General features: G+C 35.7%; 3 protein-coding genes across 4 annotated transcripts in view; 1 reads left to right on the top strand and 2 right to left on the bottom strand.

Annotated features, from left to right (window-relative positions):
- The window catches only part of LOC18443621 (uncharacterized), a 1105-nt gene extending 42 nt beyond the window's left edge, over positions 1-1063 (top strand). The window contains exons 1-2 of the mRNA XM_006853806.4: positions 1-53; positions 513-1063. The exon at positions 1-53 is cut by the window's left edge and continues 42 nt beyond it. Coding sequence (XP_006853868.1) covers positions 14-53; positions 513-820 — 348 coding nt within the window. The 5' untranslated portion in view covers positions 1-13 and the 3' untranslated portion in view covers positions 821-1063. The remainder of the gene's footprint in view (positions 54-512) is intronic.
- A 34877-nt stretch (positions 1064-35940) lies between these two features.
- On the bottom strand, positions 35941-53761 carry LOC18443623 (uncharacterized). 2 transcript variants are annotated; one of them, XM_020673234.2, is made up of 5 exons: positions 53330-53761; positions 52730-52858; positions 52441-52581; positions 41351-42170; positions 35941-36365 (listed from the first exon to the last, which is right to left on the bottom strand). In XM_020673234.2, exons 4-5 carry the CDS (start codon positions 42152-42154, stop codon positions 36162-36164), a joined length of 1008 nt encoding a protein of 335 aa, XP_020528893.1. In that variant the 5' UTR covers positions 42155-42170; positions 52441-52581; positions 52730-52858; positions 53330-53761; the 3' UTR covers positions 35941-36161. The 2 variants fall into 2 exon arrangements, with proteins under 2 accessions (XP_020528893.1, XP_006853870.1); XM_006853808.4 differs by lacking the exon at positions 52730-52858.
- A 13187-nt stretch (positions 53762-66948) lies between these two features.
- LOC18443624 (B-type cell cycle switch protein ccs52A) overlaps positions 66949-72089 on the bottom strand; it is a 23384-nt gene continuing 18243 nt past the window's right edge. Inside the window, exons 5-10 of the mRNA XM_011628538.3 lie at positions 71645-71707; positions 71250-71444; positions 69065-69166; positions 68887-68949; positions 68713-68781; positions 66949-67565 (exon numbers count right to left, since the gene is read on the bottom strand). Coding sequence (XP_011626840.1) covers positions 67512-67565; positions 68713-68781; positions 68887-68949; positions 69065-69166; positions 71250-71444; positions 71645-71707 — 546 coding nt within the window. The 3' untranslated portion in view covers positions 66949-67511. The remainder of the gene's footprint in view (positions 67566-68712; positions 68782-68886; positions 68950-69064; positions 69167-71249; positions 71445-71644; positions 71708-72089) is intronic.

Raw genomic sequence — 72089 nt, 5'->3', positions numbered from 1 at the left:
AATCATCAATTCCATGGAAGAATCCAAACCAGAGGAAAACGTGCGATCAACGGGTGAGTCCATTTGTTGTTTCTTCATAGTATTTTGGCACTCTTTTTTTTTTTTGATATTTGTTAGAAACTGCAAGTCCATTTGTTTTGATTTATTTCTGCATTATCAGAGGCATATATGGTTTCATGGATTTGATGTGGGGATTGTTGTCTTTGATTTTTCTGAGAAGTTTTTTTGCAAAATTTTGTCTTTGATTTTTTGAGATTCTGCGTCTTTTTCAGTCATTTATTGTCAGGATTTTAAACATTCAGTGAATTTTGGTATTGAATTTTTCTATTTGATGTTTGCTTTTTTTATTTGTTCGAAAGATGTCTTCAAAGTCGGCGTTCTTTTGCAATTACAGTCATTTGTCCATGGATATGATATTCCAACTCTCTCTCTCTCTCTCTCTCTCACATATGATATTGTAACTATCTATGTCTGAATTTGTTTCCTTCTTTTAATATTTTGCAATGGTGCAGATGTGAAGGCCCCGAATCTCTTGGAGAGGGCGAAAGAAGAGATTGAAGCAATAATGCACAGTGAGAAATCACACGAAAGGGAAACGCATGGTACAAGAGATGACATTGATGAAAACACCCCTCTCGATGAGGTTAAAGCGCCCACTGTGTTCGAACGAGCAAAAGAAGAGATCGAAGCTCTGGTTCAGACTGTTCACCCAAAGAAAGAACCCATTAATAACCCAGGAGGACCCCCTGAGAAAAACAGGGGTGGTTTTTGGGCTTTTCTTGGAAGTAGGTTCGAGAAATTTTGCTCCCCAAATCGCTAAAGTTCGCAACCATTTCCATTTGGAATGCATGTTTTGGTGGGTGTTTTTCTTTTTCGTTTTTTGTCTTCTTTGGGTGGGTTTTGTGACATGTTTATTTTCCAAAAGAAAATAGATTGGTTCCATGGTATGAATAAATTGGTAAATTAGAGTGGTCTCTGTATTATTGTTGATGATGGTTTTGTACAAATGGTATTGGTAACAGTTTTCTGATCGTTATTTCATTATGTGGTGATAATTCTAGTTTACGGGTTTCTCTGCCTTTCGTATTTGATTTGATCTTATGAAGTGTTTGTTACTGTGCTTCTGTCTATTTATTTGTCTTCTTTGATTGGACTGTGTTGATGTGTATATTTCTGAGTTAATTGGAAACAATTATGTATTTGTTTAAAGTGAAGAATTTCCCTTCTGGTTGATTATTAATCACTTTTTCGGGGTTTCTTTGAAATATTATTCGCTTTTATTTTATCATTTATTATTTATTTGAGCAATGAAACAATGAGAGCTTCAGTGTATGCAGTTTGGTTTATTGGCAAACATTTTCTCTATAGGTCGTGATCAACTATGTCCCACTTAGTAAAATTAGTCTTTTTTTCTTAGATTCATCTTTATAATAAGCGTTTTGTTCTTGTCCTTCTTAAACCAATCTATTATCAGCTGTCAGGGATGTTTTACTTGGTCATTTTTGAGAACCAATTTATGTGAGGTCTATATAGCTGAATCTGGGAATTATTCGATGAATCTAGGGTCCTGGAAATGTCAAGAAATTGTCATATCTTTCTCTAAGCTGTTTTTTATTTGCATTTAGATGCTTCTTTGTACTTTTGTAGTAGGAAATCGAAGGATTTCACCATGCACGTCTGTTACTGTTTGACGATTTTTCGCAAATCTAATATTGAGATGTAAAATACTATTGGAAATAATTCAAGTTGGAGAGGGGATTCTTCAATTTTATTGAGGGAGAAATATGGGTTTATGATTTCAAATGGGAGGATTTGAGAACTGTTTTGAAAGATTTAAGGAGGGTACTGAGTACATAACCCAAGATTTTCTCTGTCATGCTGTGAAAAGCTTTTTCTGTTTTGCACTAGCAAACCTAAGATAAGACCTCTATGCTAGTTAACCATTTCTTCAGAAAAAAGATAAGACCCCTCTATGCTGTGAAGTAACAACAAATTTTTGGACATTAGATAATCAAGCTTTAAAACAACATAAATACATTCTTTAATTTATTTTATCCCCTGATCGATTTTGAAATCAAGCCTCATATTCCTTGCATTGCATGCCTATTTTATTTGTCCAAAAATTCCTAAAAACAACAAACAATGCGGCCTTCATCCATGAGAAATTTGACCGACAGTAGCCTAAGTGTTTCTTTGATAATCCAAGTGTTGTGAGAGAACAAAAACTGACTTAAGACAATGTAAATATATTGTTTAGTATCTGTTATCCCCTTGTCAATTTTGAAATCAAGCTTCATATTCCTTGCATTGGATGCCTATTCTTTGGGTCCAAAACGGAATTAAAAACAATAAACAATTGCAGTCTTCATCCACGAGATCTTTGACTCAACTATTTGACTGACAGTAGGGTGCTGGTCCTGATAGCAAGGTAGAAACAGGATATAGGTTGGGGCTGGTTTTTAGACTCACATTTTGAGCAATCACTGCCAATCTGGACAATTCCATCTCCCTTTTTGAGTGGGTTAATCTGGCAGGATGGTTGTGGTTACAATAAAAAAAAAGTGTAAAACCAAGCCCCCTTAAAAAGACATGTTAGAGGCAATATGTTCAGCACAAGCAGACTCTTCGTTGGCAGGTCATTTTGGCGAAACCATTTCTAGTGGTTCAGTAGAGAATGTATACTGAGACTATGGGCTGGGCAGTCCATATTTCTTCCTCACTAAACTCTTTTCTTGACTTTGCCCATCTATGGTTCTGGAACCAGATTTGAATATAAATGGCTTTGGCTCTGGTCAACGCAATTTGGAACGGTTGGTTTTCTAAATACTGGCCCAACTTTAAATATCCGAACCAAGCATAATTGTAAATTTTGAACAGTGCTTTCATTGAACCAATTAGAAAAAGGAAGAGAAAACACTGTTTTTTATTCATACTTAGGACTTAACCTCCTAAACTTGAGGGATTTGAGATGATTTAAGTGATGCATCCCTACTTGGTGATTTGAAAGAAGGTTTTATGGATTGACCCTGTGGTTTAAGGTGCTAGTGTAAAGGGATTTTCTAGGCATCTAATGATGACACTCTATGTCTTGAAACAAGCTTTATGTTCTTGGTTCAGTATTTATGTTATAGGAGCCTTAGTTCTCAAGTATCCGAAGCTGATTAATCTCTATTTATTAGGGCAACGTAAGGTATGGTAATATTCTATCATTTTGTTGAAAGACTTCCTAAAAGAAGTACAGGGAGCTAAGCTACACTCAGAGTGAATGTAGAGGTGGAAGCTTTGACTATTGTTGGTAATAGTTTATCATTTTGTTTAATGAGGTGGTTTTGATATGGCTGAGGCTAAACATGTTTGCTTTCCGTTCATTTTAGACTGAGTGAATGTAGAGGTCGAAGCTTTGACTATTGGCATGGATAGGGATTCTTATGTAGTATTATTGGCTATATTTGTATGCTTGTCTCAGGAATACCTTAGGTTCCTCGTTCAGATTATTCTTTCTGTCCTCATACACTTTCTTCTCTTAATAAAATTTTGCTGCTCATCAAAAAAAAAAAGAAAAAAGAAAGATCAAAGAAAAATAATTTGAAGTCCCTGTATGTAAGCTTGGGGCACGTCCATGGTGTACCTAATTTCATTTCATGGTGCAGCTTATTCCAAACCACTTCAAACTCCGGTTCATATATACAGAAAGAATTTAGGCCAATAAACGTAAACTGATTATGTGGACCATTTGAATTGTAGTGGCCTAATTCGTTGCAACAAACATCAAATGTGTAAAAATCTGTAATAGTACTTTTTGTTTTAAAGCAAGTGTGTCAATAATTGCATTAGTAGAAGATTCTTGATGAAGAAATAAAACAAGACATGTGACCGCTTACAAAAGTGGCAAATGTGTTCATGAACACTGTGATTAGTGCACAACATACATTATTAAAATGTTGTCACTGCTTCAGAAGAGGATAAGTATAAGACATTATAACCTCTCTCTCTCTCTCTCTCTTCTACATTTCTCTCCACCATTCTGTCCCACTTCCTCCGACTTCTCATTGTTTTGTAATATGGGACTGTAGTCACTGTACTGTTTCTTCTTTGCATAATTATTAGTCAATGACTTTTGTTTATGGGGCTGCTAAATAACCCATATTTTGTTATCACTATGAGGTAGAACACTCGCCAGGTGGATTGCCAATTGTGCTGCCAAACGATGTAAATGCCTTGCTAAGATTAATGCAGTCAAGTATTTCCCCAAAAAAAAAGTAAAACAGTGGCCACCTCACCTGCGTTTTGCAAGACTTCATAAAGAAAACTTATTTACTAAAAAAAAATTGGACCCCTCTCTAGAGTGGATTTGCACCTCCTTTTCGAACAATGGTATGTTGGTTCAATTTGTCTGATATGTATTCTCTTGAGTGTCTCACACCCACACATCACACCTGCTATTCCAATAGCTCGTAATTTTTTTTTTTAAACTTTTGATCGCTCTACCCATCAGACAGTACTTTGTCCAACCCATCCACGAGTTTTACAGGATCCTTTTGAATTCCATTTTTTATGTCCTTCAAAAACTATGCCCCATTTCATGTGTGGATGAGGGACGGATTCCTGCCAAAGTTCACATTAACCTGCATATTGACCCTACTATGGACTAATGCACAACAAGGTGGAAACTAATCTATGCTATGGGATATACTATTGTTTTCTCTTTTCCCACTTTAAGAGTTGATTCTCGTTTTGTTTCTGTGGATGCCTCTTCCCCAATAAGTCCTCTCGTCAGTTGGTCCATCACTGCTGCCATGAGATGGGCAGACTGTAACATGTATTGCAGATGTTTTTCCCATATTTGGTGTGTGGTGGAAATCAATTAACTGTTGTCTATCAAATACCTATTTTCTTTGGGTAGTAGCCATATTTCTTTTAGTGTCTCTTTTGAAATGTATCTGCTATATTTGAATGGTACATCATACTTCTTTACAATGCAGACCTACCCCTGTAACAGATACTTCGAACAAAACAATCTACAATAACGGGACCTTAAGTGACTAGTTCTGAGATTTCTCAATTCTCACACACTTTGAAACCAAAAAATGTGAATGTAATCGAGTCTTAAAAGTAGAGCCTGTCAAATGGCGTTTGATTAGTAGGAATATACACTTGTGTTCAATGTACCGTTTTAGTACAATTGTATGCCTATTGCATGAGGGTTAACTCTTTTTAGAATGATTGCATGGGGAACTCTTGTTAGAATGAAACGCGAATGGAGGGACAATCAATCCGAGCTGCCATTGCTCCCCTCCCAACAATGGGAGTCCAGAATAGTTGAATGTCCCTTCAGGAATCGGGTCACCATCCCCCACCTCTGCAAATTCAATACACCTGCTATTCGTAGGTCTTATTATCTGGGGCGATCCACCGGTGAGGGGTTTTGAAGAGCGTTCCCCGTGACCCATGACCCTTAAAACCAAAACACTGCAATATACCAGGTGCATCCAAGCCAAATTGCCACAACTTCCAGACCTCCTTTTGTGGGTCATGCATGACTCTTGGACGTACAGCACTAGCACAAACCCATGCAAAATCCTTTTCCTCTCTTCCCTTGATCTTATATTTAACCTCCTTACCCACACTAAGTTAAAACAGAAAGTCGGCCGCCCAGCTGCCTCGACAGGGCACCCAGGTGGCTAGGAGGCCTCACTACTGCCCTGGGCCTATGTGGCCCAATGCGGCACATCACCCAGGGCCCTTTAGGTGAAGCCTGAAAATGGCCCTCCACCAAAGGGCAAATCTGTCACTTTCCTCGTTAAAAACTATTTTATTTTAGTGTAATGTGTTATACCTTTTTTTTTTTTTTTTTATATATCCTTTTCTTGTATTTATTTTTGAAGTTTGGATTTACATTTATGATGAAACTTCATGAGTAGTTTTTTTAACGCTTTGTTATTTTTGTAATTATAATATTTTTTTGGCTATGTTTCTAATTTAAAATGCAAATTTATAATACATTTTTTTTCTATGTTTGGCTTTATTATTATTTGTTATGTTTGGCTATATTTGAAAATATTACTCTTTGTTTGGATGCAATAGAGTAATATTAAAATTTATAGCTAAATATTGTATAATATTTCAAAAGTTATCGTCAAACATAAGAGTACTATTTCAAAAATTTTCACCTTCAACCCGCCCGAGACTGTTGGGACCTTTGACCCCCAAGGCGGTCGCCCCGGTCTCTTGAACATTGTAGCCCCATTGCTATATATTTGAACGACAAAGGATTTCAAGGTTTAATACAAATATTATTGAAAGGATCATTTGCGGTGATTTAGAGATTTTCTTTTCTTTTAGTCCGTTGAATGCTTCAAAAGTGAATTTCTAAGCTGAGGGAAGGTCAAATTTCCATGGTTCTAATGAGAACACCCAAAGTTTTCCCTAGAGCCAAAGCACGTTACGGGGGCAACAGATCGGGTTGGGTCTTGATCGAACCGGATCCGATTGAGTTTATAAGGATTCGGACCCCAACCTGGATCCTAGTCTAGAAATTAAAAATTAAAAATTTAATTATTGGATTGGGTCGACTTGGACTCAAGCCGGCTTGGACTTGGACCTGACACGAGTCCCAGTTTAGAAATTAAAAATAAAAAATAAATATTTAACTTACTGGATCAAGGTGACCTGGACCCAACCCAGCTGGTTCCAAACCATAGACCTGGGACCTAGACCCTGTTCAAGTTGACCTACCTGGTCGGTATCGACTCCACCCGATTGCCACCTCTAAAGCTCATTATTATCTATAATTTTATTATTTTATTAAAATAATAGAATTTTTTTAATGGATATTATTATTATTATACTAATTACAAGCATTAAATATGTTTGCTCAGTTTTGGTAGCACCTAAGAGGCCCTTGCTACTACAGATGGATAAACACTTGTGAGATTTCTGACCTGTCCGAGGTTAGGAACGTCGAATGGGTAGGTAATTCGAAAGGATTTGTTCAATGGAAACTGGTAGGATCGGCAAGACCAATTTTTTCAGAAAAACATGCATACAGGTTAAACAATTTCAAAAAAAGTACACGTACAGAAATCGTAGAATTAACAAAAAAAAGAGCATAACAAAGGGGAAAAAAAAAAAGAGGCTAAAAATCATTCATTTTGGAAAAGAAAGAAAGAAAGAGGAAACTAGGTTTTGAATTTTGCAACTTTGGTGATCACAACTTTTGGGCTCAAAAGTTTTGGACTCAACCAAGGTGGACACAATGCCGAGGTTTTTGAGCTTAAAGATACTGGATTTGGGGTTCTAATCTGCAACAGTATGTACCTGAGGGAGAGACACTAAAAAAACAATAGAAGGCAAAAAAATAAAGAAAAGTTATGGTCAAGAGTTTTATAAAATAAGAAGTTTTAAAGGAACAAGGGTAAAGAGAAAAATACGGCAAAGTCTCTTGGGTCATGTTTTGGAGTTTAAAATTAGGCAATTTGGCCAAAATTCATAGAAAATTCAAAGTATTGGGTCGCAATGGAGAGGGAAAGAGGTAGGATTTCATTGTGTCAATATCTTTCGGCTAGAACCTAGGGATAATATGACAAATATCATAAGCATAGCAGTGTACAAAAGAGAATGGGGTTGAGTTGACCGTGCACTTGTTTGAGTTAAGTTTTAGGCTTTCATTCTCACCGATCACATTAAAAAATCATTATTTATTTAAAAAATAAGTAAGGGCTTGTCATCCCCACTGAAGTCTTAAGTCTTGAGATTCAACCAAGTCTGTACACCTAAGCTTAAACAGTTTTTTTTTAAAAAATGATAAATTGTTTTTAAAAATAAAAATATTAAAAACCAAAATGAAACAAACTCTTTTTTAGGAGTCCAAATAAGTGTAAAAAACAACTAGAAAAATAGATTTATATTCGGAGGAGGCATTTTTAAAAAATAAAATAAAATTTAGGACAAAAAAAACTTGCCAATCTATATGAAATACATGTAATAAATAATAATTTATTACATAACTTGATTTTTACAATTTTTTATTTTTTGAATTTCTTTTAATTCCCTGAGTTGTGGCATTCAGCCGGGTCCTAGTAGACTCGTCCGAGTCCCGGGTCCTAGTAGACTCGTCCGAGTCCCGATACTTGATCGTAAGTGAGTAGCGTAAAAAGTGAAAAAAAAAAGAAAGAAGAAGATCGAGCCAAAACTATGCTGAAAATACAAATTGCTGCATTTTTCCCCGGTCAATAGTAAGAAACTTGAATCATCTCCGTTGTCCTTCAATAATGATAGACGGTGGATGCTCATTGCGTATGTAGCATACTCAACCCGTGTATGTTGTATTTTCTTTAGGTTGTTATTACTTCCATATTTTGTGGATGCCTAAAATATGCACAAGCACCTTTAATGGTTCAGATTGAACCAGGCTCATCCAAGGGCCAACAATGAATTTCAGTTTTTATTTGAAGATAACATTTATATGAAATTATGGTTTTAGCTTCAGTTTTACAAATAGAATTGAATAAAAATTATAAAAAAATTTTTAAATGAAAAATATCGATTAAAATAAACTTACGGGTATTTTAAGTATTATTATTTAAAATATTTTTTAATTTATTTTTATAAAACAACTGTACATCCCAAAATTCAGGTAATTCTTTTTAAATAAAAAATTAAATATGACTTAATATTTTGCCTTGTGAAATCTCATCCGTTGAGTGGGTGCTCGTGGTGGATGTGGATGGGATACTTTTCCCATATTAGTCTGGGACCCCTTAATTGAAGAAAGAGAAATATGTGTTTAAGAGTAATTATATTGGAAAACGATTATATAAGGTTGCAACCTAGAATTATATATGCGCCTCAAAAATCCATCGGAAATTTTTTTTTAATGTTGAAAAACCCTCTAATTGATCATCTCGACATCAAGACGTATGAATATAAAAAGAAAAAGATTTTGAGTATTAAAAATAGTGCATATTGCAACGCATTATCTAGACCGTCCATTTTCAAGGTTTTCATATGTTTATAGATTTACTTGATTTTAACTATTTTTGGAGTTTAAAATTTTATAATTAGATATGAAAATAGATTTTAAGATAATTCTAATGATTTTTAATACCAACATTGCATATTATGATAAAATTTGGAGGTATGTTTTAATTGGATTGTTTAAGGTTACAACCTTATAGAAACCGCACCCTATTTTATTTTATTTGCTTAACAAACCAAAGTTCGGTTGTGATTTGTGCTCCAATCCAAGGCAAAGACGACGAATACCACAACCCACACCTTCGTGATTTTCCGGCTCGTTTTTCTCTCTTTCTTGTAGAAATTAGGGCAGTCATGTGGCCGGGCCCACCATGGACCCAACTCGGGCATGTAGGGTTGGACCGGATCAGGTTGAAGGGGCCCAAGTTTGACCCAGCCCTAGCCCATACAAAATAAGCAAAAAGGAAAAAGGTCAGGTCAAGCCATGGCCTTGGCTCGGGCCCAACCGAACCTGACCCTTCCACCATGTTTTGTGGCGTACGCCTAGTAGGGTCATGCCAACCATGTCAAATGGGGTCGAGTCCGAATGGTGGCTGGTGACAAGGCCTTGGTGAGTCTACTCCAAAGTGAAATTTGAGTTCAATAAAAAAGCTATTCAAACCAATATTTAACGTATCAAACCAATTGATTTTGGCTAGTTTGACCAGCTAAATAGTTTTTAAAATATTTTATATTTTAAAAGTATTGTTGTTATTTTTTTTTATTATGAAAAAACTCGGTCTAACATGTTTGACCGGTAGTAGACTAGTTTTGACTAGATGAAACGCCTTAATGATTCAGTGGTCTGATCCTGATAACACCTGCTAAGGAGTATTTTTAGCCCCCAAAATTTTGGGAATGTTATATCTTTAACATAACTTTAAAAGGAAAAATTAGAAAAATACCATGTGCCCAAGAAAATCACTTACAAAGATTGAATAGAGAACCGACATTTTTGACAATTAGATATAAATGTTTAAGAACTCAAAATTTAATTTTATTTTTCAACAATAATCATTTTGCGATTCATCGTGGATCTTGAGTTTCAAATAATAATAAAAAAGGCGTTAAATAGCTTTTTGTCCAAATGAGTATGTGTACAGTACGATTAGGGGTGGCAATGGACCCAGAACCAACCCGGGACCCGCCGTGTATACCCGAACGAGTCTCGGTATGGGTTCAACATTTGGACCCAGTGGGTCGGGTCCGCATCCAAAACTTGGACCCGAACACTATTCGGGTCTGGGTTTGGGTTCGGTTAGAACCGACCTGTACTCATAAACTGTTGGAGATAAAATACTTCAAGCTCTATTCATTTAAGTGTATTAATGATTTCATACAATAATAGTTCATAATCATCTTTATTTATTAAGCGATAAATAAGACGGTTTGAAATCTAGTGGTACGTTGTCACCTTGTTGCCAATAATTTGGGTATATGATGGTAAAGAAAGGGGAAAAAAAAAAACTCGTAGTGAGAGTGGCAATGGAGCCAACCAAACCCGAGACCCAACGAGATAGACCCAAGACCCGATGGGTATGGATATGGGTTCCAACTTTTGGACCCGACGGGCTGGGTCCGAGTCCAAAACCTAAGCCCGAGACATTGGGGTCTAAGCCTGAATCCATGCAAACCCAACCCATACCTGACACGTTACGACCTCCAAGTACGATCACATAAGCGGAAGCTACGTGCACTTGATATTTACAAGGTTGTGTTAGGTGGTATACACAAAGATACCACGAGATCAGAAACTTGATATTTACATGGTCGTGTTAGCTGGTATACAAAGACACAACGAGATCAGAAAAGGGACTCGGCCCATTCTAAACATAACATAGAAGAATATGATGATTAAAATTTTAAGAGAAATTTATCAATATATTCACGAGAGATGAACTATTTAACAATTTAGTTATTTGGAAGTATTTTAACTATAATCATACTTTTTTTATGAGTGTTTTGAAATAAAATAAAAAAATATGGTTTAAGTACTAAATAGTCAGTCTCCTATAGACAATTTCATAAATTTCCGGAGTTTTAAAATAGAGTCGAAGCCTGGAGTACTTTTGGAACTTTTACAAACAAGATAGAAAGATTGTAGGACTTTTGTAATAAAACTTGGTAATATATTTTGTCCTTATTAATATAGGGAAATTTTATCGAAATATCCATTGAAAATGAACCATTTATCATTCTGCCTATATTGTCTGATTCAATTTCAAAATACCATCAAAAGCCACATGATCATAACTTGGAATAGTTGTAAATGGATCGAATGTCAAATAATAATTGTAAAATGGGTATTTTGACAAACTTTACAATTGATATAACCTTGTAATTTACCAAAAAATTAAGGGTGCGGTTTGTATAGAGCCAAAGATCTAAACAATCAAAGTAAAGTACACCTTCAAATAGTGTTGAGAAATGTGGTTTAACAAAGATGCACCTCAAAAATCCTATAGAAGAGAGTGTTACGAAATCAGGAAACAATCCAATTTCATCATCTCGAACTAGAGATGTATGAATATAAAGAAATATTTTTTTCAAGCCAACAATACATCTTGTAACAATATTTGGATTGTTTATTTTTATGATTTTCCAGTATTTGTAGATCGAGACGGTCTATTATTATGATTTTCAAGTATTTATAGATCAGTTTGATCTATATTATATTTCAAATTTCAAATTTGATAACAATAGATTTTCTAAATCTCTATTATAAGTTTTGGAGAGCGAAACTACATCTTCAAGCAATATTTAGAGGGCGCCTTAGTTCTGAAGTACAGGAAGGGTTCCTCATACAAGGCTACCTGCATCTCAACATGATTAATCCTCCATTACCAAAAAAAAAATCCCCAATTGGGACCTCATACACACACAATGTGATTAATCCTTCATTATTAAAAGTACGCTTTGTATAAGGTGCCAATCTTAAGAAATCCAAGTAAGGTGCTAAGGTGCACCTCTAAAACTCCTAAAAAAATGCCATTTTGGTGTCAAAATTTTTAATAAATGAACTAAAAATTTACTTCATATCTAATTATGAAATTTAAGACTAAAAAAAATGATATATACAGAGCATATCTACAAATTGATAAAAACCTTAAAAATGAATAGTCTAGATAATGTATTACAAAATATATCATTTTTTAAATTCAAAGTATTTTTTTTTCCACACATCGGGACATCTCAACATTTTTCATGGACTTTGAGACGGTTTTTGTTTTTCCTTTTGTTTTTGTTTTGTCCTTTTTTTTTTTTTTTTTTAAATTATAAAATTGCAACTTTGTATGAACTTTTTCCATTACAAAAACCCATGCAATTTGACCTTCACGTGAGCTTTTACTCTACACATCTCGCGCTGTACTATTCAACTGAGAAGCCTGTCATAACAACAAAAATGGAATCAAGGAACATTAGGCATGTTTTTTTTTGGGTGCGGTTTGTATAGAGCTTAGGCTCTAAACAATCAAATTAGAGTTTACCTTTAAATAGTGTGTTTCACTATTAGAAATAGCCTTGAAATATATTTTCATCTTTATTTATAAAATTTAAAGTTTCAAAAATAGTGTAGACTAACACAGATCATGAAAACTTGAAAATTTTGAAAATTGACGGTCTAAAAATGTGTTACAAAATATACTATTTCTAAAACTTGAAATTTATTTTTTTCTCATATCCATCTTGATAGCGAAATGATCTATTTGAAGATATTTGAGCATCAAAACAACCTCTTCTAGTGAAATTTTTGAAGTAAGCTCCAATCGATTGTTTAGAGCTTTGACTCTATATTTACTTTTTCCTTTTTTATGTAATAATTTTTTTTTTGAAGTAGGCTCCAATTTGATTGTTTAGAGCTTTGACTCTATATTTAGTTTTCTTTTTTTACTTAATAAAAAAAGCCTAGACAGAGCCTAAACTTTATACCATAAAAACTAGGCACAACTTCAAAGCTCAATAGAAAAGAATAGTTCGTGCTCCTGAAAACCTTTCAATTGATCATCTCAACCTGAAGTAGGATGAGAAAACACAAAAAAAAAAGATTTCAAGTTTTAAAAGCAATTTATCTTATAATATATTAGGAAAAGTATTAAAAATCGCCACAAACCTACGAGAAGTGTTACGGTTCTCGTATATTTTTTACGTCAATTTTACATGAAAAAAACACCCATCACGGATATACTATATTCGTAACAACTGCCATGGACGTGAGATGTTCATGACAGTCTTTTTTTCACGCCGTCCGAAAAAATCAGCAGGCACCAAGCTTATGGACAAAAATACTGTTCATTTTCGCCCATAAACGTTTTGTAGTCTCTTCCAATATATCATATGGACAGTCTATTTCCAATATTTTTAAATATTCGTAAAACCTACAATATTTTTTAACGTTTAAATTACATATTCATGCATGAAAATAAATTTGATGGCCATCATCTGAACCTGCATCAATTGAGGGTGTGCTGTACTCTGATTGTTCTAGGCACCAACCTTGTACAAACCTCACCTTTATTTATTTAATTAAATATTTATACTGCTATCAAAATTAATTGATTTTTACCAAATGTAACAGGTGATCTTTTTCTTAGGAAAATCGGATATATACAAACAGTCATTGTACAATACGGTCTTCACACAAAATTTCCAACCTGATTGATACATGGCATGTAATTGCCAAAAATATACTCATTAGAACATAGAAAACCATAATATCTATGATAACAGAGAGAGAGAGAGAGAGAGAGAGAGAGAGAGAGAGAGAGAGAGAGAGAGATTCACCCCAAGAAAGAGCGAAAAATTTATACATCCATGGGCTTGAGATTTTTGATGCTTGATCTTGATCGGATCTCAAGTCGAAAAGTTGTACAATATCATATAGAGATACGATATGAATGATGGATAGTTATGATTAAAATGTAAATATAATTAGTTTTAAGGGTTGTAGAAAGAGGCTCCACATTTGCATTTCCAGCCTTCGGGCTCATAGTTGGCATAGTGAAGGTGGAGATGATCAGTAGTGGTGGGAACCTGAATGGCTTCACATGGCCTGCATCCCCCACACTTGTTATCGCACCTTGGTGGCCTTGAACCAAGTCTTGTATCCCAAAACACCTTCTTATTCTTCATTGATTCATTCTTATCATCATCCTCCTGCATTTTTCACACACCCTTTCACTTCCATGCACAAAAGATGGAACACACCAGAGAGATAGGGTCACAAGGGTTGGGTGTCAGCCCGGTCCCAAAAAACTAAGGCCTGGACTTGCCTGAAGGCCCGGCAACCACGACCCGAGGGTAGGATCAGGCCAGAACCGGCACAGCCTTGTTCTTCTTTAATTTTTATTTTATTTGGCCCGGCGGATTTCGATAGGGACGGGCTAAGGCCAGGGCCGGCAGAGTCCAAGAGAGAGACGGTAATCCATTTGGAAATAACAACTAGCAAGAAAAGAGGCTCTTAAAACTCATAAACAAAGCAAAACACACAAGTTTAAACTTCAAAGAAATAGGAGGAAATAGAAGTTTGGAGCTCTCAAAACTCGAAAAGTACGAGTCAAGAGAGTGAGCGGCACAGAGAGAATGATAAAGGGGCTCTTAAGACAAGTAGGGTTCTCAAAACCATGAGAGAGACAGAGAGAATTATTTGGATTCTTGTTCTCGTAAATAAAGATAACAGATCTACATATCCACTGTTCAATAAAAGTTCAAATTTTTAAACCCCAACTTTCGAAGAAAACAGAATTTACAGTACAAAGAAGACCGTTTTCAGTAGCTACCTGTGCGGACACCCATCTATCATGCGTGCTCTGTGATCTGTGATCTGCATATTAAAAATTAAAAAATTACAGAGTCCCACTATCCATGTAAAGACAATAAAAATGAAGCACAAATAGGGAACTAATGAAATATATTGGATGTGGTCCCGATTATAATCTCCCTCTCTCTCTAATAATTCAATTCTCTCTCTCTAACGATTAAATATTTCAATCCTTCTCACCGTGGGGTAAAGGCCTGCTGGTTGCAGAAACCAAACACAGAATGTGCAGGCTGATCATGGTGGTGATGATGGGAAACCGCCAACCTTTCAACTGTTTGCAAGCCACCATGATGATGATGATGATCAAAACTTTTAGAGAGAGAGAGAGATGATGAAAGGGAACAATCTAGAGAGAGAGATGTGATAATGATGAAGATGACAGGGAATGAATGAGCAAGGCTGATAAAAGAGCAATGGCTTTTCAATGCATGATTAGTGCTACAGTGACATGGATTCTCTACTTCTAAATGCTTCTCTTCTTTGTCTGTTTGCTTTGATATCTCTTTCTTGAGAGAGAAGTGATCATCTGGTCACCATCTCCCTCAATCCTTTCTCTTTTGACAACTCACTTGAGAAAAGAAATCCCCATATGATTCAAAATCCGTTTACTGAGTACTCTCTCTATCTCTCTCTGCAATTTTGTTTTGCTTCAATGACAAGGCAAAAACGAAACCCCAGGCCCCCAAAATCTTTGCTTCCCTTTCAATCTCAGAACCCAAGAATCAATTTGCAGAAATGGGTCAATTCAAAACAGTCTACCCTTTCACTGTCTCATGTCTCTTTCTCTCGCTACCCTTGCAGTCCTTTGTCTCTCTCTATCTCTAAGGTTGAACCTTTTGAGCTCTCTGATTTGAAGAGCCAAAAACCTTTCTGCACTTCTCAGATTGTGACCTAATCTATCTGAATAACCACTCACAACTCACCAATCACCATTAAAGGAAATCTATCCATTTTACATAAAGAAAAACCAAAAAATTCCAACAGACAAATGATACCTGAAATGTGTCTAGCATTTAAACTTTATAGAAATCATGAGAGAAGAAAAACACCCACTCGGACCATATTTTATTAACTAAACATGAAAATGGCAACTTTGAAAACCACACTGCTGTTTTCTATGATAACAGGAGTTTCCACAACCATTTAATGGGAATTTAGATTGAAGATCACTTTAAAAAGACCTAAATATGGGTCATATTTTACTGCATTTCCTCTCCCTAGATTCTAGCTTAGGGTATATGTGAGGTTTTATTTTTTCAATTTGAATATGTCAGCAGGCAGGAGACAATGGGAACTTAACTAAGCTTCTGCAACACACAAATCTAAAAGTTCCCCATATGAGCTAAGACCTAATAACCCACTCTGAAACCCTAAAAAGGAAACCCAAAAAGCCTATGCTCTCTCTCTCTCTCTAACCCAATGAACCGAAGGCCAAAAGCCCTCGCTCTCACTAAAAACCTGAGCGTCCCCCTCTCTCTCTACAGAGTTGCATCCGTGATGACCACTCTCTCTCTCTCTACAGAGTTGTCACCAGGTAAGTATGACCCTAAGGTAGCCCCTCTCTCTCTCTAGAGTTTCTCTCTCTAGAGTTAGTTGTGTGTAAGAGAGAGAGGGGTAACGTGGACTGCAAGTGACTGAGAGTACGTGATGGGGAATAAATGCTGGAATCTTGTGGATGAATTTCCAAAGAGTTGAAAGAAAAGAGGGAGGGAAGGCTTCTCTTTGTTTATTCGCCTTCTTCCAATTCTTTTTGCAGTTGCACCTACGTTTTGTTGGGAACATTTCCAACAATTTTTTTAATTTTTTTTTCATGGAAACGTATCTCAAAATGGGGCTTTTACGAATTATATTTACTTCCCAGTTTAGGCTATTATGACAATATTTTAGGTTCAAAAGATTTTTTTAGTTATTTGGTATGGGCTGACGTCAAGGCCGGCATGTTTTTTAGTGAATCTTTTCAAAAATAAAAATTAAATTTGGTAAAAAATATGTTAAGATTTAAATTTTTTATTATTTTTCATTAGTTGAATATTTATCTTTTCAATTAGTATAATTAATTAAATAAGTCAACAATTGTTTCATACGGGTTGGATTGCATGTGTACAATATGCGATCCAAATGTATAAAGCATCCATCTTTAAGTGGTCAATCTAAAAACAATGGTAATTAATGGTTTAAATAGTTTTTTAATATAATTATTATTTTTAATTTTTTAAATTTTTTTATTTTTTATATTCATGATCTTCATGTTACAGATTATATATTTTCTAAAAATTAAGATTAAATTATATTTAAAAATATATTTGTTGCCAAGCCCATATTTGTAGATGCGAGGGCTTGGCCATGCTAACCGCGTTGTAAATAATTTCCAATACATTTCATATTTTAAAGCTGTTAATTTTGTGGCGAGTCCGATCCCTGATTGGAGTAGGCATCGCTTGGACCATCTTCTATGTACAATTCTAAATCCCTTTTTAAACTCATTGCTAGGATGAAAAGTGATTTGCAAATTTTGAGGCCCAACAAAACAAGTGGGTTTTTTACCGGTGGCAATAAGGGTAAATTTTAGGGAAAATAGCTCCATGTCTCTTATTTTTAGATTTTATTTTTTGATAAATTCAATATTTCAAAAAATATCTTCTAACTCTCTAACCACTTTAAACCTGTTTTTTAATTTAAACAATATGAGAAAGACATGCTCTTTTTAAACCTAATCTTTATCTCTCTTCACTTGTCTATCCAAACTTCTCTCTTTCTCTCTTTTCCCGCATCTCTCTCTCCTCTCATATTTTTTCAAACACATCTCTCTCCTCTCGATAACCTCTCACCTCCAAGATGCCTTCTCTCTCTAAAAGTTTGGGATGGCTTTTTGAAAAGACATATCTTTTAGATTTGTTTAGCTTAAAAAAACAAGTTTAAATTAACTTAGGTGGTTATAAAAAATAAAATCTACAAGTTTTATGTCCCAAAATATCTTTTAAAACATTGGATCTATTATGAAATGAAACTTGAAAGTAAAGGTATAGAGATATTTTTCTTAAATTTTACTCCCTCTTGAGATTATAACCTTTTATACGAATGGATTTGTAAAATATAGTGTTTTAAAATCCGAGATTTCTAATCTGGATCATCGATTATCCTGATAGGAATCGGTTCGGATCAAGCCACTTCTTAGATGGTATGATTCTCGGTTGGGTTAGCCGTAAATCCCTCCTTATATATATATATTATTTATTTAAAATATTACTTAATATGTTTTTGGGTTTTTTCTAAATCCCGACCCCATAAACCCATTTTAATTTTTATTTGTTTTATTTTTTAATGTTTTTTAGGATTACAGATTTGGACCGATTCATGCCCGATCTAGTTCGCCGATCCAACACAAGAAACACTAGTAAAATATGAGTCGGTGAATACTACCACAGTGTCCAAAAGAATTGCCCTTCACCTCCTAATAAATTGGTCTCAATGAAAGAGAGACATTATACGTATACTGCATGAATTTTGTGCAAGGGCTGTATATTACAACGCATGCGCATGGAACAGTATAGTCACCGCGTTATCACCAACCATTCAATGAGTTGGACGGTTGATGTTAGAGTAGTCCTTACAAATTGCAAGTAAATGACATGTACATAAATCCCCTTATCCAACCACCGACAAAAACAGAGAGAAATTAAAAAGAAAGGATAATCTACTTGAAGGAAAATAAGAACCCCATAGTATCATTACTCTATTTTAAAACTATGACCACACATGTAATATGGGGAAACATTTCATCTGCCCCATTGTGGAGTGCTGCTGTGGTCCACCGTCCCCCTAAAACCACATTTTAGGGGCTTTAAGGGTATATTCGTGCGTACATTTTCCCTGATGGAATAAGAATCCAATGGGAAAACTTCAAAGACAGAAGAAAATAATTTTCTTGAGCTTAGTGAGGCTGGACTCTCCATAAATCTGTTGATTTAAAAATCAAAAGTAATCAACATTTGGTTTGAAACAAAGTCCCATAGGAAATGACTTCGAGCACTTTCTCTAGAAAAAAAAAAGGAAAAAATTTAGATAAGGTTGTAACCTTATACTATTGTTCTATTATTGAAGTAAGGTGCACTTAAAAAATCCTGTAGAAGAGAGTGTCAAGAGCTCTCCAATGATCATCTTGAAATCGAAATGTATATATAAGTAGAAGAAAAGGAAATCCAAGTCCACAAAATATAGTGTATTTCGTGAAGGAAATCCAAGTCCACAAAATATAGTGTGTTTTGTAGATTGTTTAGACAGTCCATTTTAAAAAATTTCAAGTTTTTTGGATTTGCTCAATCTTTACTATTTTTAAATTTTCCAAAATTTTACAACTTAAACGAAAATAGAATTTTGAGCCATAATAAGAATTCAGACCTCAGAACAACATCTCTAAACAAGTTTTAGAGGTGCGCTTGCTTCTACTGGAGGCAAACTAATACAAATCTCATTCTTGAAAAAATAAAGCTAAAATGGTCAAACTACTTTACAAATTTTTTAGGAAATTTTATGTATGTACCAATAAATGTTTCCAACATTATGGAATGGGTTTTTTCTTGTAGTTAAAAACGATGAAATCTAATATTATGGAATGGTCCATATTTTTTTTGTCCAAATTTATGCGGAGGTCCTACTTTCTTGTGGTTTTTTATTCTTTTTAATTTTGCCTTTGATGTTTGTAACATCGAATCAAGTTTGTATTGGTTGAGTTCTATATAAGATGTGCACCTTATACTTTTAAAGTAAGACATACCTCTAAATTTTGTCAGAAAATATAGTTCTGGTGTCAAAAACTTCATGATGACTTGAAAGTCCATGTTCAACTTTAATTTTGAAATTTCAAATTTTAAAATGGGTATAGATAAAAAATATCTATAAATACTTAAAAATCTTGAAAATTAACGGTCCAAATAAAATGCACTATCTTTCGGACTTCAAATTTATTTTCTCTTTATATCCATACGTTAAGGTCGAGATAATCAATTTGAGAAAATTCCTACTTTAGAAGAGTCTTGTCAACTAGTTTTTTGATATACATCTCACTTGAGGCCCTTGTAATGCTATTTACTTATGTTAAAGGGTGCAGTTGGCCTACAGATACCTCCATAGGTATAGAGGTAAGGTACCCTTTAAATTTTATCATGGTATATAATTTTGATGCAAAATGTTATTAGGATTATCTTAAAATCTACTTTTATATCTAATTGTAAAATTTTAAATTTAAAAAATGGTTAAAATCAAGTAGATCTATAAACATATAAAAATTTTGAAAATAAACGGTGTAGATAATATGTTGTAAAATACATTATTTTTAAGAGTTAAAATCTTTTTACTTTTCATGGTCACACATCTGGATATGGAGATCAATCGAAAGGGTCTTTCAACATTAAAACTACCTTTTCTCATGAATTTTTTAGAGGCATCCTTTGTTCTACATTATCAGGTAGCATCCTTTTGGCAAACTTTTTCCTATGTTAAAAAGATTAAACGATGGGGAAAAGGGAATCCACATATTCCCCTCAAATATTCTCAAAACAACTTTATAAAATTAGATTACATTTTTTTCTGCTAGTTCAGACGTACAAACTGGAACATCCAAAAAAGTAAATAGTTGAAAAGCCAATTCAATTCCATGTCAGTTATTGCAGGTGCATTCAGTGTGTGTACTGTTTGGTACACGATTTGTTTGATATGTCACATAGTTATTTTCAGAAACTGACATGACCACCATCTTATAAAAAAGGAAAAAAAAGAAAAAAACATTCTTGGTCACTCATGGGTTGAATGTGCACCCATAAACATTCAAGACATTACATTACCCTCCCTTTCGACTCTTGTATAATAAGAAAAAGCAATGCATAAGGGTGGTATCGGGCCGGGCCATAGCTGGCTGGCCCTGACCTGGTCCTTGTACTCATAGGAGCGGCCTAGGCCTGGCCTTGCCCCTGTTAGGTCCAGGCCAATCCAAAAGCAAATGAAAAAAAAATTAGAAACAAGGTGGTCGGGCAGGTAGTGGCCATGGCCATGGCCGTGGCCCGTGGCCCGACTCCTGGGCCAGTTTGTGGCCTAAAACTTATTTTTTTGGGGTTGGCCTGACACATTGAATTTCTAACCAGTAGCCAACTCAAAATTGGATACAACCCCTTTTCACAGCAATAACAGCAGTAATAAAGGCTTCACAACAATTTTCATTGCCTTTTTCTTAAAAAAAAAGTATATGTTGATCCGCCCTGCATCAATCCCTTGCTCACTGCCATGGCATCGTTGTCTTTGTTTTTCCCATTTATGCTTGGGCAAATTAGCCACATCAAGGGCTTGTTTTGTTGACATGAAAACAATCATCATAAATTTTTCATATGAAATCGGTTAACAAATGGGCTACTAAACATAAGAAACGGGGTACATAGAAATTTTAGATATATGAAATAAACATGGACAAAAAACATGATTGAATAAGTCTTTCATAGCAATCTGTTTACGCAAAAAACTATTTTTCATGTGCAAAGTATTTCTTATGAATCAAACGCCTTAATGGCTCGTTTAACTCCCTAAAAAGTAAATTATTGAAAATTTCGAAGAAAGAGATGATTGAGGATTTGCGGGAGACGTATTTTGTATGGTAGGAAATAGAGATTATTTAATAATTTTTTCAACTAATTTGTTGGAATATCTTTTTTCAAAAAATGAAATAAGGGATGATGGAAAGATTTCTTATTCAATTTGAACGTCAATCATTGCAAACCATTTCAAAAATGAATTTCCAAGAACGAATTTCCCAGAAAGTAATTTTCAAAGATCCAAACTAAATGAGTAATAATAGAAAAGGAAACAGGACCGGACATGGGTCTGGTCATCAGTTCTACTGGTCAGACCTCGAGTTCGATCCGGTTTTGATAACTATTCAAAGCACTATGATCATCTTATATGTACAGATGTGTCGCCATTGGTGATTCGCTGGATGGAAGGTGGACCAGAGGAAGGTAGAAGGTCCCATTAGCCTCCATCACTGTTCATGGATTGATCGGATGGCGCTAATGGGTTGTTGATTGTTCTGTCACATGGATGATAATGTACTTTTTCAAAAGAACAAGCTTTTTGGATGGCTAACACAAAAACGTGAGAGGCTAGATACAAAATCGTTGAGCACTTATTCAAAGATTCTTGATTTTTTGTGAGGCATTGCAATGGAAAATGGTAATAATAATTTGTTTGGTAAATTACAAGGTTATACGAAGTGAAAATTTGGTCAAAATACCCATTTTACAATTATTATTTTACATTCGATCCATTTACAACTATCTCAAACTATAATCTTGTGGATTTTGATGGGTACTTCGAAATTGAACCAAACAATATAGGCAGAATGTTAAATGGATATCTCGATAAATTTCTCCATATTAAGAAATACAAAAGATATTGCCAAGTTTTATTACAAAAGTGCTAGTGTCTTTCTATCTTGTTTTTCAAAGTTCCGAGAGTACTCGAGGATTCAACTCTATTAAGGAAGTGTATATAATGAGACCATTTACTTTTGATACAAGGCGGTCACAAGTATCATTGAACATTAAATTTGAAAGCAGGTGGTAGAAGATCTGTCATTATTTGGGCACAAAGTCCTAAATAAAATTTTTCGAATGTTGTAACACACTTTCATCTATTAAAATTCACATATAATGATCGAAAATAATTGTAACTTCTATGTACCAAAAATAAATGGTCTCAAAGTATACAATCCCCTATTTTAAAACTTGGGAAATTTATCAAATTGCCTCTTAAGAGACTGACTATTTAGCACTTTGCCCATATCTGTTGATTTTATTTCAAAATACTCATACAAATATATATGATCATAACTTGGAATAGTTTCAAATTGGTAAACTGTTAAATTGTTAAATTGTTAAATAGTTCATCTCATAGGAGTTTATTGATAAATTTCTCTTAAAAATTTAATCATCATACTCTTCTATATTTTGTTTAGGATGGGTCAAGTTCCTTTCCTAATCTCTTGGTGCCTTTGTGTATACCAGCTAACTTCCTTGTAAATATCAAGTGGACGTAGCATTCTCCTATGGGTCTTAGTGTGCACTTACTCATTTGGACGAAAAGCTATTTCAGGGCTTTTTATTTATTTGAAAAGATCCACGATAAATTACCAGATGATTGTTATTGAAAAATAAATTTTGATTTTGATTTCTTAAACATTTATATCTAATTGTCAAGAATGTTTCTCTGTTCAATCTTTGCGAGTGATTTTCTTGGGAACATGGTATGTCTCTATTTTTCTTTATTTACATCCCCAAATTTTGGGGCTAAAAATACTCCTTAGCAAGCGTTATGAGGATTAGACTGAACACTGAAACAGTAAGGTGTTTTGTCCAGTCAAAACTAGTCCACTACGGGTCAAACATTTCAAACGTTTTTTCAAAACAAAGAAAAATAGGAATAATAATTTTGAAATATGAAATAGTTTGAAAAGCCATTTAGCTGGTCAAACTAGTCAAAATCGACTAATTTGACAGATTAAACATTAGTTTTGATGGGTTTTTGACCAAACTTGAATTTCACTTTTGACTAAACTCACAAGGACTTGTTGACAGTCAACCATTCGGATTGGCCAAACTAGGGTTGATCTTGATAATTATAACTTTCATAGTTAACATAAAGTGTCCATTTGACAGTCAATTTAATGAAGGTTTTTGGGACCTTAAAATCAACCCGTTTTTATCTTTCGATGTGTTCATTCATTTGAATCATATGGGTTTAATGTGAGTAATGATTCTATGAGGCCTCTCATACCCATGTGTGTAGGATCCCAAAAGATCACCATTAAATTTGACACAGATTTTTAAAAAAATTATCACAGGGGTGCGGGACTTGACTTTTTTAGAGATTTGTGCCAAATTTAATGGTGATCTTTTGGGTTCCTACACACATGGGTGTCGGAGGGTCTCATATGATCATTACTCGTTTAATATTATGGAAAGTTCAAATTTATTTTTTCGAGCTTTGTGACATATCAAAGCTATCAAATTTCACATTTGATGGTTATAAATCATTGTGACCTCCTTGTTCCAATGGTAAATGGTCTAATTATGTACAATCCCTTAAAATTGTAGGTGTTTTGCCTACAAGAGTAACATACAAGCTAACATCACAATAGTGTGCTATATGTTCACGTAAAAAAACCCTTTTTATTGGTCTTATTACTTAGAACAATTGTTTCATACGGACTAGTCTGCATTTCTACAATATGTAATCCAAAAGTATAAAGCATCCATCTTAAAGATGGATGCAAATAGCTGGTCCATCTAAAAACTATTGTAACTAGCGGACCAAATGTTTTCTTAATATAATTATTATTTCTAATTTTCTAATTTTATTTATTTATCATAGTCATGATCTCCATATTAAAGATTATATATTCTCCAACAATTAGGCTCAAATTATATTGAAAATATATATTTATAGCCAAGCTCGCATTTCTACATGTGCGGGTTTGGCCGCATGCCAACCACATCCTATTATTTATAATTACGGATTTATGTACATACAATGTTAGCACTTGATTTGATACAGCATCGAAGAATCTCTTTTATCGCCTAGTTTTAAGATAAGAGAGTTAGGGAGGATTAAGTAAACTATAAGAGAACAAAATGGCAGCTAAGTGTGGCAATAGGCACGGCCTGAACCGAGCCAACCTTGGCCCCTACCCTGGCCTAGCCCTTGTCTCCATGGCCCTATTAGGGCTGGGTAGGGCCAAAAAAATAAAAAATAAAAAATAAAAAAAAAGAAAAAAACAAAAGAAAAGAGGGCCGGGTCGAACTGGGTTGGCATTGGTCTAAGCCAGGCCCTACCTTTTTAGGGCTGGCCCTAATGGACCCTTGCCGGCCACTCGGCCCGATCCCAATTTTTTTGTTTTTTTTGTGGTAATTCAATGGGGATAACAAACCCCTACCCGTTTTTTGAAATCGTTAGTGGTTTTTGAATACAGTAGGTAAGAATGAAAGCCTAGGCCTTAGTTGAGGCATAAGTGGTGCTACCACCAGGACACCAACCCGCTTCTCAGCACATTGCCAATCTAATGGTATGTTGGGTTTATCTGACCTTTAAAGGCCTTATGAGTGTGTAATGAAAAACATTTATTATAGTGGAACATAAATTCAGTGGTAGTGTGGTCCCTCGGGGACCATCTTACAAATGATGTTTGCAGATACCAGACAGTGCTTAACGATCTACGCTAGTATGTTGGAAAACCCAAGGGATCTGTGCATAGAGAATAAACCGAGAAGGATTATGGGTTATCCTTTGATGAGGCCGGAGCTTATGCATGTATGAGTGAGCTGAGAGACTATGTGACCTTTGTATGTGATGATAAGCCTATAGAGAGACAGGGGCTAAAACCTCATCCATGATCCATCACACAGTATGCATATCGATAGATCATTCGGGAAAGCTAGATATCCACCTTGGGTGAAGCATATGCATGTGCAATAGATACCCTTATGCACCATAGAGCTATGGTCGCATCAGGTCGTGGTGACCTCGACTCGTTTCTAAGGGAGAACTTGTAATCCACAGACTGAGATTGCAACCCCTTGGCTCATCGACCGGACTTTGGTGACTCGCTAATGAGCCCTTGCTTGGATTGTGGGTCATGAAAAACACTAGGTCTGTTCGATAAAGCAAGTGTAGTCTGTAGTCCACAATTGAAGGTGAAGTACCCCATTATTGCAGATTGAATTTCTAAACCATAGGGATCCATTTCCCATCAAATTAATTTAATTGTGTTCATTTTATTATAGAAATTATAAAAATGAAGTAATTAATTTTCAAAGGTTATAAAAATTCAAATAATGTTTTAAAATTATTTTATTACATTTGTATTTTTTATAAAAATGACATGGGGCCTATAATACACATGGGCCCACCATGTGGTATGTGAGTGGGGCCCACATGTGCCACATAGGGGTGGCACGCCCCACCCCTAGGATACTTCTTTGATTCTTTATGTTGAAGTAATTTGAATTATGGAAAGTGTATCATATGACATGTGGTCAATTTGCAATATAGTAAATATTGACCATATCTTATGTAAATGAAATAACATATATTAACTTGATAATATTTGAAACATTCTTATGGAATATATGAGATGGATTATGTAATTTTATGGAATGCATGATATTTTAATAGATTTAATTTGTTTAAATATATTGATGGAAAAATGGTTTAAGGAAAGGGGGATAATTATCTATTCACCTTCCATACTGTTGATGGCTCATCTATGGAATGGATGACTCGGATATCTCACATTACAAGTCACCCTGATCAACGGTCCATATTCAATATTAAGAAAGATGCATACTATGAGAAATCCTAAACCTAACTTTGTACTCTAAGGGGGTATACCCTCCCCTATTCTCTATACCTTCTCTCTCTTACAACTCTCTCTCTCATCTCTCTCCTAGAGGGGCATGCCCCACTCTCTCTCCTCAAGGTTTCTCTCTCTAACCCTCTCTCTCTCTTAAGACCCATAGGGGGCACGTCCCAACCCTAGGTCTCCTACTCTCTCGCTCTCTCTTGACCTAAAGATACTAAGGGTTGGGAAATTAGGATTAAGCATAAATTATTTTGGGATTAGGGTTTGTAGAGATTTAAGGGTGCTTACTTTGTTTGGCCAAAATTAGCTTTTTCGGGTCGAGATTCAAGTTAGACCGATGATCTCACGCCATCGGATGTTGGTGACTCGGTGTGGGGGGTAATAAGCTCGGTTGAGGTAATCTCCAGCATCTTCTTTTATTTCATGCAAATTTAGCTTTATTCTTAAGCATAGTGTTTAGTTGGATAAATGACATCAAGTAGTTGAGTTTTATTTTATTTAAAATATTTATTGATTGTAATAAGACCATCTGTAAGTGTTTTGCCAAAATAAAAAGGGTGATTAAAAAAAAATATATTATATTCACCGGCAAAAGGTCACATATGTCTTTCTTTCATTGGTATCAGAGCTAGTTTTACTTGATTGCCATTAAGAGTATTTTCTTATTTTTGTTTGAGAATAGAAAAGTATGACTGCACGTAACTTCATCTCAAAGATCCCGAAAACCTAAAAGTTTGATGGGACCAACTATGCTTATTGCAAAAGAAAAATCAAATATGTGTTCTATGAAGAAAACTTGCGTGAGGTACTCTATGAGGACCACCCTCGTCGTCCAACTGACGACTCATCTTAAGAAATTAAAGATGAGTACGCCAGTTGGAAGAGGAGGAACTTGAGATGCAAACACATTCTTTTATTTGTCATGACTGACTCATATGCTTCTGAGTACAAGTCAAACTATACTCAAGTAGGATTTTTGATAGACTTGAAAGAGAATATGCTGGACCCTCTCTCATAAAGCAAACTACAACTATGATGAAGTATAATGAGTTAAAAATGGCAGAAGGTACCAAATTTACAGATTATGTACACGTCTGTGGTGCGCTAGTCAGAGAACTAGAAGGGACATGCATGAAACCTAATGAATCTATGCAAATGATTCATATCATAAATTCACTTCCTAATTCATGGGAGACCTTCATATCTTCCATCTCGGCTAGAAAAAAGGTACCAAAACTGGAAGAGCTCGTCACTACAATTAAAGCAGAAGATGAGAAGAAAAATTCAAGGCAAGTACTGACAACAACTCCAAGGGAAGCCGTGCATATGGTAAAAACTCCATCTTCTTTTAAATTTAAGAAAAGAAAATGAAGAAATTATTTTGGAAAGAGAAGATGTTTAAAAAAGAGAGATTTTGAAAATAAGGGAGCAAAAAGAGAGACTCGAACCTGTTTTATTTGGAAGAAGATGGGCCACATAGCCAATAGTTGTCGGTTCAACAAATCTGGAGCGATCATCAAGGAATTGGCATGTGTGGTCTTTGAGTCTATGCTGATTGGCCCCAAGGGAGCTTCTTGGTAGCTTAACTCGAGGGCTACGGCCCATGTCACAAACACCAAGAAAAGTTTTCGTTCTTTTACTCTCATAGGACCAGGGCAACAACATATTTACATGGGAGGAAATCAGAAAATTGATGTACTTGGAGTTAGAGATTTTGAGTTGAAATTGAAGAGTAAGAGCACCATGATCCTAAAACAAGCACTTTATGCTCCTAATATGAGGAAGTGTTTGGTTTCGGTTCTTAAGATGTAAATGGCTGGATTCATGACGACTTTCATTGGGGAGAAAGTGGTGGTCAGGAAGGGAAAAAATGTGATCATGACTGTACGACTTGTAGACGGGCTATTTACTATTGAAATAAAAGAGAATATTGCTCATGTCTCGTCCCTAATGAATTAGATGATACTCTATGGCATATGAGGTTATGACACATTAATATCAAACGAATGAAAATAATGAAAAAGGACGACATTATTCAAAATTACAAGGGAGATTTATCGAAAGTGTACGAATCTTATGTGCAAAAAAAATTAATAAGGAAAAATACCACCAGGGCAAAAAGAGCTACTAGCGTATTGGAAATCATTCATAGTGACTTATGTGGACCTATGAATGTGACCACCAAAAGTAGAAAAAGATATTTCATCACTTTTATAGATGACCACTCGCGATATGACTATGTGTACCATATTCATACTAAATCAGAAGTCCTAAAAAAATTCAAAGAATATAAGGTCGAAGTAGAGAATCAAACCTACCTGAAAATCAAAGTCTTTAGAACCGATAGAAGGGAGGAATATTCATCTAACATTTTCAAAGAACTCTGCATTGAAAATGGAATTATCCATCAATACACCATCCTTATACTCCTGAACAAATGGTGTAGCTGAGAGACGGAATATGACTTTAGTTGAAATGGTAAGGAGTATGAAGGGACATGCAAATCTCTCCTTAGACTTTTAGGGAAAAGCCGTGTTGACGGCATGCTACATCTTTAATCGGACTCCCACAAAAGTTGCCCCACTTACTCCTCATAAAACTTTCACAGGTCATATTCCCTTCCTTGATCACTTGAGAGTTTGGAGTTGCTCAGCCCATATCCTTATCCCACACTAAAATATAACCAAATTGCAACCTAAGACTGTCAAATTCATTGTCATTAGTTACCCAGATCATAGTAAGAAGTATCGATTCTACAACCTTGAAATATGAACGGTCATTGAGAGCCGCGATGCTCACTTCTTCGAGGAAGAATTCCTTGAAACAAGGGTGAGTAGAAAACAAGCCGACTTCTTTGATGAGGCGAAAAATAAGGATGTAGTTCGAGAACCTGAACCTGAAACTTCGAAACGATCTCAACCTGAACCTGAGCCCCTTCAAGATAGTGAACCGTTACCCTAACTAAGATGAAGTAATCGAGTCAGTAGACCACCTCTGTACCTAGAACAATTTGTCTACCTTGGGGAACATTTTGATGAAGTTGGGGAAGATCCAGATTTTGAGCCTAAAACCTACCATGAAGCCTTGTCCTATCTTGAAAAGAAATACTAGGTAGAAGCCATGAAAGATAAGTACGCTTCCATTAACTAAAACCATGTGTGAGAATTAATACCTCTACTTTGAAAACGTAAGGCCATTGGTTGTAAGTGGATTTTCAAGAAAAAGTTGAACTCTGAAGGGAAAATAGAAAAATACAAAGCTAAGTTGGTTGCAAAAGGTTTCACCCAGAAAGAAGGGATAGATTATGAGGAAATTTTTTTTCCTGTTGCAAAATTTTCATCCATCTGAATCCTTATGGCAGCCCATTTTGACTTTGAGGTTCACCAAATGGATGTCAAAACAGCCTTTCTAAATGAGGATTTAGAAGAATAAATTTACATGACCTAGCCTGAGGGATTTGAGGAGAAAGGGAAAGAAAACCTAGTATGCAAACTTAATAAATCCCTTTATGGCTTGAAACAAGCATCACGACAGTGGTACATAAAATTTCAAGAGACTCTTGCTATTGCAGGGTTCTTTACGAATAATGAAGATTATAGCATATATCAAAAGGTCAGTGAGAGTGATTTGGTCTTTATATCGTTATATGTGGATGATATGCTAATAATTAGTAGCTCAATTGCCCTAGTAGTAAATACAAAAAGTTTCCTCACACAACACTTCGATATGAAAGATCTTGGAGAAGTTTTATATGTGTTGGGCATCAAGATAATAAGAAACATGAGAGAAAAGACGATCCAACTTTCCCAGGTAACCTACTGTAAGAGGATACTGGAAAAGTTTGATATAAGTATGTGTAAACTCATGTCTACTCCAATTGACAAAATGACAAAGCTTAGTAATAAAATATATCCTACCGAAGGCATGGATATAAGAATCATGGAGAGAGTGTCATACAAGAGCGCAGTTGGGTCCCTTATGTATGCCATGACGGGAACAAGACTTGACTTGTCCTTCGTCATGAATCTGGTGAGCCGTTTCTAAAGCAATCCAGAAGATGAGTCTTGAAAAGCAGTAAAAAGAATTCTCAAATATTTAAAGGGGACCATGAATTATGCGCTCACATATAAATGGGGAACTGAAATAACAATAGAGGGATATTCAGATACAAGCTATCTTGTAGATCCAGATGATGCGAAGTTTACAGCTGGGTATGTGTTTATGCTTGGAGGAGGTGCGGTTTCTTGGAAATCAAAGAAACAAGATGTAGTGGCATTATCCACCATGGAATTCGAGTATGTGGCATGCTGTCTAGCAGCCAAGGAGGCCATGTCGATTAAAACATTTGTTAATCAACTTAATTTGCATCCTGTACGTTGTGAGGCAGTGCGGATTTTCTGCGACAACACGATGGCTATTTGTGTCTCTAAAGAGCATCGGTTTCACAAGAATTCCAACTATATATCAAATCATACTTCTATCACTTGAGAAATGAGGTGAGAATGAAAGAGATCGAGATCAGCTACATATCTACAAATTTGATGATTGCAAACCCTCTGACTAAGAAAATTGTCCCTAATATTTTTGTAAGACATATGAGAGAGATGTGGATGAGAAAAAGTGAGGACGAGAGAATGTAAGGCCTACAAAGGCCAAGTGGGAGATATTGCGTTTATGTGACCTTTAAAGGGCTTATGAGTATGTAATGAAAGACATTTATTATAGCGGAACATAAACTTCAGTGGGAGTGTGGTCCCTCAGGGACCATACTAAGCAAATGATATTTGCTGATACCGGACTTTGCTTGATGATCTAGGCCAGTCGATTGGAAAACCCAAGGTACCTGGGCATAGAAAATAATTCGACAAAAGTTCTGGGTTATCCCTTGATGAGGTTGGAGCTTATGCATGTATGATTGAGCCGAGGGACTATGTGACCCTTGTGTGTGATGGTAGGCCTACAGATACGGGGGCCAAAACCTCATCCATGATCCATCACACAGCATACATATCAATAGATTGTTTGGAAAAACCAGATATCCACCTTTGGGTGAAGCGTATGCATGTGCGAGAGATACCCCTATGCATCATAGAGTTGTGGTCGCATCAGGTCGTGGTAACCGTGACTCGTCTTTAGGGGAGGACCTGTAATCCACACACTAGGATTGCGACCCCTTGGCTCATCAACCAGACTTTGATGATTCGTTAATGAGTCCCTGCTTGGACTGTGGGTCATGGGAAATAGTGGGTCGGTTCGATAAAACAATTGTAGTCAGTAGTCCACAATTGAAGGTGGAGTACCCCATTATTGCAGATTGAATTCCTAAACTATATGGATCCATTTCCCATCAAATTAATTTAACCGTGTTCATTTTATTATATAAATTATTTTAGATTTATTATTTGAATTTGTTTGAATCTTTTAATATTTTATTTATGATTTTTGGACTTATAAAAATGAAGTAATTAATTTTAAAAGGTTATAGAAATTCAAATAATATTTTCAAATTGTTTTATTATATTTGTACTTTTCATAAAAATTACATGGGGCCCATAATGCACATGGGCCCACCATGTGGTATGGGGGTGGGGCCCACATGCGCCACCTAAGGGTGGCACGCCCCACCCCTTGGATACTTCTTTGATTGCTTTATGTTGAAGTAATTTGAATTATGGAAAGTGTATCGTATGACATGTGGTCAATTTGTAATATAGTAAATATTGACCATATCTTATTTAAATGAGATAACATATATTAATTTAATAATATTTGACACATTCTTATGGAATATATGAGATGAATTATGCAATTTTATGGAATGCATGATAGTTTAATAGATTTAATTTATTTAATATATTGATGAGAAAATGGTTTAAGAAAATAGGGATAATGGTCCATGCACCTTCCATAATGTTGATGGCCCATCTATGGAATGGATGGCTCAGATCACTCACCCCACAAGTTACCCTAATCAACGGTTTATATTCAATATCAAGAAAGAGGTAAACTATGAGAAACCCTAAACCTAACTTTACACTATAAATAAGGGTGTACCCTCCCCTATTCTTTATACCTTCTCTCTCCACAACTCTCTCTCTCATCTCTCTCCTCAGGGTTTCTCTCTCTAACCTCTCTCTCTCTTAAGACCCATAGGGGTCTTTCTCCTCAGGGTTTCTCTCTCTAACCTCTCTCTCTCTTAAGACCCATAGGGGGCACGTCCCAACCCTAGGCCTCCTACTCTCTCTCTCTCTTGACCTAAAGATATTAAGGGTTGAGAAATTAGGGTTAAGCCTAAGTTATTTTGGGGTTAGGGTTTTGTAGAGATTTAATGGTGCTTACTCAATTTGGCCGAAATTAGCTTTCCCGGTTCGATATTGAAATTAGACCGCTGATCCCGTGCCATCGGATGTTGGTGACTCGGTGTGGGGTGTAATAAGCCCGGTTGAAGTAATCCGGCATCTTTTGTTATTTCATGTAAATTTATCTTTATTCTTAAGCATAATGTTTAGTTGTATAAATGACATCATGTGGTTGAGTTTTATTTTATTGTTATGCTGTTTTTATTTTGAAATATTTATTGAATGTAATAAGACCATCTGTAAGTAATTTTTTTGCCAAAATAAAAAAGTGATTAAAAAAAAAAAATTATATTCACAGGCAAAAAGTCACATTGGTCTTGGTCTTTCTTTCATGGTAGCATATGACACTCTCTCTTATCATGTGGTTGAGGAAACAATAGTAAATTAAAGGAAGCCATTATATAGTATGCTGCAAGCTTATACCCGTATTTTGACATTTTCACGTGCAACATCAAAATTCACATTATTATTATTTACTCCCAAAAAGAAAACATTGACATTAACTAAAACATCTCATTACTTTTTAGAAAGAAAAAACCAAGGGCTTTTATGTTGAATAATAGAATAGTTAGAAATTTTGATGTCTGGACTGCCTTTTTTTAAGTAAAAGACTATGTTAGACTTCCAATATTCGAACCACCCTTGAAAGAAGATTTGTTTTCGTTCAAATATTGGATGTTTGAACCCAAACAAATTTGTTTTGAGTGAAACAAGTTTGGATATTCAATATTCTAAACACCATCCATTAAGAAAAAAGCTAGAATAAATTTCGAGATAATTGGCTCAAATATTCAATGTCCAAACTGCTTTCTCAGTTAAAAATAAAAAATCATGGCCAAAGGTAAAATGGGAAAAACACGAAAAATTGGGACTTGAACTAAAAAATATGTTGACTACTTTTTACTATAAAAGTAGAGATTTTCTAAAAAATTCCAGAAATGAGGTATTTCCATTAGGGCGGGCTGATGATAGGCGGGTGGCTCCACCTGACATGGTTGGCATGACCCTACTAGGCGTATGCCACAAAACATGGCGCGATCGCTAGGTTAGGTCAGGCCATGGCCATGGCTTGACCTGACCCTTTTTCTTGTTGCTTATTTTGCATTTGGGCCTCTCCAACCCAATCCGGTCAGGGCTCAAGCTGACCCTATAGGGCTGAGTTGGGTCAAGGGCGGGTTCAACCTCTTGACTACACATGTGGACGGTTAAACATAGTTCTCGTTCTTACTAGTACAGCAGGGATCCCAGGCTGATGTGAGAAAAGTATTCCCTCAGCATCATGTGGACTGGTGGAAGGATGCACAAGGACCCGATTAATAGATGAAATTTCACTGGGTCATATCTAATGGTCGCAAGTATACTTCAATTTTAGTTTATTTAGAAAAAACCAGCTTTTATAAACCTCGTCTACACACTTTTTCTTCAATTTTAGACTTTTTTTATCAAAATAACCTCCACGATATTCGTATTACCATAAAACCTTGTCCATACTCTTTTTTTTCAATTTTGGATTTTTTTTTACCAAAATAAGCTTCACGATATTCATATTACCGTAAAAACTAACCCAGGTTAAACCCACCTATGTTATACGACTAACCCAAACCCACCTATGTTATACAACTAACCCATGATAAACCAACCTATGTTATACGACTAAGCCATGTTAAACCCACTTATATTATGTGACATTTTAAGTACGATAAAAACTAACCCAAATTATACGACATTCTTTTTTCTTTTTATATTATCTCTAATTCTTTTTATGTTTATCTCTTCTTTCTCTCTCTAATTCTTTTTTATCTATTCTTTCTCTTTCTTTCATTCTTTTTTATCTCTTCTTTCTCTCTATAAATCTTTTCTCTCTTTAACTCTCTTTCTCTCTCCAAGAAGATTTGTACAACCCATGAGTACCTTACCCTCCCCTATAAAAACTCCCTTCAACTCTTAAGGAGATCATCCATTGTTAAGGTCTTCCCTTAAAGAAAAATCCATAAGAAAGCTTGGATCTTATAGGGACTTGGAAATTTCCACACCCCATTCAAAGGATGTAACAATTCTCTATGCTTGTCATTATACAACAATCTACATACGGATCGTACCGAAAAAACACCATCATTCTCGATCTTCATGTTATCATACAACCATCTATGTGCAGATCTTACTGAAAAAACACCATCATTCATCTTACTGAAAAAACACTATCATTCTCAATCTCCCAAATCACATTGTCTTCCAACCCCCTTACGATATAAACTCTATTCAGCTCGTTCAGTAAAGCCGCAAATTTCTCCCCCACTCTATCCCAAACCCTTCCCTAAAGAAAGCGCAAATGTCAAATTTGAGAGTTTTTCACTGTATAGCAACATTATGCTACCTTGGCTGTTTGACACACCATTCTTGAGTACACCTGCGGGAAGGAGAAATCTCAGATCCTATTTCCAACCCACTTATGATGCCATAAAAATATGTTCTCACCACTGCCCAAGACCCATCTAACATTCCGAGACACTTATCTCTTTTACTCCCAAAATACCCCTCCGAAGATCTGATGCTTGAGTTCTTCTAATTGAGGAGTACCATACAATGGAATCTATTAACACCCCATACTTTTCACTAACAACTGAATTTATGCCCCCCAAGAAAAAGGAAAAAAAAAACAAAAAGAGCGTCTACTTTTAACTTCATAAATTCCTAATGAAAAATATAAAATACAACCATATACCTTTTTTTTGAAAGAAAATTTATGACAATGTGTTGGATGTGGGGATGGCACTTGTATGCACATGAGCTGACCTTAATGGCCGGTTCAAATCTTTAGATCATCCGCCAACTTACTGGTTTTACGGCCACAACCTTCATGATTATAAAACTACAAAACTACCCGTCAAAAAGATAATAGCAAAATACTCATACAAAACTACCATTAACATCAGAATAAACTGTTCTGAAAGACCAAAGTGGCCTACTTATTTTGCAGAAACTGAGGTATTTTTTGCAGAAACTGCTAATCAATCAAGCCCAAGCCCAAGCCCAATTCCTGTGTACGCGGTATTTTTTTTGCAGAAACTGCTAACCAATCAGGCCCAAGCCCATTAGCGGGTATTCAAGCAGTGCATCCACCATCCAGAAATGGGGCAGTGGATATGTACTCCGATTTGGACAAGTCGGCTAATCTCCACCACTCATTTCCTGAATCAACAGTAACTAAACTTGGCGTGTTCCATCGAAATATTTTGTGTATGTAACCTAGTATATCCCGTAAGTTGAAATCACCTGCACTTTCTCAGTCTAATTTGAGAATGACAAACTTTTTTTTTTCTTCTCAAACCTCAAAATAAACTCCTATGAAACATCAAACTCTTCCTTAATTTCTTCATTTCCCCTCGCATATTATTGGACACTGGCCAGCAGATTATCTCTGAACCAGAAGTAACAATGGTGGAGTGGCGTCCCTGCTTCCAGCTGCCATAAATTACACATTTTACAAAATCAAGGGGGAAAAGCAGCTCTCAACAGCTAAGCCTTAAAAGTTTCAAAATAAAGCGCAATGGGAAGGGACTCTTTTATCTTAGGGTGTCTGGTGCTCATTAAGATGTCGAAGGAAGCTTTTGCAGGCTTCATATGCGGACCAGCAGATTGCAGCTGCTGGCGCATGGAAAAGCACTCTGGGCTTAAGCCCTCTCAGTAAAGCTTGGGGCCCCTCTTTTGCCACTATCTGCTTAATAGCATTAAGAATTGAGCCACTAATGAAAGTATCAGCACCACACATACCCTGCAAAAAACGACCCTCTGTATAAGGTCTTGGAATTTTCTCTTCAAGGATCTTCATTAGCAGAAAAGAAGGGGTCAAAATTGTTTTTGTGCATGTTCACTAAACAACAAGCACACATATACCGTTTTTTTTAAGTTAGATTCTTCAAGTCGAATATGAAATAATCATAGTTTTTTTTTAGTCAAATTTGAAATCAGCGATCAAGGACTCAATCAAGTTAGATTCAGCCTCTTGCTGAGCTGAATAGCCATGTAAACCTTCATCATCATTTGAGCCTTATCCCAACCATCATCACCCGTGCAAAACTTGGACCATTTTAAAAAAATATGTATCATAAAAATTTAAAAGGAATGTGGAATTGATGTATAAAAATCATATATGATGTAACTCCGATTTTTTTACAATGGTTTGTGAGAATTTCTGCCTAATTCTTGTATTTTCCTTTTTTTGGATTTTATGAAATATCTCCAACTACAAATCAATTTTTCTTAAATCCATTTTTATATATTTTTTAAGCTTATTTGGACTTTTTTACATTGTCTTTGGTATTCTTTCACTTTCACAGTTTTTATTTTATAAACAATTTTTTATTTTTTTTTATTTTTCTAGTCCTTTTGGGCTCTATACACTAGTTGCCGAGTCGACTCAGACTCAGCCAAGTTACTTGGCTCGTGCCAAAGCCATGTCCAGTTTTGAAACATTGTAAGAAAGCATCAACTTTTTTTTTTTTGCACTATGCAATTTTGGACTTCATATGTTTAAGTGAGTTTTTGAATCAAAACCAAAGTTGTTCCTCAGCAGTTTACTGCCATGGCAATTTGCCAACCGTGGTGCAGACACCTCAAAACTGAGGTTCAGGTCTCATTTCTCATGTTGCTCAAATGAGTGAGGTTGCACATAACTTAAGTTTTCTTTTGTACAACATGAGAGCAAGTATTGTCCACACCTATAATTTGAGAATCACAAGGCTGGAACAAGCCACATCACCTTGCAAAAGTTCAAAGGCACATTCTACACAAGCCTAATGAAATGGCTGGTTCATCATGAGTGCTGACAACCTCAAAATGAAGCAGCTGGCTTATCTTGATGATCTCAAATACCATGCAAGATTCTAATCGTCACTAGTATGGTATATGGTATGCCTTCAATTTGATTTAATAGCAATACAGCTGCCCAACATCATTTTAGCCAAATTGTCCATCTATAGCGCATGACATCGAGAGCTCTACTACTCATCGCCCTAGCTCATAGTAGGATGAGTACAAGTTTGCAGGGTATTATGCCCTAAAAGTTCTGCAAGCATATGGTGCTGTGTACTGCAATTTTTTTATACTTTTCTCTTATAATTAACAGTTTTATTACAATGATTTTTAGAAGCACATGTTTCAGTAATTATAGTTTGTTTATTACAATATTTGAAATAATGGATCTGTCATCTGCAAAACCAATATCGAACGGCGGATCAGAGATTCCAATTGGTGGATCGGAAGAATCCAACCTTAAGATATTTTCAAAAAAATACTAGAAATTGTTCTAAATAATGTTTGAGTTTTCATAAAAAAATGGGGCTAATGCATTATGAATTTTCATTACCTTAAAAAAACTAAAAGAATATTGAGATGTTTTTTTATGAAAAGGACCTCAGTCAGGATGGTAGAGGCTAGGATTTCATACCCCAACGTCCCGAGTTCCATTCCTATGTTACCATGTACAAAAAAATATATTGAGACGTCGTTTCTTGTTTCAAGATCTATTGATCAACATTCCAGCTGTGATTTCAGCGATTGTTTCGCAGGGCTTCTCTTTCTCTCTAGAGATGATGACAGGAAATGTTGGTTTTGAAGTTCTTTACTCTTATGATCTCTATTTTCATGTATTTGATATTGTTTGTGATGTGATGAAAGAGAAATTGATGGTTTGAGGTGGGTATGGCTGAAAATCTAGCTTATAATTTTTTAGTTTTAAAGGAAAAAACCGAAAAAACTAGGTGATTGTCCCTCTATGATTTTAAGTGGAATGTTGGTTTCGCTGTCCAGAGTCTCAAACCTTGGCATAACTTACATCCTACTTGATTCTCTCTCTCAACTATTAGTAGAGATAGAGAAAGAGAGCTAATATCTATGGAGACATCTGCTCTCTCATCGGAATATATATATATATATAAGAAAATGCTAAGATTAACCTACTAGCTCATATGAACATATGAGCCCAATGACCCAAGTTGAATCTGGACCGATCTGACAGTTACGACCTCATTTTGTATTTAAATTTTAATATTTTTTTTACAAATCCAAATAACTTGAAATTTTGAACTTGTGTTCTTTAAAAATAAGTTAATCTAATAAAATATCAAAAAAATAATTTGCAAGAAAAAAGTGACCAAAATACCCCTAAAAAGTTTTGGAGGTATTTTGATCAATTTATTTATTGTGAATTATTTTTTTAATATTTTTATTAGATGCACCTTGATGAGAAGAATGGACGCCTAAAATTTCAAGTTATTTGGATTTGTATAAAAAAAAATTAAAATTCAAATACGAAATGTGAACGTGACAATCAAATCGACCTAGATTCAACCTTGGCCGTTGGGCTCATATGTTCATATGAGCTAGTAGGCTAATCTCAGCATTTTCCATATATATATATATATATATATATATATATATATATATAAAGAAAAGATCATGTCAGCTACAGTAAACGCCCACGGCCCAGATTGAATTTGGGCCGATCTGATGGTCATGATCTCATTTCGTATTTGAACTTTCAATTTTTTTCTACAAATCCAAATCATTTGAAATTTGGAGCGTCTATTCTTCAAAAATAGTAGAATCTAATAAAAATATAAAAAAAATAATTTGTAAAATATAATATGACTAGAATACCCCCGAAATGGAAAAACCCTTGCTTTTAATCACATATCCATATTAAGGACCTTGAAGAGTAATGTGGGGAGAGGGGCAAGGCTATAAGAAAAACTATATGGGGTTTCAAAACATCATGTGGCTGCCAAGGGCCACTACTATAAACAAAGGGCTTGTTGCTGCCCATAGAAGGCTGGCCAGCCCTCTTTTTATAAAAATAATATAAATTTAAAATAAATAAATAAAAAATTAAAAGATTAGGGAATTGAGCTATTTAGCTACATTGACTCACCTATTCTTTTAGGGATTGTCCAATAAATAAATAAATAAATTAAAAGATTAGGGAATTGAGCTATTTAGCTACACTGACTCACCTCTTTCAGGGATTATCCGATTCCCCAAATATTTAGGTAATCCAAGGCCGATCCAGATCGAATGACTCTGATTCGGATTGACATTTTCTAAAACCTTGTAACATGCACAAATGGAATATACAACTAGATGAACTAGTTGTTTCACAAGAACAAGAGGCAATAGTTCTTGGTAGACTAGTGAAAACCAGGTAAAAAACTCATTTAAGAAGCACTGATTTCAGGTTAGATGTTCCTAAAGCTTATAAAAATTGGGTAGAGCTTTCTAGATTTTAGTTTTAAAAAACTGGATTGGGAATTATAGTGCGTGGACAGTTAGTTGTTGTTTACGACTACACTAGTACAACTGGCACAATAACAAAAACATGTGCCCATGGATGATTTCATCTTGTCTAGATTACCACTCGAGAGTCTAACTATGCAACTTTGATGAAAGCCAAGGCTTAAAAAAAAGCCGATCTGAATTGGAATCGCCATTCCAAAAGAACCGGCCAGTTCTCTGACTGTCAAGCAACTGGGCCGCTATGTAGGCAGCAACAAGTTTCTAGTAGTGGTCCACCCCTCTCCTTGGGCAGCCACATAACGTTCCAATCTTCAAACCCCATGCAGCTTTTGTTGTCCCCCCACCCCAAACTCCAGCCCCACAAAAAAAACAAAAACATTACTCTTCCAAGGTCCCCCGATATAAGATTAAAAGCAAAGATAATGAAAATTCATAATGCATTACCTCATTATAAATAACGATTTTCAGTATTTTTTGACATTTTTTAAGGTCGCGTCGGGCAGATCCAGCTGATCCACTGATCCAAATCGCAAATCAGCCAACCTGAATCAGTTTTCCAGATGGCTGATCCAGGTCACTGATCCATCTCTTCAAACAGTGTAAAAAGCAATGCACAAGCATTTGGAGTCAAATGAGAGAGAATAGGGCAAACTGGCAAACTATGGTAGGAACGAGGAGCCATTGAACGATCCATACGAGACACTACCAAAATAGAAGAGTTTCAAAACCGGATCAGTGGGACAAAATCATTCACCCACAGATTCATGTCAAATCATTGGATCAGCGATCCAGATGGGGTCTAGATCGGTCCAAATCCATTAGACAAGCTTACAAAAAAAAAAAAAAAGTTTGAGGGGGTTGTTGGAGGGAACTAGTGCAGGACCCATACCATACTGGAACTGGTTCAATCCCAACCGATTTCCATCCGGATCGGAAATCGCCAGATATTAAAACACTGCCACAAAAAGGCTGCAGTACCATACCTACATTCCATGGGGAGGCATAAGTCATTGGACCAAAATTTCATGCATGGCTGGCATACATATGAACTTCATACCATGGGTTGCTTCTAACTCAGTAGAGGCCGACCAGATTGTAACATCCCATACATCATGAATCCTTGATTAAATGAGATCGTAAATCAATGTCTTTGTGATGGTTACTACCTATCTTATATATTACATTTTTCTTGTAGCAAACCTGCACCAACCATTTCTCACATCAAGCTAGCTTGTGCTTTCATGTCCTTATAATATGCACTATTATGTGACGTTTTATTTATATAATTTTACCACTCCACTGGGACCATTAAAAACAGAGTTATTACAGGGTATGGTTAAAAGAGTAACTAATAAGGAATACTATGCCTTAACTTTGGCAGCCAGAAAAAGTGGATGGTCATAATAAAACAAAAAGGAAATAGCAAAAGAAGTAGGAGAAAGAGTGACATGAACGGCGAGAACATACCTGGCACTGCAAGCGGGTCTTCACAACGTCGAGCGGTGTGGTGACAGCACCCGCCAGCGCACCTGCAGCACCCCCAGCAGCGATGTGCACAAGAACCCTCTCCTCGCTGGCGTTCTCTGGAGATATCCCCCCAAGCACCTTTTTGACTGCCTCATATGTTGCAAAGTGTACAGCTGTGAATGGTGCATTCATGACAACAGTTGTTCGATAGGAAGTGTAAAATGCGCGCAAGCCCTCATCCCTGAGCATTCGAACCACACAGTCCCTGACCCCAGAGTATGGGGTGTTCGGCAGTTGGAGGCGCTGCTTCACAACATCCATGGGGGTAAGGACAGCATCACTGGCAATGGTAGCGAGCACTCCAGAGGCCGCATGGGCCAGGGGGTGGTGGCCAGGGCGGTTTCCGCCAAGCCGCTCCTTGCTCAACTCATACACTGAGAAGTACACAGCATGGGCAGGGCCAGCGCCAAGCCCCATGGCACCGATGCCACGATAGAGGCCAAGGGGTCCCTCAGAGCGGAGGATGGAGACGAGGGCATGACCAACAGCGTGGTGAGTGGAGGCAGCGGCAGGGCAGGCTGGGGAGCAACCGGGCATCTGCATGCGGGTCTTAATGGTGTCAACAGGGAACATAGCCATGTGTTCGACCATGCCAGCCACTGAGCCTGCTACCATGAACTGCCAGAAGGTGAGCCCCTCATCATTGGTGTGGGTGAGGGGATCTGTTGCAAAGGGCTGATGGGCATCCTGTGGCTGATGGGCCACCTGTGGGGCGGCTAGGAGCTCTGCCGGGGGGCCCGTCATGCTGATATTCTGAAATCTGCCCAATAGGAGAAGAAATAAGTCTCAATACAGACAAATTAACATACCTTCACATAACAAATATAGATAATTGGAAAATGCTGCTTATTCATCAACATTAGATACACCACGGAAGGTTCCAAATAGTAGCAATGCATCAATTAAAAAGTGTAGCAGAAGAACAGAAACAAACCCTCTCATATATCTATCTCTATTTGAGAATGAACACCAATTTGTTGTTCTACCCACCTCAAAACCCACATTTGAGGCATGGAGGTGACCCAAATATTTTAGAACAGTTTTCTCTGAAAATTAATTGCATTTGGAGTTCCAAAAATGCTTCAAATCTATGGTCACTCGAAATGTAACTCCAAATGCTCCAAATCTATGGTCACTCGAACTCCAATCTAGACCGTCTATTTCAAACTGTGATCGATCAGGAGTTTTGCATGGCTTTCACATTTCTCCGAGTCCGATCAAATTTGAAGAAGATTCATTTTGAGGGGTTTGGAATTTTTAGGATCTCCCCACAACCTAAAATGTTTTTTTAGATGGGTGGAATAAGTGCTTGATATTACAGGTGTAGCATGCTATCAATTGCCTCTTTACCAATATAATTATAGACAGATGTATAAAAAAAATGTGCGATTAAAAGGGAGAAAATCTGATGTTGTCTTTGAAGTGTGAGAGGCTGTAGATAATCGATCTCCATGCCCCTGAGGGTTGACTGCTCATCTGAAAAGGTCGTAGGCAGTCGGAAAGATGAAGATGGTATTTGTGGAGGAAAGACTTCTTTCCACAGATGGTTCTCTTGAGCAGCAAAGCGCAACCACCACTTGCCGAGAAATTGTTTGTTTTGAGACTGCGAATGCCCAATCCTCCGAATTTCTTAGGTAGGCAAACCCTGTCCCAGGCAATGAGGTGATATTGCATACTGCTTCCTTCACTTGACCATAAGAAGTTACACATGAGTTGCTCCAATCGGTTGGCCACCTTGGATGGTACATGGAACAAAGTCATTTGGAAGATTGGGATGCTGGACACTGTTGCTTTGATGAGGTTTATTCTACCCTCCGATGAAAGGAACCTACCTTTGCATCCGATCAGCCTCCTATCGAATCTATCTATAATGTGGCTCCATTGACGCGCTTTGGCCTTACCGATGCAGAAGGGCAGACCTAAATTAATGGAAAGTAAGGTATTGAACTCAAATCCCCGTCGACTAGCAAGGTTGTTGATAGGTTGGGTATCGGCAGACACCCCAATCATTTTTGTTTTCAACATAATTAGTCGATAACCAGTAGCCATCTCGAAACATTTGTTGAACAGGATTAAAGTTTCAACGTGCTGCTGGTTTGCTGCACAGAAAAGAAGGGTGTCATCCACATGCTACAGATGCGAAATGACTGGACCCCTGTTCCGAATTTTGAAGCCTTCAATTAGACTGTGCCTATACAATCTGGCTATGGACCGTGTGAAGACTTAGCCCACCACGGTGAAGAGGAATGGAGACAAGGGATCTCCTTGTTTGAGTCTCCTGGAGGAGGAAAAAAAACCTTTTGTTGTTCCGTTGATGAGGACCAAGAAATGGGGAGTGGAGATGCAACCTTTGACCCACTTCATTGAGCCCCAAAGCCCATTCTCCTAAAGGTCTCGTTAAGGATATCCCAAGCAACAAGATCATAGGCTTTCTCCCAATCCAGCTTGATTACACAGTATTTTGGAAATATGTCTCGAGTGTATACACTGGTGGGCTAGCAGAGCCCCATCTAGAATTTGGCGGTATTTGACAAAGGTCCCTTTGTGAGGGGATGACCCAGCCAAGAACCTCTCTAATTCTTGAGGCTAGAACTTTGGAGAGGATCTTACATGAGCTATTTATAAAGTTTATAGGCTGGAAGTCCTTGATTTCTTTGGCCCCTTCAATTTTAGGAATGAGTGCAATGAAAGTTGCATTCATCTCTTTTTTGGATGATGCCTGTTGCATGAAATTCTTCAAAAAGCGAGAATATCGAGTCGAAGCGACTCCCAAAAGCTTTTGAATATGGCAACCGGAAAGCCATTGGGGCCAGACGCACGGTCCTGGCCGAGCTATTTTATGGCCTTGAAGATTTCTTCTTCATCGAAAGGGCACTCCCGCCATATTGTTCTATCTAGGGGACTCGCCAGGAAACAAAGATTTCCCATTTTAAGTGACTTTATGGTAGTTTTGGAATATTGTCAGGGAGATTGTCAGAAATATTTGGGTAGATTTTGCGGTTTAACAAGTAGGCTTTAGAGAGAGAGAGAGAGAGAGGAGAGCAAGTTACTCAATTTGTGCTCTCTCTCTCTCTATATTTATATATATATATATATGCATATATATATATATATATATATATATATATAGGGAAACGCTGCCGTAGGCCCATTAGCCTACAACTACATATAGGCCCAACGGCCCAGATTGAATCTGGGCCAATCTGACGGACACAACTTCATTTCGTATTTGAATTTAATTTTTTCTACAAATCCAAATCATGTGAAATTTTAGGCGTCTATTATTCTCATCAAACTGCACATAATAAAAATATTAAAAAAATGATTCACAAAATCTAAATTGACAAAAAAAACCCCTGCAACATTTCGAGGGTATTTTGGTCAATTTATTTTTCACAAAATATTTTTGTGATATTTTTATAGGATTCTAATATTTTTAAAGAACACACGCCCAAAATTTCAAGTTAATTGGATTTATATAAAAAAATTAAAATTCAAATACGAAATGCAATCATGATCATTGGATCGGCAATTGGGCCTATATGTAGCTGTAGGCTAGTGGGTCTACACCAACATTTCCCATTTTATATATATATATATATATATATATATATATATATATATATATATATATAAGGGTCGTATATATATATAAGGGTGGTGACCCGGTGCGGGTCCCGCCTACATAGGGTCTTGGCGGGTTGAGCTGGAAACGGTCCCAACCTTTGGCTTTTTATGCACAAAGTGGCCGCTTGCAGGACTCGAACCCGTACTCTTGCGCTAACAACCCGAGCTTTTTACGGTCACACCAAGTGACAGCCCTTTATATATATATATATATATATATATATATATATATATATATATATATATATATATATATATGGGTTTAAAAAGTAGACTTTAGAGAGACAGAAGAGAGCAAGTTTATCAACTTTTTCTCTCTAAACACACACACGCACATGCACACTCACAAGTGCACGAACCCACCCCCACACACCCACCCACCCACACCCACACCCACACCCACACCCACACATACCCATGAAAACTCTAGTTTGGGGCTATATTCTGATGACTTTCCAAAGGGATTCTAGCTAGTCATTCCACATTATTTCAACCTCCAAGCAAGTCTCTTAGATTTATCTCTTACTCTGATTGCTCTAGAGTTTTCTTTTTTTTTGGGAGGGGTGGGGGGAACAAAAAGAAAATAAAAAATTAGCACGTTTAGGGGATTTACAAATAATTAATTATATTTTCAAATAGTTGCACTGGGCTTTTTTCCGCATTCAATATGTAGGTTTTCTAGAGTTACTGTTGCACGTGTCTTGCCCATTTGGTGGACTTTGTAATTTTTTTAATATATCGATATTTGGTTTTTCTTGGGCTTTTGTTTGCATTTATTTTTATTATTTTGTTCTGGGTTGTTTATTACTTCGATAGAACTATGGAGAATTCTGATTTATGAAAATTGCTCCAGAGATTTGGCCACTTTCGGTTTTTATTCACTTTGAAAATGTATGTAAATATTGTACAAAAAATAATAACTAATAATAGTAACAATAATAATAATAACAATACTAATAAAGGGCGGGGGCCTAACCAGGTTAAAGAGAATTTGGCAAACAAGGGTCGGAACATGAACTGATGTCCTGAACTTCTGGCACATGTCAAACACAAGATGCACAAAAACATTAGAAGTCATGACATTGAGAAGCAAAAATGGTAAGGGATTGCCGATGAGAACACGAACCCTTACACTACATGGACACCTTTGATATAGATGAAGAAGGGAAGTCCCACCCACTAGATAGTTTAGGAGGAGAGGGGGAGCAAAGCACCTACTACAAGTACAACCAGTAGCCTCGGAAGCAAGGTTGGAAAGAGATTATTTCCCACCTAAGACAACCCTAAATGCCAGCCAACAATCAAAAAAGGTGTTGGCTGAAGAGAAGGCAATAAAGAGAGCAGATATCTCTGTAGCCCAGTAGATGTATGATTCAGCCGTCCCTAATGCCCTAACTTGTAACTTCAGCCTATGTTAGATGCAGTGACAACATAGGCCTGGTGTACCAAGGCCCTAGCTTCCACAACGCTAGGAGTTGGTTGTTGAAGAAGAATGTGGAAGACGTTTTAGGGCTACATTAAGACATACATGGTGATATAGATTATTCATAGATGCTCCATCATCACTAATCGGTCGTTTGGGACCCTAGGATATACAAATATGGGTTTTGCATATCTAAGTTTTGAGGGCATAAGGTTTGCTTGGGTGTAGTTTTCGAGATCATATCCTGGATATCCACATCCTCAAAACCACTCATATCCAGCATTTGCTCATTCTAAAAAAACTTGGAATGAGCAAATGCAGTATTTTGAGAATGCTAGCTTTTACATCGGGGTTTGTATCTCCTCTCTTGTTTCTTTCTCCCTCCTTATAATATGATATTATTTTATAGTTATAATATTTTATTTACTATTATTATTATTTTTATTATAATTATTATTATTATTATTATTATTCCAATGAGATTAATATTATAATATTACATTAATACTAATAAATGCATTATTATTATTATTCCAAATATTTAACATGAAATATCATTAACATTAGTAATACCAGTATTACATTATAAATATATTAATATTTTATTATAACATTTATTAATAATATAATATTATATTAACACTAATAAAACTAAATTAAGCTATTATATAATTATTATAATTATGATATTATAATATAATTATAATATTTATGTGTATTATTATTATTATTATCATTATCATTATTATTGTTGTTGTTATTATTATTTTAAATATTTTTCATTGTAAAAGTAATTATTTAAATATATTTTATTCTAATATTATGATATTATCTTATTATATTAACATCATATTATATTACTAATTGTTATAATCATGATATTATTAATTATAATATTATATGTGTTATTATTTACATAATATTTATTCTTATATAATTATTATAATTATGATGATGATAATGACGATGATAATTATTATTATTTTTCTTATTTTTATTTTCTACGAAATATCGTCAACATCATTAATATTAGTATTATTATATAACAATATAGTATTATTATATTACCAAAACCTAGTTTTACATTTAGATGAGCCAAGCAGGGGATTTGTTATATTCCAGGTTAATCCAGAAGGTACCCAAACGACATTGATCCTTAGACCATGTGTTTATAAATACTGGAATCTGAATACCCAGGATTTGAGACATAACAAGGTTTTACAAATACTAGGCCCCAAACGGCCCATAAGGGTGAAATAGTGGGAAAGATAGGGAGTTGATAATCTTTTTGGTGCATTGTAATGCGAGGAGTCGAGGACAGTTTTCTTTAAGTCTGTGGATGCCTCTTATCAATTTCTTGATATTTTCTCAATTTAATATGATATCTCATGTTGTTTTCTGATTTCTCCATTATTCAATTTTTAACTGAATGGTAAGACTGATTTGGTGGGGACACTCCCAACCTTCAGAAATCTTCATTTATATCCTACGCCAAACTTGCAGTGTAATTGGTGTGAGAAGAGTTGGAGTGTGTTCCAACTCATCCATATGGATAGGCGAAACAGGTTGAAGCATAAGAGACTTAATGACTCAGTCTTTGTGCAATACAACTTGAGGCCGAGAAAAATGCAAATAGGCTCTCATATTATTTTTCCATCATGTATGCAATTATTGTATGCATTATACTTGTATGGATCTTAGTTCTTGGTTCTTTCATATTAAAGTTTAAGCTAGAGAAATAATATGAACTGTGGGACCACTCCACGAGCCACATGCTCAGACCAATTGACTCGGAGAAGCACCCAGTTCCTGAAGGCACTGCAGAACAATGAATGAAGATGGAAACGGAACCACCACAAGGAATTAAATTTAAAGTTTTAAGCACTTGATTTATATTGCTAGTAAATAATGACATATTTAGTAATATAAAATCTTTCTCAATTGTGGTGAAAATGATGATTCAGTTTTTTTCTTAAAAAAAAATCGATGGGGAGGATCGTCCACCCTTTATCCCAGTCCAGATTAGCTAGATCGGTGATTCGGATCATTCTCGAATTGTCTGAATAGGTGATCCAAAAAAAAACTAAAAATAAATGAAATAAAATTAAAATTAATATAGAGCTTTATGAGATGGGAATTTAGGGGTCAATCACATACAACATTAGAAAAGGGGGTTTTTCAAGGAGGAACCAGGCCGGGACCCATACCATTCCAGAACCGATTTAGTCCCTACCAAATCTGCATCCAAATTAATAACCCAGGTCAGAAATCCCCAGGTTTTAAAACACTGATTGGAAATCCCTGGGTTTTAATGGAGAGGATTGCAATGATGATGAGGAAGGTGGAAATGATGAGGAAGAAAAGAAGGAAATGAACGTGAAGATGAAGATTACATATAACTTGGATTCATTTGTTTTTGCATTTACTTGTATGTAATCATTTATGTAAAAAATCTAACTGTGTTTTAGACTGGTTTTTTTATGCCTTTATGGTTTACGAGTTTATGCGTTTGACTCTCTATTACGAGTCTATGACTTTATGAATGAGAGTAGAGAGTGCCAATATGGGGCATTTTAGTTTTAAATTATGGGTACTTGGATACGATCATTAGAATGTGTTTGATTTTAGAGAAATTTACATACGAACCATATTGAGGGGGGGGGGGAGGGTCAATTACAAAATGGGATCACGTTTGTCCAAAATTATGGGTGGCACCCCTCCACTCACGACGTTTTTTTTCCCCAAGTTACCCCCTATTTGGTAATGCGAACACCGGACAGGTGGGGTTTAAAGCAAAACAGTTATCCAGTGTTTGAAATACCGGACAACTATCTACAACTCTCTGCATCCACCAAGAACTCCCTTTCTCTCTCTCTATACATATCACGTATGGTTTCATGATTCATAGTGCCCCACTCTCTCTCTACCTTTCTCATACCCATTGACCCAGCCGCTCCATTCTCTCTGCCTTTCTCATACCCATTAACCTAGCCGCTCCACTCTCTCTCTCTCCCTTTCTCATACCCATTCACCCAGCCGCTCCACACTCTCTCTCTCTCTCTCCCTTTCTCACACCCATTCACCCAGCTGCTCCACTCTCTCTCTCTCTCTCTCTCTCTAATACCCATACCCCAAAACCCCATTTTTAGAGAGGAGACTCTCTCCCTTTCTCGTACTCATACCCACACCCATTCACCCAGCCGCTCCATTGAAGTTGCAAGAGAAAAAAAATACCCCAATTTAGCTTTAAGTTCTTGTGAGTAATGACGAAAAACGCAGAAATAGGACGGTTCAGATTTCAGAAGCTCAGGCCATGGAAAACCCAACATTTTCTCAGCAACTTTCTTTCTATGGTGAGAACCAGAAGAATTGAGGTCTGAGAAGCTTACACCATGAAAATATGATCCATTTTCTCTGCAATTTCCTTCATTAGTTAAAACCCAGAAGATACGAGAAGTTTTAGAAGCTGAAGCCATTAAAGACTCTGTTACTACGAAGAATTTCAATTGAAGAGGTTCCTAAAGACATGAAAACCGCTTCTTTTCTCCCCAATCAAAACCCACAAATATTCAGAAGTTACAGAGATGAAGCCCCAGATAATGCTCCTCTTTTTTCTGAAATTTCTCCAAGCATAGAAGCCATCTCTCTCTCTCTCTGCAATTTTTCGGATAGAGAAACAGTCCCCATCTTTGCTTCGTGCTTTACGCTGGGAGCTATCCGTCAAAGGAGAGAAACTGAGAAAATATGGAGAATTTTTTTTGGTGAGTTGGAGGGCGCGGGCGCTTAAATTTGAGGCCTGCAGAAACACAATAGAGGGACCCGATCCCCAATTGGCTTTTTGCACCAACATGTTTAAAGTTTCTCTCTCTAGAACTAAGTCTGTAATACATGTTTAAACTTTCAAGACTCTTTCTCTCTCTAGCTCTCCCATGAATCTGGAGTCTCTCTAACTCTATTATAGATACTATACCCATTCTCTCTCTCGACCGAAAATTCCCCAATCTCTTGCCCCGAGCCCCATTTGCAAATTTCTCGAGCTTTGATTGAGACCCATCTTCCTAGCTCTTCAGCTCCCGATCTTTCTCTCTCCAACTTTATCAGAGAGGTGGCCGGTATTTTGAACACTGGACAGCAAATGCTAAAAAACTTAAAAGACGGGAAGTTGTTCGGTATTTCGAACACTGGACAGCTGTTTTGCTTTGTACGATGTAAAAACTCCACCTGCCCGGTGTTCGAGTTACCGGACAAAGGGGTAACTTGGTAAAAAAAAAAAACACCCCAAGGAGGGGGGGGGGTTGCCGCCCGTACTTTGGGACCAACGTGATCCCATTTTGTAATTGACCCCCCCCCCCCCCAATATGGTCTGTACATAAATTTCTCTTGATTTTACTGCATTACTAATTTTACTTGCTCAATAAAATTTAAACTGAATGGTCTAACTGATTATAGCTTGACGAATTAGTGCCTTAGTGGAATGCATTAGGCATTAAGGTTGGTATGTTATATTCACATATTTTGTAAAATTAGCTACTAAAATGTGTATTTGTGGATTTATAATTTTCTTGTAGTTCCTAATAATTTGTAATCTTTGTTAGGATTTTTTTTAATTTCCTTTTTTTCCCATTTTTCTTATTTTTCAATTTATTTGCATTTTTCCTGAGGCGTTTAAAAGTTTTTCAAATTTTGACCATCTAATAGCTGAAAATGGTCAGGTTCAATTGGTCTGACCAAACCATTACCTCCACCAAGGTTCGAGTCTGGTCTAGTACTAATAACATTGGTAGAAACACTGCCATTCAATATTCAAATTCTAGACCCCAAAATAATTCACATAAAAGACTATGATAGAGAGTTGTTCTCAAGGTGCAAAATGAAGGTCTTATAGGAACTTCATATCACCCAAGCCGACCGATGTCAACAACAATAGTGGGGATGAGTCGTTCTTTTTTTTTTCTTTTTTTTTTTTTCTGAGAATGTTAACTTGGGGATGAGTCGTTCTTCCTCTCAAAATATGTCGTTTTTTTTTATGAACTTCAAGTGGAAGAGAGAAACACCAGACATCAAGTGTTTACATACAGATTTTGAGTGCAGGGTTGACACACCCTAGCCTTCCCTGTTGAAATCAAATGGTTGGGTGTAATGTAAAGTTTCATATAAGACCTTCGTTCAACTCATGCATGCAAAACACTACGAAAAAAGCTAATAAAGTAATAGTAGAAGAATAAGAACGAGAACAACGGAATATCAACACAAGCATAAACTGGATGATTTTTTTGAATTATAGATGAGAGAAGCATTGTTCCAGATGTACACATAACATGAGGAGAAACAAAAAGAAGAGACTAATACAACATGACATCAGGTAGAACATGGAAAAATGTGACAAAATGGAGCTTCAACATAGTTTCAAACAGAAGGTGCAGTAAATCATACTACATGAACCCAAAAATCCCCAACAAGCTTGACCATGCCGACTTAGTGCATAGAGGAAGTTTTCCAAATTATGGATACCATAAACAACTAGGGAAGCTCATGGGAGTAAGGCATTCTTTTCCATGGTTCCAATTGGGAGTAAGGTTGGTAAGAAGACAATTTTCTATTTGGAATGGCAAGGGCACTTGCAGAAGAAGTCTTATTCTTGCGAAAGGGAATTCTACTCGAAGCAGAGTTCTTGCAATTAAGGTCCAAAATGAAAGAATAAAACAAAATGTTCAAACTCCATAAACAGAAAAGAAAAAGCATGTAGCAATCCAGAACAAACTTACACATGTAGTTGCACTGCTTAAGGAATTCTCATTGACATGAGCTAATAAGCACAAGATATAACGGAATTCATAACCATTATACACAAGCAATTTTGGCAATGAACCAGAAACAATATCATAACAGCAAAACAATGAAAAAACAGAAAAACAAAAACAAAGGAAAACAAGGAAAAAAAACATAACCAAAGAACAGGGATCTACAGCGGAAATCACACCTATAACGTGCATCGCTGTACTAGTCAGGCTTGCTCACTAGTGCGTGACCCTGCGAGCTGTAAAGGGCTGATCCTTCTTCAATCCTTGAAAAATCACAAACACCAACACCAGCACCAGCACCAGCACCAGCTCCTCCCTCCCTGTAATTCAACCCAAGAAGAAACAACCTCTAAGAATTCAACAAAAACACCTTAATCACTCTCTCTAACATCACAAAAACAATACCCCCATTTATTTTAAAATCATGTATGCCAACAATACCACTAAGACCATCTTCAAAAGCAAGACCTTTTTGAGGGTTCTTTTTCAAGAGCGCTCTATTTTCAAGAGCCATCAAAACTATAATAAGCTCGCCGAAAACCATCTTCCTCGGACCTGAAAACTGGACCCGACTTGACAAGCTCACTAGCGAGTCATCTGAAGAACCAAACAATATGACCCGGGAGATGAAAAATAAATCATAAAATTCTTAAACTATGCATTATTATTTCTAATTAAAAATTTTGAAATATCCATAAATGCAAAATGAATTTAACTCATTTAAGTTGCAATGAACACATAGAGAACTATAAATCTCAAATTGATTTTACTAAAAAATGAACAAAAAAACTCACTGACAATTTGACTCGTTTAATACTTCAATCACACAAAAAAGACTTTATCTATATCTGCTTATAAACAATATCTACCCAAACAAAAAAAACCAAGAACTATAAAAAAAAAACAAAAACAAAAAACAAAAAACAAAAAACAAAAAATTTTGGAGTAGAACTTGAAGGGAAAACAAAAAATTTCAGAGAAAATGGAAAAGAGACTTCCCCTGATTAATTTAAGTTGGAGCTGTTAAAGACTTTATTTTCAGAAAATAAAACTCAAATAAAGACTTACCTTGATCAATGGGTGGTCCTCTACGGATCCTCGTTCGCAAAGAATTTCTCAAAAAACTAGGATTTCTTGATTCAGAGACCTTCTGTTAACGATTTCAATTTTCCTTCTCTCTTAGGTTTCGGATTTCACAGATTGTGGGAAAAAATATAATTAGGGTTTTAAGCTATCTTACGGAACATAGAAAGGACTCAACTCCAGCACTATGTACCGTACAGAGGCCTCCTTACGTGCCTGCAGTGGGATCCACATGGCGAAAAGGAACAGATAAAGAACCTAGTTTTATTTTTAAAATATGCCTAAGAACCCGCATCCATGATCATAAGTTTCCATTTTTGGGGCTGATGTGCAGTCCGGTTTTTCAACGCTGGAAGCCTGGAAGAGAGCAGGTCAGCAAAGACGGCTCAGGAACTGAAACTTTTTCCTCTTGAGTCCAATTTTTCAAAAGATGACTAAAGTGGGGTATTCATAAATGGAAAACGTTTGCAGAAGGTTGCAACCTTATACTGATGAGGAAAGGTGCATCTCAAAAATCCTACAGTGGAGAGTGTTCCGACTAACCGATCATCCGAGATGAATGGACATGAAAAAAAAAAAAGAATTTCAAATTAAAAAACTAGTACATATGGTAAAAAGTGATATGGACAGTCTGTTTTCAATATTTTTAAATGTTATTGATATGCTTGATTTGTACCATTTTTAAAATTTTATATTTTCTAACTGAAGATAAAAAGAGATTTTGAAGCAACCATAAGATTTTCAACACCGAAATAACATCTCGAAATAAATTTTATAGGTGCACCTGACTTCTACAGTACAGGGAGGCAACCTAACACAAACCTCACCCTTGATAATTGGGTGTCGTTTGTATAGAGCCAAACCTCTATACAATCAAATTAGAGCCCATCTATGGAGAAATATAGTTTCCATATTTGGATACTGCAAATATTTGTAATACCCTTAAAATATATTTTCATGTTTAATTATAAAATTTAAGGTTTCAAAAACAGTGTAGATATATCAAAATTTGAAAATCTTGAAAATTGAAAGTAAAAAAATGTGTAATAAGATGCACTATTTCTAAAACTTGAAATCCATTTTTTTTCTCTTGTTCATGCATCTTGATGTCGATATGATCAATTTGAGGATATTTGGGCATCAAAACAACTCTTATACTGAAATTTTTTAGGTGGGCTCTAATTTGATTGTTTAAAGCATCGGCTCTATATAAACGTTTTTAATATAAATATATAAAAAAAGATGTTAAAAAATGGGGATATGATCCCTCAAATGGTAAAATTCATAAACATAAATTAAATTTACATTCAAATCCCAATGTTGCCAATTTTAAAAAAAAAAAAAAAAATCCTTTATATTTTGTTTTTAAAGGTTTAGTCATTTCTTTGGTGGTTTTCTTGTTTCATTTTAGGAAGGGAAAAGTTTATACAGAGCGGAGGCTCTAAACAATCAAATTAGAGCCCACCTCAAAAACATCACTAGAAGAGGTTGTTTTTATGCCCAAATATCCTCAAATTGATCATCTCAACATCAAGATGCATGGACATGAGAAAAAAATAGATTTCAAGGTTTGGAAATAGTGCATTTTGTAATGCATTTTTGAACCGTCAATTTTCAAGATTTTCAAATTTTCATAGATCTGCTCGATCTACACTATATTTGAAACTTTAAATTCTATAATTGAAGATGAAAATATATTTCAAGGCTATTACAAAAATTTCCAGTATTAAAATCATATTTCTCCACACTATTTGAAGGTGGGCTCTAATTTAATTGTTTAGAGCCTCGGCTCTATACAAACCGCACTCTTTTAGGAAAAGCGTTCCATGAGCTCAGTTGACTTACAAACGTCAATCCTAAAGATGGATGTTATATAAATCATATGAGTAATGATATTATGAGACCCTCCCACACCCATGTGAGGACCCCATAGGATCACTATTAAATTTTGATAACGATCTCTAAAAAAATTATCACATGGGTGTGGGGCTGAGGTGAATGGGTTTATTGATAACTTTTTTAGAGATCTATGTCAAAATTTAATGATGGTCTTTTGGAGTATTCTATCGATCGGTCATGTCATATAGGCCCGAGTCGTACATCAAATTGCTTGGATTTGAATTATCCGGAGGATGCCTTATAAAAGATGTACAATCAAACCTATTTCTCGATTCAATAGAAGCCGAAACGAAGTGAATATAGTACCCAAAATGATAGACATGTAAAAAGCATGTCCGATTACACCTATTCCTAACCTAAATGGAATGTAATGACGTCGGGATTTATAGTATCTATTTACATATGTTCGACTCTGCTCATAACTAGAATGTATGGGAAAGTCTCATAATATCATTACTCAAATTATATAGGCCATAAATAATATATAGACGGTGCACAAAAAAATACCAAAAAACTATATTTTTAAGGTAAAAGTTTATTTTTCTTTTCATATTCATGATCATCTTGACCTAGATGATGAATCTACAAAAAAAAATAGATAAAAAATCCATCTTTAAAATAGATTTTAGAGAGAGGCCGCATAGGTACTTATGGGTCGACTGACTCATATAAACCCCATCTTTCATTTTATCCGGTTTTGGATCGGATATCCAATGTCCAGACCTCGATCTTTAATTTTGAACCCAAGAACAACCCAAATATTGGATGCCCTAACTGTTTTTTCTTAATTGAACATTTCATACATCAAATATCTAAACAAGATGGCACCTCTTCAAAACATTGGATGTCTGAACATTTTAATTAACAAAAAGGGGAGGAGATGCCATATGAATCAATGATTTTCTCTTTAATGGAGATTTGATATTTGTTGAAAAGAAATAAGAAGAACAAATTTAAGAAAGGCTTGTTATAAATATGCGAGTCCAAAATCTCATTATTCAAGTATAAGAGATTCATCATCATGCTCAAGATGATGTTGATGGACAAGTCCACACAAAGGTACTCTCCTTCTTTATGTTTGTATAATGATAGTGTGGTGAACGTGAGTCTTTTTAGGAGGCTACAAAATATTTTATTGGTGAAAAGTGAGATAAGGCAATGGAGAAGTAGATTGAAGTTTTGTACAATAATAAATAATACATTAATGCTCCCACATGAAAAGAAAGCATTCAAAAATAGGTGACTATACGCGGTTGTTACGTGGGAGGCAAATGCCTTATACGATATAATGCCAAATTTCTAGTAAAATCTCACGAACAAAGGCTAGGTGTTATTTTAATGAAATTTTTGCTTCTGTTGGTAAACATAATTGTATTAGAGTCGTTATCTTTGCTTGCTAACTTAAATCTAAAGCATTAACATATTGATATCACAACTGACATAATTCCTGGTGATCTTGAAGAAGAAATTTATGTATTTGCCTTAAGGTTTTGAAGACAAGATCAATCCTAACTTGATTTGCAAGTTGTTTGTATAGGTTAAAACAAGCATCTAAGCAATGGTATAAGAAATTTCACAGTTTATGCATGGTGAAGGTCATCCTAGAAGTGAATTTGATTATTGTGTGTATTTTAAAGATTCAACATATTATTTTTTTTATTATTTTGTTACTTTATATTAATGATATGCGTATTGCCAACACTGATCTAAACGAGTTTAAACGTTTGAAGTTTGAAATGTTCAAAGATTTTGCTAGCAAGGATCTTGGGCTAGCCAAGAAGATATTGGGCATGTGCATTCACGGAGATAAAAAGCAATGGAAGCTTTGGTTAACTCAATTTAAATGTATTTATAAGATTCTTGAGTGTTTTAACACCATTGGCTTCAAAATGTAAGTCGTCAAAAATGACTCTTTCAATGAGTGAGGTGGATAAAAGCAAGATGAAGAAGCTTCAACATATTTCTATAATTAGTAGCTTGACGTATACAATGGTCTATATTATACCTGATATTTCCATGTAGTGGGAGTTGTTTGAGGACATATGTTTAATCCACGTTAAGAACATTGACAAGCAATGAATTGGATACTTCGATATTTTAAAGGAACACGAAATATATATTTGTGTTTTGGAAACTAACCATTAAAAGTTGTTGGTTTTGTTGATGCTTGTTATGTTGGGTGTCATGAGACTCGAAAGTCTATTAGGTTACAACTTTATGGTTGGTGGTGGTGGTGGAGTTAGTTAGGCGCCAAGGTTATGAGATATTGTTGCGTTGTCATCAACTGCAACCGAGTACGTGGCTTTGGACTGAAGCATCTACGAAAAACGATTTGGTTGAGGAGATTATTTAACCAGTTATGGGTACTTTGTACATTGATACTCAAAGTGTAATTCATTTGGCTAAGAATGCAACCTATCACTCCAAGACAAGTGTTGAGACAGCTTGGTGTATCCCAATGATATCTACATATCAGCCAGCTTTCCTAAATCACATTGATTTCCCTTAATCAGGTTGCTCACTATTTCCTATTATAGACTCTTCAATATAGAATGTTATCATGTACAATTCTATATATTTGTACAAGGGAGCCATAGAAGGGTCATAATAATACATATTAATTCTCCCTTCGTGGATATAGGCCCAATCGGCGGAACCATGTAAATTCTTGTGTACTTATTTTCTCTCTCATACTCTTAACATAGTATAAGAGCAGAAATCTTGAGACCTAAAAAAAATCACTATAGTCAATGTACTTCAGTTTTTCAAGGATCGATCTTCTATAAGCTCAAAATACGGGCTCAACGGATTCTTTGGGTTTGATTTTATTCTTCGTTGAAAAATAGCAAATTCCATCGTTCTTTACAAACCAGCAAGTTAGTGCCAAGCTGTTGCACTCTCTTTTTGTAAATCTATTACAAGCTTCTTGCGCAGTAGTTTCCTAGTTGGCTTTCTAAAGGAGTTTGGGTCCTTGCTAAAAAGGGATCAGTTTGTGATTGAAGGCCTCATTGCTATACGAAAAGCGAAGTTTCAGGGTTAGAATAAGAATACCAGTTTACTCATAGTTGTCTCTTGAAATTCAAGAAATTGGACTAGCCGTTGTTGCTTGCCTCCACAAAATTTATAGCCCATCTTTTGAACAAGCATTAGATTATCGCTTTGGAACTTCTTACGGTGTTGTTAAATAATCTTATTGATGATAGTATAGAAGGAACAATTTGGTCTTTGGTTGGTTCATATTGGGACTTAATCCATCCCTTATTTTATTTTTTTTGCTATTTACTGATCAGAGATGAGGCAAGTCAAACAAAGCAACGCCCGATGACCATTAGATCGCTACGAATAAATCAGCATGTTGATGGTCTCTTTTCTCATAAGTTGATTGCTGGTGATCTCTTCTCTCATAAGTTTGTGGTGCAACCCTGAGACCACATTATATCGAGAAGGCAATATTTTTATTCAACAATTTTGTGGCCTATCTTGTGCACTTCACCAACTTCAACAACTACAGGGTGTTGAACCTCTTGGTTTTTCGAGTATCCTTTTTCGGTATTTTTTTTTCGGCTTGGCTCGGTAAGGACTTTCTTCTTTCCTTTTTATTTAACCATTGTATTTGTTCTCGTGGCTGAAAATTCCAACAATAATGAGCCAAATCCCAACCTTAGAATAACCACTGAATTGTTAAAGGGAGTGGTTAATTATATTTTTTGGGCAAACTCTGCCAAATTATTTATTAGTGGAATAGGAAAATTTGGAAAATGGAACAAAAAAAGCCCTTCCAAGTACTGATTCAAAATATGAGGAGTGGGAAACCAACAATGATTTGGTAAAAAGTTGGCTTTTGAATTCTATGGATCGCAAAATTGCTTTTGGATTTCAGTTTCGCTCCACGACTGCCGCTATCTGAACTAAAGCCCAAACCATGTATGGAGGTCTAAATAATGCCGCAAAAGTTTATCAAATTGAACAATAAATTATGAATTTGAAGTTAGGTGATCAAACTATTAGTGAGCTTATTGACGTTGTCTGCGGTATATTTGATCAATTGGATTATTATTTGCCCGCCACTTCTGATCTGAAAACACTTGAAACTAAAAAAGATCAAGAAAAGACATTTGCCTTGTTGTCTGGTCTTGGACCTGAACTTGAGGCTTTGAGAAGCCAAATCTTACTTTCTCAAGAAATGCCTTGACTTTGATTTTGTTTGCTCCACTATTAATAGAGAAGAATCTAGGCGTCAAGCTATGATTGGAAATGATAAAAATCATTTAGAGCAATCAAATAGGTTGGCTCTTAAAAGTGAAACTGATCATAGCTTTGGAAAAGTCTTTACTTCAAACATTAAACCCAGGCGTGGTCGTGGCAAAAACCGTGGTACTGGAAGACTTTACTGTCTTGAGTGTAAGAAGGAAGGCCATCCCATAGAAAATTGCTGGAAACTTTATCTAGAAAAAAGGAGAGAAAAAATGCAAGGAAAAAATAAAAATTTTGCTCAAATAGCCAATAATGATACTCATTAAACTCTTGAGAAGTTAGCCTAAATGTTCCAGAATTTTCACAGAGCTTCGATTGCTACAAACTCTAAGACTCCTAACCATGATCCAGGTAAATCCATTTCTTATTTTTCTCAATCACCAACATCATGAGTTATTGATTTTAGAGCTACTGACCATATGACTGGGACTCATAATCTGCTTTTAACTCTTGATGAAAATACAAAAGGGAATCTGTTTAGTAAAATCACCCAAAGTTACAACAATGATGTAATCTTTTCTCCTTCGAATGTGTTTTTCCATAACCGGGTCACAGGGAAGAAGATTGGTGAGGGGAAGCTGGTTCATGAGCTTTACATTTTAGATTTTGCCACAAAAGCCCATGTCACTTCTAAAGAGAATGAGGTAACAAATAATAGAAAATGAAAATTTGACATTCGGACATCCTTCTGAGAAAATTCTTTGTTATATTTTTCCTTCATTGCATTTGGACTCTATGGACTGTGATATTTTTCGGTACTCGAAAGAAACTCGTTTGCCTTTTAGAAGTTATACTAGAACATCTCTTGCTCCATTTAATTTAATTCACACTGATGTTTAGGGACCTGCTCCGATTAAATCTACTCGTAGATATCAATATTTTGTGACATTTATTAATGATTTTCCGAAGATAATTTGGGTATATTTACTCCATTCAAAAGATCAAGTTTTTCCCACCTTTCGAGGATTCTCTAAAATGATTGAAACTCAATTTGATACCAAAATTAAATTGTTACAATATGACAATGGGACAAAGTATGTGAACAACAATTTTTCCACTTAACTTAAAAAAAAAAGAATTATTCACCAAACTTCTTGCGTTGGAAATCCCCAACAAAATGGGATTGCCGAACACATAAATTGACATTTACTTGAGGTCACTCGAGCTCTGATGTTTTAGAGCAATATGCCAAAACATTTTTGGGGAGATGTTGTTTTAACAACATCTTACTTAATCAATAGATGGCCAAGCAAACTTTTGAAAACTAGATCTCCTGTGGAAGTTCTAAAAGGAAAGAAGATTTCTTTGAATCGTCTCAAAATATTTGGATATGTATGTTTTGTGCATTGTCAAAATATTGATAAATTAAGCGCTAAAAGAAAAAATGTATTTCCGTCGGATACTGTCCCACTCAAAAGGCATATAAATGCTATGATCCGATCAACCAACAGATTATCATTTCCCTTGATGTTTCTTTCGAGAAAATGAACCATATTTTGTTTTGACTGAGGAAATTTGGTTCAGGGGAAGACACATATGGTTATGCCCAACATCACTGTTGATAATTTTGATACTAAAAAAAATGAGAATGGAAGAAAAGCAGTTGAAGTTCTTCATGAAGAATAACCTCAAGCTGAACATCACCAAATCGACTCTCGTTTGGCCCCCCTTCCATTAGTCGACCTCAACGTACCACTCGTCTCCCAAGTAAGTTTCATGATTTTTATACCTAAAATGCTTCCATTTATCCTATTAAACAATTTGCTCATTTCTCTCATATCTCTCAAAATTATTTTTCTTATCTTAGCTCTGCTTCTTCCAATATGGAACTGCTTAACTTCGAAGAGGTTATTTCTAAGTCAGTTTGGAAAAAAAGCTATGGAAGAAGAACTTCGAGCCCTTGACAAGAACCATACTTGGGAACTTGTCAAGTTACCCAAAGGAAAGAAAGTGGTTGGAAATAAATGGGTTTATAAAATCAAGTACTAGAGTGATGGTACAATTGAGAGGCACAAAGCTAGGTTGGTTGCAAAAGGGTTTACACAAACTTACAGTGAAGACTATAAAGAAACTTTCGTACCTGTGGCCAAAATGAACTTTGTTAGAATTCTTCTTTCAATTGCCACAAATCAAAATTGGCCCTTGTTCCAACTCGATATCAAAAATGTTTTTCTTCAAGGTAACTTAGAAGAAGAGGTGTACATGGAAATACCTCATGGACACCCTAGAAAAAATTCAGATCTTGTGTGCAAACTAAAGAAAATGATATATGGCTTAAAACAATCTCCTATGGGCCTAGTATACCAAGTTAAGCAGTGCCTTATTAAATAATGGTTTTATTAGAAGTGCTGCTAATTCTTCTATATTTATTAAAAGGAATTCCACCGGAATTGTTGTTGTATGGGTATATGTTGATGACATTATAGTCACTAGGAGCCACATACAAGGGATTGATCAACTAAAGAAATATCTCGGCAATGTTTTTTATATTAAAGATTTAGAAAATTTAAGGTATTTCCTTGGTATAGAAGGTGCTTATTCTAATAAATGATTGTTTTTTTCATAAAGGAAATATACCTTAGATCTCTTGAGAGAAAATTGTAAAATTAGAGCTAAACCTATTGATACTCCAGTTGAGGTAAACAAGATCTCTATCGATGATGGTGAACCTCTTCAAGATATTGGAAAATATCAACGAATTGTTGAAAAATTAATTTACTTAACTATTACCAGACCAGATATCACCTATGTTGTGAGCATGGTTAGTCAGTTCATGCATACCCTTATATATTCTCACATGCAGGCCGTTGATAGAATTCTAAGATATTTAAAATCTTCTGCTAGTCATAAAATCTGGATGAAAAACAATGGACATGAAAACATAATTGGTTATTGTGATGCAGATTGGGCAGGTAACCCTTCAGATAGAAAATCTACCACAGGTTTCTGCACTTTTGTTGGTGGAAATATTGTCACATGGAAAAGTAAAAAGCAAAATGTACTCACTAGATCCAGTACTGAGGCAGAATATCGTGCCATGGTGTCCACAACTTGTGAACTAATTTGGTTAAAATCCTTTCTCAATGACTTAGGTTTCAAGTCAGCCATGCCAATACCATAATTTTGTGATAACCAAGCTGCAATCCATATTACAACTAATCTTGTTTTTCATGAATGAACTAAACATATTGAAGTTGATTGTCATTTTGTCAGGGAAAAGGTTCAAGCTAAGACGATTTGTACTCCTCATGTTAAAGTGAAAATAAATTTGCAGATATCTTCACTAAAGCGGATGGCAAGAAGAAATCATCCATGCTCTTGACAAGTTGGGCTCATTCAATCTCTTCACACCAACTTGAGGGTAAGTGTTGAGACATCCTAGTGTATCTCAGTGTTATCTGCATATCAACCAGCTTTCCTAAATCACATTGATTTCCCTTAATCAGGCTGATCACTATTTCCTATTGTGGACTCTTCAATATAGAATGTTATCATGTACAATTCTATATATCTGTACAAGAGAGCCATAGAATGGTCATAATAATACAGATTAATTCTCCCAAGGTGGATATAGGCCCAATCAGATGAACCACGTAAATTCTTGTGCACTCATTTTCTCTCTATACTCTTAACACAAAGCATATAGAAGTTTGGTGCCATTCATCTGATTGGTCCTAGAGCGTAGAGACTGGTAAGTGGATAAAATCCACACTGAGAAGAATGTGGCTGATACGCTTTTAAAAGTGGTTTCCACAAACAAATATTGGATGTGTAGAAAGTGTTCATATTTGAACGAGACATAACCTTGAGGGATTGTAAATAGTACACTTTGTGGTTGTTTTAGAAGCTTGGTGATTTGATTTTAAGAGGGAGATTCTTGTATATGTTAAAGCGAATCGTATATGTAAGATTTGGTTTCATTTATGTACATTTATCTTGACTTTTCTCTCTTATTTCTATGCCATTAGATTGCACCTAATCTAAGGCTTGTGGTTCTTTGAGAGCTCTTATATTAAAAAAGGCTTGCTTCCATTTGCTTTAGAGAGATGGAGAGAGAAGAAAAAGAAGGTGAAGGATCTTTTGGGGGTTGGGTGGATGCCTTGTTTTTGTGCCTCGACTTTTAGTAAGAGAAAGTCAGGGAATAGGGTGATCTTATTGGATTTTTTTCATATCCTGTTCCGAGACTTGTTTTAGATAAAAGTCAAAGGATAACCCATTGGGGTGTGTTTGGTGCCCTATTCTATGCTATGTTTTAGAAAGAAACAGTTATTGTGCTTTCGAGGTTTTTTTGCGCTATTTTATCTTTATAATCTCTATAATCAAGTAAGTAAAGTCTTGCATTACCCTCCCAAGGATATAGGTCACAATTTGTATCCAAACTACATTAAATCTTGTGTCATTTTTATGGTTGAGTGCTTTCCTTTTATTGATGCTTTTGATTTTATGTGATTCTATATAGTTTCCACTGCCATGTCCATGAGATTTAGATGAAGACAACTGTTGTGGTATCACACCCTTGATAATTTATATCATCAGCACCATCCCTCCCCCTTCTACTTTTCTTGTAATACATGTCCTCTAAGCTTCTCCACGTTCAAATGTGTTTTTGAATCTCCTAAATTGTATGTTTGTTTGCAGCATTTTCTCCCCACTAACAGTAATGTGCAAGCTTTCTATACTTCCCCTACAACATAAAACTTATATACTTCCTCTTATCTAACCATCCATTATGAATGGAGGGCTAAGATTGCCTCAGTCACAATGTCACATCTCTAAACTATTGTATTTTTAATTTTTTTTTATATAAATTATTTTGACACTAAATTTTGGACATCCAGTCCTATATTAAACTTGCACTTGTAAAAAAGATAAAAACAATATTCCCAATGAAATAAAATGATGAAAATACCTTTGAAAGATTCAAGGGGTATTTTGGTCATTATATTTTATCAAAAATTTATTTTCAATATTTTTATAGGTGCACCCCAATTAGAAGATAGCACGTACCAAATTTCATATTTATACAATTTGTATAAAAAATTAAAAATAAAATAATCTGAAGCATCGGATCTAAGATCAGACGATAAATGACTCACTTGATCAAAATTAAACGGCTGGATGATACGGAAAACATAAATGTTCTATGATGTAAGGGAAGTATAGAAGCCTTTCCCAGTAGTAGTAACTAACATATGTTGCATCACATTCTTTCGCGCGTTTGGGCATGATGCAGCAGCACCCTTCAACCTCACTGACCAATGTTTGTGGTAGCTGTGCTGCCACTCTACTCCATAAAAAGCCATATCCACTTTTTTCTTGTTCTTTTTTTTTTAACAAATAGTAACATCTTTTATGCCTTAAAGACTTCATAGAGTACATCAATATCAAATGCCAATCGGTCATTACAACAAATTACAATATCTTTAAGAAAACATGAAACTAAAAAAAAAAACGAACCAAACTACATTAAGTTTAAGGCTTCAGTAGTAACTCTAGCTTTGCAAGAGTATCTGCTTCCAAATTTCTCTCCCTATATACATACGAACGAAGGAACACCCCATATCGATACACCAATCAAACGGTTCCCTCATCAAATCACTAAAAACCCATGGTATCTCTGTCTCTTTTATCCATCTTATCGCATTCATTGAATCTCCTTCCACCACCACCATCCGCATATTAATTACTTTTGTAAAGCAGACTGAAGTTCAGCTTCATTTGCCATTATCACCCCGACTGGTCCATAATATTTTTTTAGCACATCATTACTATTCCTATAATACCACCTATCCCAGCAAGTCCCGGATTGCCAAACGAACTCCCATATAAATTTAGCTTAATCCACCCTTCATATCTACATTTTCCTTCTTGTAAGGATGCACCCTAATCCCATACTCCCATGAGATATCCTCTATGACATATTTCTAAATAATAGAAAGGTAGACCTGAACCTACTTATACAAGAAGGTCCCTGAAGAAATTCCCCATTCTCAATGTTTTAATGAAGCAAGTATTTATTATTGCAAGAAACTATGAGAAAGAATTAATCGTCATTTTTCTTGATAAAACAAAAAAGAAAAAGTTGTTTGAACCTGAACTAAATGTATCTCGTTTTGATATTTACATCCCTAGAAGCATCAAATAACCAAAGATACTCACAAAAATAGATATTTTGAGTATTTTAATGCCCAAAAATTTGGAGATTCTCAATTTTTCAAAGGAAAAAAATTCAACCTAAACTAAATGTGACTGGGTGGGGATTTGCATCCCTGGAAGCATCAAACACCCAATTACATGTAAAAATCGTAATATAAAGTATATATGTGGTTAATAAAAAGCAAAAATTAGAAAATATTGAATATAGTGAGGGAAAAAAAGACAGGGCAAATGCCCTTTAAAAATCATGAATAGTCATGATAAATTAAAAATAAATTTGGAGATAGTAACTATCATACAAAATGATCATATCATAATAAGAAACATATTCCATGCTAAAAAAAAGTGCATTTTTCTGTCGGTTTATAGGATTTCTAAATATTTTTTCAAAATAAAATCAAAATTAAAGAAAATAATACATGATCTAGCTATTTGTTAGCAAATCAATGCCAGATCTAGGTTAATTGAGACCTAGATAAACATAGATATAGATTATTTTGAAAAACAAAAGAAGAAATATTTTATAGTTTTATAGTGAAAAAAAACAGATTCATTGAAATTAAACAATGCAGAAGAACTTACCTATTATGTACTTCTTGAGACTCTCCAAAATCGAACTCCTAAAACATCTTTTGGTGTTAAGCTACTTTTAAACCCCAAATTTGAAAATCAAATTCTTTCAAATCTGTAAAACTAACCCAAAATTTGAAAATGAAATTCTTTCAAATCTGTAAACTTTATCTATCTTTTCCCAAATTGTTTGAACTTGTTTATGGACCACATCGATTAGTGGCAAACAATCCACTGGTTGAAATTTCTAGTAGGCCCAAAATGGTTTTTAAAGCTCCTTTTTTGTTTCGAACGAATTCAATTTTTCCTTTGGAGTACACACATCAAAATACTTCCATTAAAGTTTTTTCAAGAGAAAAAAACTCTCATGTGACTGGGTATGATAATTTTTTCATACCAATGGATCCAAGCACATTTTTTTCACACCAATTGACGGTCATTTGGTGTGAAAAAAATTCCACCCCAAATCATATGGGAGTTTTTTCACATGAAAATAGAACCAAAAGTGCCCTAAATTAAAAAAGGCAGCCTAGTCAAGAGGCAGTTAGCCATTCTGAACAACCTTTCAGGTGGCTGGACCAGAACAAGCTCAATACATAGGCTCACAAGCTGGTATTCCCAATAAAACTAGTAAGCAAAGAATATAAAGACAGCCAACCGCATATTCTAGTGGTTGACAACATGGTGGCATCCTGCCGAACTTTAATCACAAACGACAACATTCCTGGATTAATCATGGGACAGGCTCAAGCTTCATAAATGGAAAAGTTACATAAATATGATACAAAATTTTGTTTTTGACTGACCCAAGAGGGAAATAATTGGAAAAGACAAAAGAGGGCCATCGTGTTTTATGTATGGCAGTAACCTGTTGAACTCCACCCCACTTTGATATCTACATCTCGAAGAGAACTGTCAATATTACAATTAGCATGGATGCCCATTTAGCTGAAATCCTTGGAAGGATTAAGAAACCAAATCGTAGGTATGGTAGAGAAGATCCCTTTTCTTGGCCGCCATCAAGAAGCTGATGCAACTGGCTGCGTGGGTGTGTGTCAGTGAGAAAGAGAGCTCCAGGCAGTGGTCCTCTCGGGGTGGCGGGTGCCACAACGTGACATGTAGTGTCTCATCAAGGTCACCAGTTAGAGAGAGAGAGAGAGAGAGAGACTCAAATCAGTTGAATTGAAATGGAGGCACTCTTTTCTTCTGTTAATAATGGTTCTCTTTTCTTCTGTTAATGGTTTATGAGATTTTGGCCAAATTGGTTGACATGGGGCCAAACTTCTTGTTATCGGATATGTGTTCGTCCAAGAGACCGGGCTCCTATTTCACGGGAGGTATTCTGCAATGAAAGAGGTCGTTAGGGACAATATATAATATTGAAAATCCAATCTCATATATATATATATATATATATATATATATATATATATATATATATATATTGGAACACATGGAGGGGATAATACATTTTCAAGACAATTGGAAACAATGCCATAAATTGATTAATAAAACTTTGATACCAAAATATAAATCTTCAAAGGCTCTGAAAAGGATGACAGGAGTTCAAATTCTGAAAAGTGGCATGACAATTATGTTGTACTCTTCTTGTTTTTGACACGATATTTATGTTTGGACAAGATTCTCTGACTAAGAAGAGAAAATTCTGAACATCGTTTCCTTTGGGAGGTCACATTATGGAGAAACATATGATGCCATAGATTAGAATCAGGGTGTCTTTTCAAATAAAAAGATAGCAAGTGAAGCTTTTAAAGCAGATGAATACTCGTGCAATTTCTCAGTAATTGAAGGCGCATAGGTGGAACCTAGTTTTCCAACATATTTCTTATATCTATGTAATATGAACTGCAAATAGAAAATGTTCTACACCATTAATTAATCAAACAAAAGGTAATCCTGCCCCTGCTGGTATTGTAGGTATACTTCATGATGATAGTAGCAATGTTCTCATGATACTTTGAGGATCATGTAATCTGTGTACTGCCAATGAAGGTGAACTTAAGGCAGTAGTGCAAGGTTTTAAATGCATTCATCCACAGTACCAGAATATTATTGACGGAGATTTAGCAAATATTATCATTGGTGTACTGGTGTACAGCCTTTGATAAAATAAAACAACTTTTTAGCGATAGGGAAGTCGGTTTTGTGCATATAAATAGAGAAAGAAATAAGGCTAGAATGGTGTTCAGCAAGATGGTTTGATGGTTAACAAATTCAGGGTACACTTGTTTCACAAGCTTTGCAAGATTAACAAAATTTAAAATGAGCATTCAAAAAATGGAATTAATCGAACACTAAAATGACCAGATTCTTAATAAATTTGGGCTCTTTTGTCTTTTCCCTTTAACTAGAATGACCAGTCCATAAAACCAAAAATGTTCTTGAATCGTGTAGAGTATGTGATAATTTTCAGAGAAGTCAAGAATCTCGAATACATCTTTTCCTTGCTCTGATAAGGATGCACTTACCTGAGACTTAGGAGAAGGGAATACATTCCAAAACCGAAGTGTTTCATCTCCCGCACCTGTCACAATAGTCTGAACAAGAAGTTCGACGAGATCAACACACACATCAAACATATTTATGGTTGATTCAAACTTATATTGTTATTTATTCATCATTTCACCAAATTGATAACATACCTGCCCATCAGGCGATATGGCAAGATAAAGCACCCTCAATGTATGACCAGTCAGTGTGGCTAACTGTTTGTACAAATAAGGCAGCATACACTAATCAGCATCTTTTTTCGTATAGAAAGATGGACACACAAGAAAAACCAAAAAAAACTGAGAAAAGCATGGACAGTTAGTTTAGTACCTTTGACATGGTTGGATATCGCCACACAATTATCTGATTTTGAGAGTAACCATGAGTGCTAACAAGTTCATTCACATTCTTTGACCAAACAAGATTGCATACCTGCACAACATATTGGATGAGGGTTTATAATCAATGCTCGGCAGGCTCTTAAAACATCAGGTCTTTGGGTGGCAGTCACCAAAAAGGGAAATAAGATATTTGTAACTAGTCTGACCTTAAATGGGAAAATCATGACCCAACAATAATAACATCCGGAGGGAGACATGGATTATTCTTAAAGTTAAGTGAGCAGAATCTCTCTGATATATATATTTATGGACAGTATTTGTTGAAACTACAAATCTTAGTTTACACATTTGGACACATATATTGCATGAGCTGACTATTTGAAACGGGAAGCCGACAATATATAATTGCAAACTAAGTAAATATAAACAGAAGCCATAAAATACAAATGAGTAAACTGGGTTGAGAAGGGAGAGGGGTAAGTAGGCTATGAGAAATCCAAGATTTGACAATCACGTTTAATGAACAGTGGACACTCCAAATTTTTTTTTGGGAAATAAGAGTAGGCTTTGTCATTTTAATATCACCTTCAAGTCTTCTATTTCAAATATAAGAAGAAGCCAATTTAATCATTCACCGTTATAAGGAAAAGTATTACTCATGAGGAATTCTATAACTGAAAGCTACCTTTTGAGAACAACTGAGATCATACTGATTACATGTAATGGAACAAGCTGAGCTAAATGCATGGACCTGGGCCATCCAATGTCATACTAAGGGACCAATCCAGAAAGTTTCAAATTATGAATGATTAGCTTTGTCCAAATGTATTTGCATCTTTATTAATTGTAGACAATTGGGTCCTGTTTGGACGACCCCTTTTTTAGCCATAGCAACAAAACTGCCATTTCCTTTTCCCTAAGTCGGTTTCATGCCAGCTTGGCAAGCCACTATCCACAATGCAAGTTAAGGAATGGAACCCCGCTTATCGGTAAAAGACCCTGTCTTGGCCTTACAGATAAAATTTCTAACAAAAAACAATCCCTCTTTTGCCACTATTAACAAGAACTTGGATATTGTTCCATTTGATTATTAAAGAGTGCCTATTTTCACGACTGCCCATAAACACAACTGCACTTGAGGCTTAGAGCTACCGGGATGTGTAAAGAGCTACCAGGATGTGTAAAGTGGGGACTTGAGGTAAGAATCCATGAATCTACTTTTATAGGGAACAAAAAGGCAGAGGTGGTAGAGAAAGGTTCGAGAACAGAGCTTTAAAACTTGAACTCAGTAGGCAACTCGGCAAAAGACCAAGTCAACTCGCCAAGGCAAACAGTAAAGAAAAAAAAAATTAAAAGAGGTTTCCCAAATATTTTAGTGTAGAATTATAAAAGAGAGAGAATACATGTGTTAGGGAATCGAACCCACCTCAACACATAAGTGATCTGCAGTGCAACTGCATGGGAAGAGACCATCTATTGGTCGAATCAAATACACACACATATTAGGAAAAACTGGGACACATCCTGAATTTTCATTTTGAGAACTTCTCCATAGGACAAGTTGAGTTTATTCAGATGAATTTTTCCACCAAACGAGTTTTTATTCAGTAGTAAAGAATAACGAGTATATAAAGTCTTCCAGCTAGAAAATGCTTATAAGATGACCACGCCCAAGAAAAAGAGTTAGAACACAACTGCAACCCGCAATATTTTCTTCATAGAAATATAGGTATCTACTTATCAAAGCTTTCAACTATTGACCATATCTCTATACAGGGTAAATTGCACATGATAAAGCAAGCATCCAGAAACTCAACATAAATACACAATACCAAAGGGTTTTGCAATTTGGACTTTGCAATCACCACCCATACAGTAGAACACACAAAACCCTGGATGTCTAGGATTTTCACACATGTACATGGGTGCAAAAACATACGGGTGCAAAAACATACGGGTGCAACTAGTACTTCCAAAAATAAATAGGCAAGAAGAACCGGTAATAATTTCTATTGGTGCCCATATTGCTTCCACCCTCACCCAAAAAGCATAGGTGACAATACCAGACAAACAGTGTTTCTTTGTTTCCTACACAAATTCAGGTAGGAACAGCAAAACAACAGGTACCAATAGCAATTCCCAACTAAAAACGTGATAAAGTAGGAAACGTTTACCTGACTACCAGTGTCCATGCAACTTAGATGGGAATTGGAGGTCGTATTCCAGAAGCGTATGCATCGGTCTGCTGTGCCACCTCCAGAAGCCAAAAGCCCATGCATGTGAGGAGACCATGCAATGGCTTTCACAGCAGCTGTGTGCTCACTGAATTTTAGAACAGGTTGTGTTGAATGCTGATTCCAAACAAAAAGCTGTCCCCAAAATTGCATTACAATAAATGAAAGAAGAATATCAATTAAGATGACCAAGGAAATTGATTGCACCACAAATATCTCTCACTAGAATAGTAGACTATAAAGAAGAAACAAATTCAATTAAAATAAGCAACAAGCTTGACTTTAAAGAGTATATCTCTCTCTAGAATGGAGGAGAAATATAGAAGACCACTCACTCTATTATCATTTCCCCCTGATGCCAGTTCACGATTATCAAATGACCACTTGAGTCCACACACCTAGTAATCAAGAGCACCAGTTAGTTATCATGAAGTTCAAAATAGATAGTGAAACAAATGCAACATGAAAAGCTTACAAAACATTGAATTTTGTGAAATGCCTACACATTGATTAAGAATAAAATAAAGCAATAGCATAGAAATGCATATATTACACAACGAATGGCTGTAAAGAAAACCTGGAAAGAGCCTGTAGAAGGAAAAAATTATAACTATTCTTACAGAAAAGGGTGCAAGTGACAAGATTTTGATAGTATATTGACCAAGGCCAATAAGATTCTTCTAAGAAAAACAAAAGACGCTGGATCCTAGATCTCTCGGGCTCTGGCTCAAAAGGACAACGCCTAAACTTAGCTCTTCCAACACCCATGCCCCTCAGGTG

Source organism: Amborella trichopoda, chromosome 5 (genome assembly GCF_054954075.1).
Source record: "Amborella trichopoda isolate Santa Cruz 75 chromosome 5, AtrichopodaSantaCruz75HAP2 v2.0, whole genome shotgun sequence".
NCBI classification, from domain to species: Eukaryota; Viridiplantae; Streptophyta; class Magnoliopsida; order Amborellales; family Amborellaceae; genus Amborella; species Amborella trichopoda.
This window is presented reverse-complemented; position numbering and strand designations above follow the sequence as displayed.

Bases quoted from the DNA above. Each gene is read 5' to 3' on its own strand.
- LOC18443623 (XM_020673234.2), bottom strand. From the start codon at position 42,154: ATGACGGGCCCCCCGGCAGAGCTCCTAGCCGCCCCACAGGTGGCCCAT. The intron at 36,366-41,350 runs GTATGTTCTCGC...CGTTTTTTGCAG, and splicing joins AGACCCGCTTGCAGTGCCAG to GGTATGTGTGGTGCTGATAC.